We start from the raw sequence: 70,542 nt of genomic DNA on the forward strand, positions 1-70,542 counted from the left end.
AAATATGAGTTTTGAGTTTAATTAAATTTAGAATAATTAACTTCAAGCTCAATCTCTAATCTTCTTTCAAAATCATTCAACTTGATCCAAAATTCTTGACTTTCATCATCTCCCGACATCTGCCATCTTCATTCTCCATCCATGCAATTCCTGCGCAAAATACCAACAAACTTGTGTAATATCAAATAAAAGCACACGATAAATAACATAAATCTAGACAACTAAATCACACACATCATTGCATCATCATGCATAATATGATAGTGGAAGATGAAAGAAGCACTTACCTTAACTATCATGATCTTACAGAATTCATCGAAGATCGACTAAGACAGAATACTCGTCGAAGTGAAGATGGAGAGGAAACTAATGATTTCGTATACTCTACGAATAAGATTGCAAGTCTAGCGAGCTATATGAGAACTAGGTCTCAACTTAGCAATAGAGAATATCACAGCTCTCTATTACATGAATTGATCGAGCATATATGGCAAAAGTTTGGAGATGATAATTAAATGCGTAGTATGTATTATTTTTTTTTTTTCTATTTCGAGTTTGGATTATTGTAATTTATATTTTTAGTTTGTCGTAATTTAAATTTTTATTAGTTTGTTATTTTTTGTATTTTAATTTTTTATAATATTTTAATTTATATTTAATATTATTAAAATTATTACGAATAAAAATAATAATAAAATAATTACAAAATTATGTTGTGGTTGGGTGGCTGGATGGTTGGGGTGGTCATTGATAAATGAACAAAAATAGAGGTGGTTGGGTTAGGATGAATATTAGTGATGTGGAAGAGAGAGAAATTAATTAAATATTAAAGATGGTTGGGTGGTTGGATGGCTGCTGATAAAGATGGTCTAACGTGTCTCTATTCAGATTTCATTTTATTCCCAAATCTGAAGTTACGCACTTTCCCTCTCCTTCATTTCTCGTCGCCTCCACTCCTCCCCTCAATTGACCTCGCCGACCGCCGTCCAGACGAGACGACCTCTGCCTCCGGCCGGCCACACCGAGAGTCGCAGCAGCCAGCAGCTGTTGTTCCTATTTTTTCTGCCCTCCCCCTCCAATTTTTTGAGTTCAGTCCGCTATCCCGCCCCGCGCCGCGCCGCCCTGTGCTCTGGCTCTGCCCTTCTGTCACGACCGGTCCTAATTAAGGATAATTAAGCCGGGGAAACCGTGACTAATGGAGGGAGATTAGAAGCGGGGTAGAAAGGGGAATAATCAACAAGAAAGGATCACATTTCATCATTTAACAAAAGGAATATTTATAATATAACAGAAGTTTAGTCGTATAGACTCAATTAACTAGTAAGTTCAGATATCTCTGACTTAGCCAAATAAACATAAAACTTCTGAGTACGCAGCGGAATATGATTCTGATTACATGTATGAAGACATGTAACCCTAGAGTTCATTAATACATAATAAGACAAAAGAATCCCGCTCGTCACTTCATCACCATCGGCAGCTGCTCAACCTGCACATTTAGAAATATATGCAGGGCTTGAGTACAAAAGTACTCAGTGGGCACGTATGCCTAAGTATAAAATACATGCTTCAAAACTGTAAATTGTCATGCCATAATTAAACAGTACAGCAAGGGAGTTTTTCCCTAAAAGGCCCAAGCTTACTAAATTCATTTGTGATTCTTAAAGTTCGACTGCAGTCTAAGTTCTCTTGTAATCTATCATATCTGGAACTTTGTGCCGGAGAGGTGGCCACCTCTCACGGTCACTTGACCGGCCAACCCGCTAGATGACTCACGGTCACTGGTGTACACTAGCCCTGGCAGGATAGCTATCAACTGCTCAGGACCCGAATTCGATTGCATAATAAAAGTCACATCAGATAGATATCATACTGAAATTTAAATATTTTATGGCAAGACAATATTTGAAATAACTTCAATTAATTTAGTCATGAAATAACTTGCTTGAACGTAACATTTAAACTCATTTGATATATATGAAAGTAATGCCCACCTGATATAAACTTTCTGTGGTACAGTAGTTCCTTGACTGATTATTAATCTCGTGCTTGACCTTTATTACGAGAATATAAATAAGATACTGCTCAAGTAAAATCCTCAAATAATGAGAATACAGAATTAACTATGCATGATCTATATGCATGAATTATTATTCTGAGATAATAATCTGGAAGGTTCTATTATAAATCCAAGCTATCGGATAAAACTAAGTCTCGTCTCATGAAACCGGATAATTAACTAAAATTAATCTATTCTCTTCAGGATGTTATACTCCACTGATTAAATAATCTTACTCGAGGTAATCGATAGAAAAGAAATAAATAAAAACTTCGACTTATTCGCTTTATAACCTCATAATTAATCGGGCTTAATAAATAGGAATAAGTAATGTTATAAGATTAAATAATTAAAAGGATCAACATAAGACAGCCCAATAATTAATTAAATAGAAGTGGGCTTGAATAATTAACATGAGAGGCCCAATTGAAATAATTCATCGGCTCAAGTAATTAAATAAATCTTGGCCCAATAAATAAATAATTTGATTAACTGGGCTCAATTAAATAAATCAAACGAGGTCCAACGAAGATAATATAACAGCCCAATAAAATAGATGGGCTTCAATTTAAATAAATTCGGCCCAAAGAAATAATGTAATAGAGGCCCATCTGAGTAAAATAAATAAGACCCAACTGAAATGATACAGTAGCCCAAATATGTGAATAATTAAAGGCCCATAAAAATAAATTAAGAGGCCCAATCAGTAATTAAAATCGGTCCATATAAATAAATTCTGAAGCCCAATTCCTAATTTAAAATCGGCCCAAAATTAATAAATAACTCAGCCCAACTCAATTAAATAAAGCCCATACAAATCAAAACAACAATTAAATCAAAGCCCAAAGAAAATAAATGAAGAGGCCCAAAACTAAAAAAAATTTCGGCCCAACTGAAAAAAAACAAGGCCCAATTACAATAATAAACAAGAAAGCCCATCTCTCTCTCTTTCTCTCACAAGTATCGGACTCTCTCTCTCTTCTCAAGCCAAGGACCGACACTCTCTCTCTCTCCATCAAGCCAGCCGCACGCCTCTTCTCCCTCTCACTCTCGACTCGCCTTCACACGAGGCGTCCGCCGCCGCGACTCCGGCCGGCGTCGACTGCCTCCGCCTAAGCCCGGCGTTCTCCATAACACTCTCGGTTCTCTCTCTCTTCAAGGAGCCGATGCTCCTTCTTCTTCAAAGCCTACGCTCGGCCACCTCTCAAATCCGGCCGGCTTCCTCCTCCTCGGCCGATCCGCGGCCATCTGCTTCGGTTGGCTTCGACCGGCGACGAGTCTTACCCCGACGCCGTTCTCTCTCTGTTCTTCAGTTCACCCGTGGAACCCAAAATCGAGCCCTAGAATCTAGAACACCGCTGCTGCTCCTTCGCCCGGAATCCGGCGATTCAGCCGGCGTTAGCCGCATTCATCTCTCCCCTCGTCTCAACCATGAAGGGGAAGCAAAGCCTTAATTTTCCCCTGAAGTTTCAAACCGGTTTTCTCCCCCAAATCCGATCGGTCTTCCTTCCCCGGCGTCGTCTCTTCTCGGTTCAGCCACGTTGCTGTTCATAAATGTAGGTGGAATCCTGAGTGCATTAAAGAGAATTCAAAGAAGGCTTACCTCCTTGAAGTTTGGCAAGAAGAAGAGTACTTTACTCCCCTTGAAACTTGACGGACAGTGAATGAAGTAGGGAGTTTGTTGGCTGGGGTTGATACTAATAATTCATTGGTGAAGACTTGAGTGTAATGATGGGGAAGGTAGGAGTGTAGTGGTGGTGTTGTATGAATGGGGAGAAAAGCATGGTGGAGCGAAAAAGAAAGTTTGTGTAATGATACTGATGACTTTGTATGTTATTATAAGTTGTGGACATCAATGTATCAATGTGATTGGAATATTGTATATTGTTACTGGTAGTTGTAAAAATATGTTGTGTGCGTGTAATACTGTTTTATCGAAGCAGATTGTAGTATTTTATATATATATATTGTAATAAAGAAATCTCTGTGATTCAGTAACTGAAATAAAATACTGGCTTCGATTCTGCTTGATACTGTATTTACATAAATCTCGATTTCGACATGTGATATCTCGCTAAAATCGATATGTTATATAATGAATCAAAATTAAATCCGTAGAATTAATTCGTTCGTTGTCCTAATATATAAATTAAATCCGCAGATTTAATTAACTTCTTGAGTCGGAAATAATTCACGACCTGAGTAACAATAAAATCATATTCCATCTCGCTTAATTAAATAACGTGACTTTGCTAAGTCAGTTATAACTCTGAAATAATATCATTGACTGCTTTAACAATATAAATTCAGGATCATAAGCTGAATTCATATCAGAATAATATCCGTTTTCATTCACTGATGAACAAAAATACACACTCATTACTGGATTTAAAATATATAAAAGAGCGGGTCACTACATACTACCCCTCTTAACAAAAATTTCGTCCCGAAATTTGCATATTTCTTCTAAAACAGTTCGGGGTATTTATCCTTCATTTTGTCTTCAAGCTCCCACGTGGCTTCCTCTTGTCCGTGGTGTCTCCATAAGACTTTCACTGATGTGATTGCCTTATTCCTGAGTTGTTGTACTTTTCGATCTAGAATGGCCTCTGGTCTCTCTTCATAACTCAAGTCTGGGCAAAGGATCATCTCTTCTTGGTGGATTATGTGCTTTGGATCGAAAACGTATTTTCTGAGTTGTGATACGTGGAAAACATTGTGAACGTTCCCAAAACTTGGCGGTAATGCCAACCTATAGGCTACTGGGCCTATTCTTTCCAAAATCTCATAAGGTCCTACGAATCGGGGCCTAAGTTTTCCCTTGACACCAAACCTAGTTATCCCCTTGGTAGGAGATACCTTTAGGAAGACCTTGTCTCCTATTTCAAACTGTAATTCGGTTCGGCGTGCATCAGCGTAAGATTTCTGTCTATCTTGCGCCTCCTTTATTCGCCCTCTGATTTGGCGGACTATCTCAACCATCTCATTGACCAAGTCTGGTCCTAAAACTTTTCTCTCACCCACTTCATCCCAATAAAGCGGTGATCTACATTTTCTTCCATATAATGCCTCATATGGCGCCATATCGATAGTTGCCTGGTAACTGTTATTATAGGCAAATTCAATCAACGGCAGCACTACTTCCCAACTTCCACCTCTATCTAACACCACTGTTCTCAACATATCTTCGAGGGTCTGAATTGTCCTTTCAGACTGCCCATCTGTCTGCGGGTGGAAGGCGGTGCTGAAATTTAACCTCGTGCCTAACTCCTTCTGTAAGCTCATCCAAAATCTAGAAGTAAATTTTGAGTCTCGGTCTGAAGTGATCGACACTGGTACACCGTGTAAGCGTACAATCTCTCGAACATACAACTGAGCTAGCTTGTCTGATCCATGTGTGATCGGTATTGGTATAAAATGAGCACATTTTGTGAGTCGATCTACTATTACCCAAATGGCAGTGTTTCCTTTCTTTGTTTTGGGCAAACTGGTCACAAAATCCATTGCTATGTGCTCCCACTTCCATTCTGGGATTTCCAACGGTTGTAGTTTTCCATATGGCCTTTGATGTAAGGCCTTCACCTGTTGGCATGCTAGGCATTTCTCCACAAATGACGCTATGTCTCTCTTCATTCCTTCCCACCAAAAGTGTTTCTTTAGGTCCTGATACATCTTAGTACTGCCTGGGTGGGCAGTATAAGGGGTATCGTGAGCCTCACTCATGATTTTATCCTTAAGCTCATCATCGTGGGGGATGCATATTCTTCCTTCAAAGAGGATAACATTATCTGATGCTTCTTGATAATTCTTGACGCCTCCTTTTCTTACTGCTTCCCGTAGTTTTTCCATCTTCCCGTCTTTTCTTTGTGCTTCTACGATCATCTTCCTCAAGTTAGGTACTGTTGCCACAACGCTTGCTATCGTCCCTGGTGGTTTAACCACTTCTATGCTCATTTTGCTAAATTCCCTTATGAGCACCGTCTCTCGAGTGATGAGAGCTCCCAATTTAGATTGGGTCTTACGACTCAATGCATCAGCCACTACGTTGGCCTTGCCTGGGTGGTAGTTAATACCGCAGTCATAGTCTTTCACTAGTTCGAGCCATCTCCTCTGTCTCATGTTGAGGTCCTTTTGCTCGAAAAAGTATTTCAGGCTTTTATGATCTGTGAATATTTCACACCTAACTCCATATAGGTGGTGCCTCCAAATCTTCAGCGCATGCACCACTGCAGCTAACTCCAGATCATGAGTCGGGTAATTCAGTTCATGTGGCCTAAGCTGTCGTGACGCATATGCTATCACTCTTCCTTCTTGCATCAGCACGCAACCAAGTCCATTTTTGGACGCGTCTGTGTAGATCATGTATTCCTTATCAGCTGTTGGGACGGCTAACACTGGTGCCGTAGTTAACTTCTCCTTAAGTTCTTGGAAGCTCTTCTCGCACTCCTCTGTCCAAGAAAATTTTATTCCCTTCCTGAGTAGTTGCGTCATTGGCCTTGCAACTTTGGAAAATCCTTCCATAAACCTCCTATAGTAACCTGCCAATCCTAAGAAACTTCTTATCTCATTAGGGTTAGTAGGCGATTTCCATTCGCGCACTGCTTGCACTTTTTCAGGGTCCACTTTAATCCCTTCTGATGATACAATATGTCCTAAAAACGTGACTTCGCTGAGCCAAAACTCACACTTGCTGAATTTGGCATAAAGGCGCTCTGTCCTCAACGTTTCTAGAACAATTCTCAGATGTTCCTCATGGTCTTTATCGTTCTTCGAGTAGATCAGGATGTCATCTATGAATACCAAGACAAATTTGTCTAAATACGGATGGAACACTCGATTCATGAGGTCCATGAACACGGCTGGCGCATTAGTTAGCCCGAATGGCACAACTACAAATTCGTAGTGGCCATACCTAGTTCGAAATGCCGTCTTAGGTACGTCTTCTGGTCGAATCTTCAGCTGGTGATAACCAGACCGCAAATCAATCTTCGAGAACACGCTTGCTCCCTTGAGCTGGTCGAAGAGGTCATCTATCCTTGGTAAAGGATATTTGTTCTTCAGTGTCACTTTGTTCAGTTCCCTATAGTCTATGCACATTCTCAATGTGCCATCCTTTTTCTTCACAAAAAGTACAGGTGCACCCCAAGGTGATACACTTGGCCTAATGAATCCAAGTTCCAAAAGTTCTTGCAGTTGTATTTTGAGTTCTTCCAACTCTTTAGGAGCCATCCGGTATGGTGCCTTCGAAATGGGAGCTGCCCCGGGCTCCAAATCAATGGTAAACTCAATTGGTCTGTCCGGTGGTGGCCCTGGCAGAATCTCTGGAAATACATCTGAAAAGTCCCGTACAATTGCTACATCTTCTATACTCTTTTCAGTACCCAGTTCTCCGTGCAAGTATACGAGGTAAGCTGGGTATCCCTTCTTCATCATTTTCGTTGCTTGTAGGGCGGAGATGATCATCTTTCTTCTTCCCATACTAATTCCGTGGAAATGTGACGGCTCCCTTCCTGGGGGTCGAAACAATATCTGTCTTTCGTTACAAAGGATGGTGGCATAGTTCTCGGCTAGCCAGTCCATTCCTAGGATTATGTCCACATCTCCCATCGGTATAACATAAGAGTTGTTCACTACAATCTTGTGTGACCCTATGTTCAGTTCTAGGTTCAAGCACACATGATCTACTGTCGTCATCCCTCCTATAGGTGATGATATACTCAACTCCTGGTCAGCTCTTTCCATTTTAAGTTTTAATGTATCAACACATGTACTTGAAATGAAAGTATGCGATGCGCCCGTATCAAATAGAAGTACAACAGGAGTATTGAGTAGCATGCCCATACCTGCCAGGTTTCCCTGGTTGTTCTCGGGCTGCTTCTGCCTCATAGCATAGGCTCTAGCATGACGAGGTTTTTCATGTTGTTTCTGTTGTCGCTGCTGTTGTTGGCGGGCCTGTTGCTGATACTGTTGTTGAGGTTGTGGTTGGTACTGTAGCTGTTGGTGCTGCTGTGGCTGCTGATACTGTGGTTGCTGCCTTGGGTATGGTTGGGGCAAAACTTGAATTGCTCGCAGATGCGGAGCCTGGATAGGTGGGTTTGGCCTTGAACTCGTTCCATGTTGCTTATTTGGGCACCGGTTTGCATAGTGCCCCTTCTGGTTACAGATATAGCAACTATCACTGCCGGCCTTACAGATTCCCACATGATTTTTGTTACATTTGGGGCAATGTGGGGCCCTCTGTTGGTTATTTTCCATCTGTTTCGGTACACTCTGACCTCCATAGCCCTGTGACTGGAAGACCCGTCCCTGCCATGGTTTCTTCTCGCCTTGGTTCGGTTTACTGTTGTCCCATCTCCTTTTTCCTTTAAAATTCTGATTATGATTTTGATCATGTGGAGGTGCTGGCGCAGGTACAATTGCAAGTCTTTCTCCTGGCATGGCTGCCTCAATGTCTAACGCTCGACTGAGCGACTCAGTGTAAGACAATCCCCCATGGCTTGCCAAGGCCATCCTAATCTCGTGCCTCAGACCAGCACAAAACTTTTCAGCCATCTTCTCATCTGTGTCCACTTGTTCCGGCGCATATCTAGACATATCGCAGAACATCCTGTCATATTGAGTTACCGACATCTTCCCTTGCTTTAGATTGTAAAATTCAGCTTCCTTCTTCTTGCGGTAGCTCTTGGGTATATACTTGTCATATATACCAGCTTTGAATTGTTCCCAGGTCAGATTTTCTAACTGCTCTGCTGTCATCGTTTTCATCCGTGCTTCCCACCAGAAATCAGCTGACCCAGTCAACTGAAAGGACATACAAGTCAGACGTTCTTGGTCGGTGCAACGCAGGAAGTTGAAAATGCGTTCAATAGCGCGAACCCAAGTTTCAGCTTCTGCCGGGTCTCCTGTCCCGTTGAAGGTAGGTGGGTTCTGTCGCAAGAATAATTCTTCAATCCGTCGTTCTGGCTGAACAGGTGGTTGAACTATTTCGGGTTCTGGTTCTGGCTCTGTTTCTGGGCCTCTTCTTTCATTTCGGGGAATCCTGCCCCCTCCTCTTGGTCGTCCTCGTTTTGGCGGCATTCTATTAGGTCAAAACATAAGTTGTCAGCGCATTAAAATGCAATAAGGACATACTATCATTTCTATAGTTACTCTTTAACTCATCGAGTTCTGCTCCTGCTAAAACTTAAGCGAATATATAAATAAAACATAGCGGAACGACTTGTTGCGAAAAACCAATAAGATCACCATATATAACATAGGGAAAATTGCCTCAATGAGGACTTTACATCATCATAAAATCTAGATTCAAAGATCTATCTAAGTACCACACATGATGAACTGGCTACCTAGTGAGCCATTACAAAAACTACTCAGTCACGGAACGTCCCAAGGTTTCGCGTCTCCGTCCTAATACTAGTCAAAAGTCTATGCCGACACATGGCATACAAAAGCATCAGAACAATCTATGTTTCTGGAATATTTAAATAACATCATACTAGACATATATATAAACCGGTCTAAGAAGATCGGGTACAAGATCCCTGGGTCGGGGCATAGCTGTCTTCCTCTGGATCCTCTTCCGGATCTTCCTCTGGATCCTCTTCCGGATCTTCCTCTGGGTCCTCATCTGTTTCTCCGCCAGATGGGTGCGACTCACCCCTTCCTTCACCTGCTGCCTGGCCAATGATGGCTGAGCGAATCATCTTCAAGGTGACTCGAAGAGTTGGGCGGTCGTCCATGGCCGGGACTTTTCCCCTATTGAGGAAATCCATGGTATCGGCTAAGACTCTGTCAACGTCGACCATAGCGGCTGCTATCTCTGCCTTGCTCAACTGCCTCGATGACAATGGTGGCTCACAGACTAATGGCACTGAACCCGTGCCAGGTGGAAAATCTCTGTAGGCTTGAGGCCTAGAGGGGCCTGCCTCAGCGTCGTGCCTCCTGGGTTGCCCTAAGATAGGGGCTGCTGGTGGAGTCGGCTCCAGAAGTGGGTCCAGTAGTTCGTCGGGCGAAGGTACTCCGACTCGAGCAAGGTCTCCCGGACGTGTATACGGCCCTCGAGGAGCATTTCCCCAACGAGTGAATTGTGCCTGGATCTCAGCAGTAAATCCAGAGAAGTCATAATGCAAATCATAGGACCTGCCAAAACGAGTGATGTAGTGAGCGGAAATCATCCTCGCCCATCCCTGCCATTCTGATGGCAGCAAATCTATTAGCCGCTCCATTCCGTCATAGTCCGATATCCCATGGTCTCTTGCAGCGACCCAGTGTCGATGGAAGCCGGCCAAGAATTGGCCTAAGTCATCACCGTGGCATCGGCGATAAGTAAAATATGAGTTCCTGATAGTATCCGGACTAGCATCTCGACGCAACGGCCGTCGTCTGGTAAAGCGCATCCTTGCCATCTATACATGAAGGTCGCATAATCAAACTCACGAATATCAAAATAGGTGGCAAAAACAGTAGGGTTCAAACATATCTACAACAGTAAGGTAATAATTCTACTTGAGGTCTCGAAATTCAAACCACGGTATTATAATCATAATAGCCTAACACTAAACTCGAATATAATTCGTGAAGTCTTAAATATGCTGCAACTAGTACTAACTAGGTTTTTGAAAAGAGATAACTCCGCTATGTTGCAATTTCCAAACTATGTAGGGTATTCTTATTACTATGAAAAGTGTTCCCACTATACTCTGATTAAGGCAATAGTTGATTCGGTATCCGCCTCGCGTGAATAATCCGAACGAAGATCTATGCCCGTGTCACTATCTCGTGTGTGACACTTTTCTTTACTCCCCATTGTATTTTGTTTGTTGATTTCTCGTCTGGTTCACTAACTTTGTAACTTACTCATCGCCTCAATTTACAGAGAAAAGCAAAAATGTTCTTGCTAAATTCCTTCTATTGTTGTGTTCATAACAGTGATCACGCATCCTTAGCGCATCTAAGTTCATTGAGTAACATCTCCATAAAAAGGCATAAGTAAAATCAACATATGCATCAAGGCGAAATATAAACTTCAACATTCAAAACTTTCTGTTGCATTCCTTTCTGTTGAGCATAGCGATGTGATGAAGTGCTGAGCTTTTGCCGACTGACTCTTTCATACTAGTGATCATACTAGAAAAATTTATTAACTCTAGGGTTCAGAGCAAATAAACTGCTCTGATACCACTCTGTCACGACCGGTCCTAATTAAGGATAATTAAGTCGGGGAAACCGTGACTAATGGAGGGAGATTAGAAGCGGGGTAGAAAGGGGAATAATCAACAAGAAAGGATCACATTTCATCATTTAACAAAAGGAATATTTATAATATAACAGAAGTTTAGTCGTATAGACTCAATTAACTAGTAAGTTCAGATATCTCTGACTTAGCCAAATAAACATAAAACTTCTGAGTACGCAGCGGAATATGATTCTGATTACATGTATGAAGACATGTAACCCTAGAGTTCATTAATACATAATAAGACAAAAGAATCCCGCTCGTCACTTCATCACCATCGGCAGCTGCTCAACCTGCACATTTAGAAATATATGCAGGGCTTGAGTACAAAAGTACTCAGTGGGCACGTATGCCTAAGTATAAAATACATGCTTCAAAACTGTAAATTGTCATGCCATAATTAAACAGTACAGCAAGGGAGTTTTTCCCTAAAAGGCCCAAGCTTACTAAATTCATTTGTGATTCTTAAAGTTCGACTGCAGTCTAAGTTCTCTTGTAATCTATCATATCTGGAACTTTGTGCCGGAGAGGTGGCCACCTCTCACGGTCACTTGACCGGCCAACCCGCTAGATGACTCACGGTCACTGGTGTACACTAGCCCTGGCAGGATAGCTATCAACTGCTCAGGACCCGAATTCGATTGCATAATAAAAGTCACATCAGATAGATATCATACTGAAATTTAAATATTTTATGGCAAGACAATATTTGAAATAACTTCAATTAATTTAGTCATGAAATAACTTGCTTGAACGTAACATTTAAACTCATTTGATATATATGAAAGTAATGCCCACCTGATATAAACTTTCTGTGGTACAGTAGTTCCTTGACTGATTATTAATCTCGTGCTTGACCTTTATTACGAGAATATAAATAAGATACTGCTCAAGTAAAATCCTCAAATAATGAGAATACAGAATTAACTATGCATGATCTATATGCATGAATTATTATTCTGAGATAATAATCTGGAAGGTTCTATTATAAATCCAAGCTATCGGATAAAACTAAGTCTCGTCTCATGAAACCGGATAATTAACTAAAATTAATCTATTCTCTTCAGGATGTTATACTCCACTGATTAAATAATCTTACTCGAGGTAATCGATAGAAAAGAAATAAATAAAAACTTCGACTTATTCGCTTTATAACCTCATAATTAATCGGGCTTAATAAATAGGAATAAGTAATGTTATAAGATTAAATAATTAAAAGGATCAACATAAGACAGCCCAATAATTAATTAAATAGAAGTGGGCTTGAATAATTAACATGAGAGGCCCAATTGAAATAATTCATCGGCTCAAGTAATTAAATAAATCTTGGCCCAATAAATAAATAATTTGATTAACTGGGCTCAATTAAATAAATCAAACGAGGTCCAACGAAGATAATATAACAGCCCAATAAAATAGATGGGCTTCAATTTAAATAAATTCGGCCCAAAGAAATAATGTAATAGAGGCCCATCTGAGTAAAATAAATAAGACCCAACTGAAATGATACAGTAGCCCAAATATGTGAATAATTAAAGGCCCATAAAAATAAATTAAGAGGCCCAATCAGTAATTAAAATCGGTCCATATAAATAAATTCTGAAGCCCAATTCCTAATTTAAAATCGGCCCAAAATTAATAAATAACTCAGCCCAACTCAATTAAATAAAGCCCATACAAATCAAAACAACAATTAAATCAAAGCCCAAAGAAAATAAATGAAGAGGCCCAAAACTAAAAAAAATTTCGGCCCAACTGAAAAAAAACAAGGCCCAATTACAATAATAAACAAGAAAGCCCATCTCTCTCTCTTTCTCTCACAAGTATCGGACTCTCTCTCTCTTCTCAAGCCAAGGACCGACACTCTCTCTCTCTCCATCAAGCCAGCCGCACGCCTCTTCTCCCTCTCACTCTCGACTCGCCTTCACACGAGGCGTCCGCCGCCGCGACTCCGGCCGGCGTCGACTGCCTCCGCCTAAGCCCGGCGTTCTCCATAACACTCTCGGTTCTCTCTCTCTTCAAGGAGCCGATGCTCCTTCTTCTTCAAAGCCTACGCTCGGCCACCTCTCAAATCCGGCCGGCTTCCTCCTCCTCGGCCGATCCGCGGCCATCTGCTTCGGTTGGCTTCGACCGGCGACGAGTCTTACCCCGACGCCGTTCTCTCTCTGTTCTTCAGTTCACCCGTGGAACCCAAAATCGAGCCCTAGAATCTAGAACACCGCTGCTGCTCCTTCGCCCGGAATCCGGCGATTCAGCCGGCGTTAGCCGCATTCATCTCTCCCCTCGTCTCAACCATGAAGGGGAAGCAAAGCCTTAATTTTCCCCTGAAGTTTCAAACCGGTTTTCTCCCCCAAATCCGATCGGTCTTCCTTCCCCGGCGTCGTCTCTTCTCGGTTCAGCCACGTTGCTGTTCATAAATGTAGGTGGAATCCTGAGTGCATTAAAGAGAATTCAAAGAAGGCTTACCTCCTTGAAGTTTGGCAAGAAGAAGAGTACTTTACTCCCCTTGAAACTTGACGGACAGTGAATGAAGTAGGGAGTTTGTTGGCTGGGGTTGATACTAATAATTCATTGGTGAAGACTTGAGTGTAATGATGGGGAAGGTAGGAGTGTAGTGGTGGTGTTGTATGAATGGGGAGAAAAGCATGGTGGAGCGAAAAAGAAAGTTTGTGTAATGATACTGATGACTTTGTATGTTATTATAAGTTGTGGACATCAATGTATCAATGTGATTGGAATATTGTATATTGTTACTGGTAGTTGTAAAAATATGTTGTGTGCGTGTAATACTGTTTTATCGAAGCAGATTGTAGTATTTTATATATATATATTGTAATAAAGAAATCTCTGTGATTCAGTAACTGAAATAAAATACTGGCTTCGATTCTGCTTGATACTGTATTTACATAAATCTCGATTTCGACATGTGATATCTCGCTAAAATCGATATGTTATATAATGAATCAAAATTAAATCCGTAGAATTAATTCGTTCGTTGTCCTAATATATAAATTAAATCCGCAGATTTAATTAACTTCTTGAGTCGGAAATAATTCACGACCTGAGTAACAATAAAATCATATTCCATCTCGCTTAATTAAATAACGTGACTTTGCTAAGTCAGTTATAACTCTGAAATAATATCATTGACTGCTTTAACAATATAAATTCAGGATCATAAGCTGAATTCATATCAGAATAATATCCGTTTTCATTCACTGATGAACAAAAATACACACTCATTACTGGATTTAAAATATATAAAAGAGCGGGTCACTACACCTTCGCCCACGCCCGCCGTTGCTCCCTGCACCGCTGCGCCTTCCTCCTCCCCTGTCACATCCGCCCATTTTTCAGTCCTAAGGTATTTCACTGAAGATTCAGAGTTAGAAGAGAGGATGAGCGGCAGAGATATAAATCAGCAGCAGGAACGACCGATTTGCTTCGGTCGGTCGAAAACCGACATTTCAACGGTTCGGTTTTTGGTCGGTGTATATTTTTGAACTCGGCCGGTCGGGCCTTTTTCTTTTTTAACCGTCAGTTTGTTCGGTTTCTTGTTTTCTGGTCGATCGGCCGAACCGACCGATACTCACTCCTATTTAAAATTAGAATTTACAACTCGAATATAAATTGATTGTGAATTCGAGTTTTGAAGCTACAATTCACAACTACAAATAATCTTGATTGCGATCAGTTCAAATTCAAAAACTTGAATTTATAACTACAAAATTATTGAATAATTAAGTTTTTTTATGTGAAAGAAAAAATGATAACTATGATTCATTTCTAAGTTTTTTTTACTAAACAACTTTTATTTTTAATATTTCAATCTGTACATTTTTAAAATCCACTCAGTCAATTCATCGGTTATTGCAAAACCAATTCAACAAGGCGGCAAATTAATGAGAGAATGTTCGTAAAGTGTGGATGGATTTGATATTGTACTTTTTTTTGGGATAAATATCATGAAAATCCCTGAACTATACTCATTTTATCAAAAATACCTTAAAACTGTCAAAATGTTATTTAAACCCTCAAACTATCAAGTTTTTATCAAGTATATCCTGCATCTATTTTCCGGTCACCAGAAATGTGATCTGGCTCGCCGAATCCCAAAATGTAATTTATATTCTATTTTTTTTAAATGACATGGCAAAAACGACTTCGTTTCGTACCATATTCTATCGTGTTTATCCATAATTCTAGGTTATTAGTGTGAATTTCAAACACGGTAGAAGTGAATTTTAAATTTCAGAGTGGATTTTTTTAAATGATATGGTACGAAACGACTTCGTTTTTGCCATTGTATTTTTTTAAAAAATAGAATATAAATTACATTGTGGCATCCGGTGAGCCAAATCACATTTTTGGTGATCGAAAAATAGATGCAGGATATATTTGATAAAAATCTGATAGTTTGAGGGTTTAGAGAATATTTTGAAAGTTTCGAAGGTATTTTTGATAAAGCGGGTAAACTTCAGGGATTTTCATGATATTTACCCTTTTTTTTGTTTTTTTTTTTCTTTTAAATACAACTTGCGTTCAACAAATTTACGTGGGTTATTCGCTCAGAAATGTCTATTTATAAAAACAATAGAGAATTAAAATGGTAACAAAAGTATAATAGTTTCCATAATTGGTGGATTGCATTTATATATAGACACACCAAACCATACGCGTTTATTTGAATATATAAGAAAACAAAAATTATATTTAATTAATCCTCCATCTATAAAGTAATATTATATATAATTCTAAAAACGAATTGCAGCTAAATAAGAAGTATTAAATTATCGACAAATTAGGTTTCAAAAAAAAATTATCGACAAATTAAAACCTAAATTAGCTCGATCTTATTTTCTCATGTGCAAAACGAACCGGTTGATAAAGCCACATCGTTACAACTGAAAATAATGTGAATCAACTGTCCATAGATTTGGATAGTTGTCTCCATGTTTAATACTAAGTAGTTGTTGTCACAAAATTTCCAATAAAAAAATATATAAAAAATCTCAAAATAGTCACCAACTCCATTTTGATATTTTAAGCATTAGTATTAATTTGATCTGAGCTGTTGGAGCTGTTTCTCCTTTTTTCCCCGTGCTTTCGTTTGTATTTTTCTTTTATGCTGCTGTAACTTTAAACCTTTTTTGGTACCCTGGTACCTTGAGTTTTTATAAATTTGTCACCTTTTCCTCATAAAAAAAAATTAATAATAATAATTTGATCTGAGCTGTGTGTCCATTTGTTTTGGTGAACATTTAAGAATAATTAAGTAGGCAGTTAGATTTCGAGTCTTTATCCACTCTTAACCCTATCCTAAACCAAGTGATTAGGTAGCAATTAATTCAAGCCGGCCCTTCATCCCCTAATTTTTACATACCACGTGCTTGCCTATTTTTTATACTATAAACAGTAAATCAACATAAAATACTTGGACTAGTTCAAAAATGTCTACATGTGCGTTTTTATTTTTCTTTTTCCTCAAGTAAATAAATCTCAATTTAATGTCAATTAACTAACTTTAGAAGTTAACCACGATATATATGTATATATAGGCACTAGGGTTGAATATCGTGTATAATGTCAATATGTATATTCTTCTATACTAGAGAGAAAAAAAAATTGATCAAATGACTGGTAATGTGTAATTGAAGGTGCAATTTTGAAATCATACTGTTTTACGTAATATCAAATCTAAATTAGATTAGGTTCTCAAAAAAAATAAAACATCTAAATTAGATTAATTTGCTTCAATCAACTATTTATAGCTAGCGGTTGTTATCTAGCTCTCATTTTTCTATAATAGATTTTTTCATAAACATAAATGCAATCTTAAATAAAAACCTATGTATATTACCCTATATATTAGCTAGGAATTACGTAGTCGTTTCGTCTCCCAATATACAATTAGCACTGTTTGTTTTAATTAATTAGCTGTAGAAGAGTCAAATATATTCTCTGAAGCAAAGATAGAAGATTTTTTTTTTTTTGACTTGAAGAATAGAAGAACATTAATAAACTTTGTCTAGTGAACAGAAAAAAAAAATATAGATAGATATTACAAGATTATCCGAACAGAATCGGATAATCTTATTTAGGATGAGCACGTCATAAATTACTAATTAGCTACCCAATTGTTCTACTACTAGCTAGGGCGGGTAAGTACGAGCATTATTCCTGATTTTTTACTTTTCAACAACAAAAGATTAATCGACAGTTAATGCATTGACTTTCATTTATTTTGCAATTTTTACAACATTTAACATAAAGTGATGCTAAATAGTCACATGATAACTACCCACAAATTAGTTAAATAGTAGTATAATATTTTTATTTAACTTATATTTTTAAAAATAGGTACAGTATAGACAATACAGTAAAATAATTAAATCATATTTTAATTTTAAAAAATAAACTAAATAAATTAAAATTTTTCCTATTAAATTAGTTTGTGGGTGACCACAATGTGGCTGCATAGATTTATTGTATAAATTAATATTGCAATTACACTATTTATTTTAATTTATTGTAAATTTAACATTCTCATTTATTTTAATGATCAAATTAAGAGTTGATATGATACAGTGTACTACTAAAATTTTGAGGCTGTGCAACCTCATATTAGTGACGACCACTCTAATAAGGCATATCATGTTAACTCTCTAATGATAAAAGGTTTAAGAGTGTTATTTTTGTAACAAATTAAAAGATGGTGTTATCTTTACAAAGAAGAAAAGATCGTATTAAAATTACAAATGTAATAAAAGTTAGTAGATTATTTTACAATTAACCCTTTCACAAATAGTAGTAGTATTATTTTTTGGTTGTTGTTGACAAATTTACTCTTTTGTCTTTACAATCACCATCTACACTATCACAATTAACCCATATAAGCTTCTTTTTTTCCTTCTTTTCTTTTGGTGGTGGTTGACAAATATACTCTTTACGATCACCGTCTAGACTATCACAAATATCTCAAATTTTGTCTATATTCTCTAATTGAACGTATAGTAATTTATAAATCTCTCCGTATAAGAAACCACATTTTAGTGATAAACAAACAAACACGTGTCATGTGTAACTTAATTGTGCCTCGAAGAAAAAGGTAAAAAGCAAATGGTCACTCGTAAACTAAATTCACCCAATACTTTTATAATAGAGTACAAAATATAAATATCATTGGCAACAGAGCATCAAAATCATTTCCGACACATCATATTTGAAATACGTAATTCAAATATAGATATATATATATGATTAAAAAAAAGAAAAGAAAAAACACTCCTAACATGTATACAATTATCTTGAAAAAAGAAAAGAAAAAAAAACACCCAATTTTAAACAGACTCGATCAAAATTAAACGAAAAAAAAAAAAGTATAGATAAATTACACCACAGCATCTAAAACACAAAACTCGCAGTCATAGGGTTTGATTTCGATGGAGCAATCCTTGCAAAACAACCCTTTTCTTATACTCCCACGAATCAAAATCAACAGCGTCGCTTTCGCCGCTCTTGAATTTAATCGCGTATGATTCGTCCATTTTTGCTCTAAATCGAGGTATGAAGTAAAACCAAGCTGCCATACACAAAATCGCCCAAACTTTACCCCAAATTATCATCACTACCAAAGTCACCGATATTATCACCGCGCCAACCGTCGAGTCAAATTCGCCGACTACCACCGTTTTGTCTCCGCCGCCCGCCGCCTGTTTCTTCTGATGCAGCGGCGGCAGCGAAGCTGAGTGCGACAGCTTGCGTTGCTTTGTCCACGTGCCACCCGCGGTGCCGTTTTGTTTTTCCCCCCGTTTTACTATCGAACTTGTTGTTATTGGATTGGATTCCTCTCTATTTTCGTGTGACTGAATTTTTGGCATTGCGGAAAAGGAAAAAAATTTAAATATTTTTTTGAGACATAATCATTTTATTCGGGAAATTTATGATGAACGACGAAACTTTGATTAATTTGAACTTTTATTAATTTAATGCATATGAAAATATTATTGCAGAAACCGAAATATAAATATCTAATTAAGATCCCAAAACCATGATTTCAGAGATAATTAGTTACCTTATTAGTGATAATTAGTTCATCCGCAGATGGAATTGCGATCTTCTCCTCATCCTGTTCCACAACATGAATTTCTTTGCTCGAAGCCTTCACGATCTCCGACGGCGGCGCCTGAGTATAGTGATCGTTGACCGGAAGAGCAGCTCGCGGCTGGCGGCCGGAGAGCGATTTTCTGTCGCTATGATCGGCGGAGACTTTGTTGGAACCGAAACAGGCAGCAAAGGAGCAGAGGAAGCTGCTTCTATTGCCCTTTTTTCTTCCCTTTTTGGCGGCAGCCATGAGAGAGAGAGAGAGAGAGAGGGAGGGAGGGAGATGTTAGCTGCATGAAGGGTTTTTTCTTTGTATGTATGGTTGAAGTTGAACACATTTTGCCCCCCACGTTTTCCTTTTCGTTTAATTTAATTTTTTGTTTGTTAGTCTAATCCACTACATTAATACAAATGCTGTGAGTGTGTGGCACAGTAGAAATGGTTTTATTGAATTAGGAAAAATGAAGCGTGTGTGGAATTTGGATTGAGTTGTTTTTATCAAATTAAATTTGAGTGGTTAAATTATGAATTAGAGTATAATAGGGTTTGGTTTGAAGGAATTGAGCCGACTTGACTTTGGAGAAATAGAGCACTCCAATTTCCAAAGGGGGTTCCACCTTCTCCACGTAAAGACTTTAAAAAGGTAAATAACCAGTGATTATTACAACTCCACAAATTAAAATAAATAAAGAGGTAGTTTGTTTCTTTTCTTTACCCATTTTGACCAAATACCTCGCAAAAATTATGACGCGGACCACTAGATTTAATTAAGTAAATCGTAATTATTAATTAATGAATCATAATTAACCTTCTAGATATATATTCTCATTACAAATGAAACTATGATTATTAATTAATTGCAGATGCCCCTATAAAACTTCTTGTGGCCTTTCATTCTATTTACCCTTTCACTAAAATTATTATTTTTACACTGGGAAAAAAGTTCAAATTATATTATAAGGTACATCTAATTTCTGATACTGTAGTTACTACTATTAAAATAGAAAAAAGACATTTGATGAACTCTACCATCCGCACAAATCACGCCCTCTACATATATAGGAAGATTTGTTTAGGCACTTTATTCTTAGTTAAAATGAACAAAGAAACAAGGTTTCATCATTATTGATTAAAAACGATTTTACACATAATATTCAAATTGACCAATTCAAAGCATTAATTTAAAGTTTATTAAGCATACAAGTCTAACTATTGTGGTTTAGTGAAAGAAAAAACATTGAAAACGACCTGCCCTCAGTAATATATGTGTATGCGTATTTAAATAAATTTATTTACAATAACATAAGATACCAACTTATTTTATATTTAAATTATGTGGTGTATTTGTAATGTAGAAACAAGACTACAAGAGTTAGTAAAATAATTTGTAACAAACGACAAATTGAGGGGTCGACAAATTTGAAAATAAGTTCAACAGGGATGGAGTACTTTCAGGATTTCGCAATTTAATAACAGCAATATCAGTTGCCATCTTTGAATTTTGATAGTATATTTTACAAGAAAATTTCCATTGAATTGAGCATTTGAGTATTCAATTTTACACGGTTGAGCACACATAATTTTTACTGTGATCCCTCAAATGTTACTTTATTCAATTAAAGCATATAAGAACCTTGTCAACATTTTTCAGTGCTTATTATTATTATTATTACCTTGAAATGGATTTTACCCTTTTCTTTAGTAAGAAGATTTTAAAAGCATTTAAGTGTGTGATTTAATTCGGTTTATTTGTTACAAGTCATGTAACATTTTCCGATCACCATTATCATCAATACGAACTAGCAAGAATTGTACGTAGTGCAAAAAACATAACAGTGAATTATTAAATAAAGAGAAAACAGAGGATAGACTGGGAAAACTGGTAAATAAAATTGAGAATTCGAAATTCAGTAATCATATATATTGGGTTAAGGAAAGAAACTAGGCCTCAAACATAAATTTAGTACTACTACAGTATAGCAAGATGGAAAAACCTATCAATTATGTGCTTCCACCTTTTTGCATAATATCTTCATTCTTCCCATACTGCTCCCATCTTTGCAAACTCCATCGTTCTATTCTCCGTTAGCTTCTCCGTGAAGTGGAGACTTCAGCGCTGCATAATGGACAGACCTACACAAACGGCAACATCATATATCGATGAACATGTCTCTTTACTGGGAAAAAACGTTTCTACTTCTACAGGATTACAAAACTCATCAATGCAGGATTACATTCATCTTACAAACAACACAACAAACCCCCTGTTTCATTTTCTCAACAGAACCAACGAACTCTGTATCTGTGCTTAAATGGAGTTATTGAGGGTAAAGTAAGTTAACAAGTATAGCATATACTTAAATGGATGACAAAACAAAACCAGTGGCCTAAAACATTGACGAGACAAATAATATTGAAATTGACCTAGGGGATCAGCGCTTCCGGCCTCAGGCATATCAAACGCGCACATATTTTCTTCATATGCTTTCCAGTTATATATATAAATATACAGGCATACGAAAAAGAACGTACCTTGTTTATTTGTAGCCAATTGTTAATGCACTCTGAATGGTAGGAGTGTTTACAAGAAAGAAGTATCAAGGCATCATCATCTTCAAAGTCCAACCTACATATAACACAGCTGACAACCCAACGATAAAATGTCGTCAGCATAACAGCATCATTCAAGAGAAAAGGTGATTAGGGGTGGTGGTAGTGCAAATTGTGCCTTTGGAAATGGATAATTAAGGGCGAGCTTACCAATTACCATCAAACCAAACTGAAGTGAGTCCTAAAGTCATTAACCAAAAAACCACCTTTGGTTTATACATTATTCAAAACTAAAAACCTATTTTTGGTTCAGTTGACTGGTCAACCAATTGTAAAATAAGAGAGAATAAAAGAAATCAGAAAATATTTAGGGTGTGTTCTCTTTGATGGCTAAATTTATCATGGACAAGGAGGGATAACAAAAATTATGCCTTTAAATACATTATTTCTTTTCCCTCATTTTCTAGAAAGGAGAAGTTCACCATTTTTCATTAGTTCTTTTCACCTCAAGGAGGAATGGTGAACTTCTCTTTAGTAGAAAATGAGGAAAAAGAAATGAGGTATATTTAAAGGCATAATTTTTTGTTATCCCTCATTTTCCCATGATAAATTTATCCATCAAAGAGAACACATCCTTAAAAAATTAAAACTATTACAATTTGATGTTGAGTTCAATTTGGTGGATGGACAGAAAAAATAGAAAAATATTATCAAAATAGTGCCAATTTCATCTCACTTTTGTTAAAGAAAGAGTAAGTATCACTTGAAACTCCAAATTGTTCCCACTTTATCAAAAATGCCCCGAACTATAAGAAATATTTATTTAAACCCCAAAATATCAAATCAAGATTCCGAGGGCCGGAAAATCGCTGCGGGACATTTTGATACAAAGCTGATAGTTTTGGGTTTAAATAATTATTTCTTATAGCTTGGGACATTTTTTATAAAGCAAGTATATTTTGGGGTTTAAAGTGATATTTACCCTACCATTAAGGGTGTGTTCTCTTTGGTTGATAAATTTATCATAAGAAAATGACGAATGAGAAAAAAAATTCCCTTTAAATCCCTTCTATTTTTCCTCTTCATTTTCTATAAAGGAGAATTCCTCCCTTTTTTATTCCTCCTTTTCATTTCAAAGAGGGATAATATTATCACACCAAAAATGGAGGGAAAATATTATCCCTCATTGGAGTGAAAAGAAGGAATGAGAAAGGATAGAATTCTCTTTTATAGAAAATGAGGGAAAAGAAATGAGAGTTCTATAGAAAGAAATTTTTGTTGTCCCTCATTTTCTCATGATAAAATTATCAACCGAAGAGAACACACCCTAAAAGAAAAAAAATAAAAGAAAATCTGTTCCATTGAGAAATGAACCTTATGAGCACCCCTAGTGGTGAAAGCAAATAATTATATCTAGAAAAAGACAAGTTCATGTTTACTTACGAATCACTGATTCCTTCCTGGTTGCCTTGTGATTTATAGTTGACTGATGGCAAGGAAGCAATTGTCTCTGCAGAAAGTCCCCTGCTTTCTGTTCCAACTACTTCACCCAGGGCAAGCAACTCCTGTAACGCAAAGACAACCGTGAAATGCAAAGTAAAGTATGCTACAAGAATAAATATAACGTTAGTTTATATTCAAAGTTACCTCATATGATAGTTCATCAGGATCAACCTCCTCCCATGCATCCTAAGGATTAGTAACAGTATTAGGCATGGTAAAGCAAATTTAAGTATATTCATTGCAGTTCTAATGATGTAACAATGCAGAATCAAATGATTATGCATATGGACAGAAGTTAGCACAGAGGAGAGACTGGCGTCAAAGTAGCTAAAATTACATGGTTGGAAGAGATTCAGAACACAGACCAGGACACTTGGTAGCATGAAGTAGAACAATGCAAGCGGCGGGGGGGGGGGGGGGGGGGGGGGGGTAAGAAAAGCATCAGATATGTGACAGAGCAGCTTGGGCTGTTTCATCTAAGAATAATCCCTATAAACTATAAGGAGGTTTAAGGAAACGATTTGAGATAAAAACTCAACATTGCAGAGAGGAATCCCAAACATGGTATATAGGATGATAGACACCAGATATTATACAGAATCTCAAAAGGATTCAAAAGTCTGTTTTTGGGAGGGGAAGGAGGTAGGATTCTAAAGTTGAAAAACATAAAACTAATCTTATGCTCTGAACCACAAATATTACCATTAAGAACATCTATAAAACTGACATAGAGCTCTGAGCTCCAACACATTAGAAACCCATGAAGGTAATTGGAATTTGTAACAGTGGTCATGACTCATGCCCATAAGTATTTAGGTCCCAGTACATGTCTCGAGCATCAAATATGCATTATAAGGATTTCAGTCAAGCCAAGTTTTTGGAACAGATATTGGTTGGTTTCATGTGTGGCCATCACAGATATCAAATGTTGAATCATCCAGAACAAGCAAACCCGCATAAGCATGTACATAAATTATGATGAAAGAGGAGATTAGCCAGACATCCCCACCCCCCCCCCCCCCAAACCTATCAGGGGATCACCACCATCCACAAGAACAAAATATGTTGGTAGAAAAATTTGCCTTGCCCTTGACAATTCTTTCTCCCTCTTTCCGAATAATTCCGATACAGTTGCATGATGATAGAGCTATACTCAAACCCACAGAAAATCTCAATTTAAACACAGACTTTCTGAAAACTCATTCATATTTTCCCACTATTATCAATATCATCTCTAACTATTTTCATTCTATCAGATAGATTTTAATCATGCATATATATAAGTCAGTGCAAACTTGTCCGTATCAAAGCTTCAAACAATAAATTTTCTCCATATCCAATGTTATGGGCAGATATTAGGTAGATATACATTGACAAGTCAGCCAGCATAGCACTCAGCATTATATATTAGACATAACAAAAGCACAAAGAGAATGAGTCAGATAACATCATAACAAACAAAGAAACCCTTTAACTCAATTTGAACCAGCATACAAAATAGTTCTCCTTTCTCTGGCCTACAAGTTACAACCACATAAAGAATATATGCCAAGCATATCAGATTATACCTGAGAATTACCACCATGATCCTCTTCATCTTCATATTCACCTTCACCGAACAATCCATATTGAAAGTGATAAATCTATGTCGGTAATCACACCGTTCTAATACACAAACATAATTGAATGAATTAACAAGCAATGAACTCAACAGTAATTAACTTGGACTCTCACTTTCATTTAACACTGCTAGGGCCAACAATAGTTCTTCGGAAGCCTGCAAGGTTCTCGCAAATTCCTCATCATCAGGAAATGCAAATGGATCATATTCAACATCTTGGTCATCATCATCTTCTCCTGCAGCATGAGCATGCATGTCAAATACATGTCCTTCGGCATTGTCCACCTCAACATCTGACTCATCGTAATCCTCTTCACTGGCACCATCAAAGTCATCGCCATGCTCATAACTCTCAGCTTCCCAACTTCCATAATCACTGCCACCATCGCCTCCCATTCTCAACATCATATAAGCTCTTTCCTGTTCCAAGAAATCAAAGCTTCAACTGATTTTCAAAATTGGTAGACTGGATTACATGCAAAAATAATCCTTCAATCACTGCCACAAAACTGATAAGAAAAACAATACAGCAATGTGAAGAACTATGTTACCAAAAGCTAAGCAAGAATAAGAAGTATAACAGGAGACAAACGAACACCGAATCTAAATGTTTTTCAACGTCATTTCGGAAATTTTTCTGGCAGTCAGGTAATGAGCACCGCAAAATCAAACGAATATTTTTCCCAAAGAAAGCACAGCTAACTTAAGCTGCTGGAACGCCACGTACTCCTAAATCATCTTCAGAGTAATAAATCAAAACCCTAATTACTAGAAAACAAGCACGGGAACAAACCTAGAAAAAAAGAAAAGAAAAGAAGTTCCCAAAATATAGAATAAAAGCTACCATACCGCAGAAAAGGCGCCGAAAATAAAATTAAAAGGAAAAACCTGTTCTTGTAGAGTACGAGCAAGTGCAAGATCGGCGTCGACTTGACTGAGGTCGGTGAAGGGAGTTCTCCGGGGGCGATTCCCGGTGACGTCGGCGCCGAGAGGGTTATCATTGTCGTTGCTAGGATTGCAGTGATTGTTGGGGTTTTCTTGAGCGGCGGTGTTGGCGGAATCAGCCTTATCATTGGTGTTCTCCATCACGATTCGCCCAAAATCCAGAAACAAGTGATTTGGGAGGGCGGAATTGGGGCGTATGCGTGTTGCAGGAGATCTACGAAGACGAATTATTATTATTATTATTGAGCAAGAAAGTAGTGCGATTTTGGATATTCTGTTTGAATGAGGGCAGCGTAGCGTAGTTTCAAATTCCCTTTTATACCGGAATCGCTCACTTTAGGGCCTGTTTGATATGGGTTTAAAAGCAGGATAAGTTAAATTAATATGGATTTATGTAGTGTTTGATATTATGTGTTACTAATATGGTCAACTCCAGGTTTATCCCAAGACCCTAGCTTATTTTGTGGGATTAACCCACACTAATTATCCCACCTCCCCCATGGGATTAACCCACACTAATTATTCCACCCCCTCCATAGGCTACTAATTTAGGTATTTGATATGTTAATCCAACCTATTTCAATGGATACCAAACACTTTTTGGGATTAATTACCAATGATATCAAACACCATCTGAGATTAGAAATCATGACTAATCCACACTAAATTATCAGGATAATTTATATCCTGATTAATCCAATACTGAAAATCAAACGGGCCCTTAATTTTTGGTGTTTTAAATAGTTTTTTTTAATTAAAATCTTTAACTAATTTCGGAATAATAGCTTTTCTTGTCGATTTTAGAGCATCCACAATGCTTGCACCCGGAGTGGGTGCAATAGACATGGTCCCACTTCTATTGCACCCACTCCAACAATGGTATTGCACCCGCCCGGGTTCAATAGATTTTAATTTCATTTTCTCTTTACTTTTATTCTTTTTTCAATTTAAATTAAACAACTTCAATTTTAACAACATAAAATTCATTCAACTAAAAATCCAAACATTACAAATAAAAATAAAAAACAACAAATATTTAAAACATCCAATTTTCGAAAAATTTAAAGGCGTCGAACTACGGGTCAACCGGACCAAAGCGTGCCCATAAAACATGAACTTCTTCGTCGGATGAAGAATTTGAGGAAGAATTATTATTGGAAGAATTGGTGGATGAAGACATTTTTTTTAAGAATTGAAGAGAAAATGAGTAGTTTGATGTAGTGTTTGTGATTGAGGAAGGGAATATATATAGGTGAAAAAGGAAAAAAAAGAAAAAAAAATTGGCCGAGAAGACCGTTGGCTTCAACGGTCAAATGACCGTTTAATTTTTTTTTTAATTCGATTTTTTTTTATTTCGGAAATGGGGCGCGTGTAAACACGCCCCTCCTTCGCTCCCACTATTGCCGAGTGCGTTCGAACGCCCCCCTCCCTTCGCTCCCGGGTGCAGCAACGGCGCTGGGTGCGATAGGCCGGGTTCGATCCGACCATCGCACCCAGCGATGCTGATGCTCTTAGTTTGGCTTTTCCATGATACAGATGAATGGGGTGATGGCTTCTTCTAACTTGTCGTGAGAATAAGTTATCAATTAAAAACATGGGTTTATTGTCAATTAAAGGTGCGTTTTGTTGACAGAACTAGGAAAAAATCTAAAGACTGGAAGAAACGTTATCTCTCTGGCGCGGGCAAGATGGTTCTTATCAAAACAGTTCTTCAATCTATTCCATCTTACCTTATGAGTTGTTTTACTATTCCTGATCAGATTTGCAGGCATCTGAATAGTGTGGCGTCGAACTTTTTCTGGGGTCAAAAACACGAAGAAAGGTGAATTCACTGGAAAAGTTGGAAAAAACTGTGTACGGCGAAAGGTGTTGGTGGTCTGGGGTTCAGAGATATTAGCCTTTTTAATCAGGCTATGCTTGCTAAACAAGCTTGGCGCTCAATGACAATACTCTTCTTGCTCGATCTCTTAAGGCGAGATACTATCCGCGGAATGATCTACTGTTGGCTAGAAATGCTCATAACCCATCCTTCACTTGGAAAAGCATTCTTGTTGGTAGAGACTTACTTGCGGAGGGTGTGGCTTGGAAATTGGGTAAAGGAGATCGGATTCGTATTGGAGTTGATCGTTGGCTGCCGGCTAGGAGAGGTCAGTTTGTGACAGCTGGGGTTGAGGAAGGAAAGAAGCTCTTGCTGGTTAAGGAGCTTTTCATCGAGGAAAATGGCTCATGGGACGAAGATAAATTATTGGAGGTGATGGATAATGGTTATAGAGAACGGATTTTGGCGCAACTTCAAGGTAATCCTGCTGAACCCGATAAGCCTTTTTGGCCAAATGGAAAGTTTAATATGTATTCGGTGCGGACAGGCTACCAGTTGGCGTTGAACTTAAGATCCAGGTTTGACGCTTCTTCTTCTGATTCGAATGGTGAGTTATGGAAGTAGATATGGGGTCTTGATGTTATTCCAAAAGTGAGACTTTTCATGTGGAGATGTCTAGCTGATGCTCTTCCCACAAACAAGGCTCTCCGGAGCCGGTGTATTGATGTGGATGGTTTTTGTAGAAGGTGTGGTGATCAAGAAGAGACTTTGGAACATGCGCTCCGGGATTGTGGATGGGCTAAGGTCCTCTGGTCTGTTTCTCCCCTTCGTCTGCAACCTTTATCAGGTGTTTGTTCGATAAAGGATTGGTTTGAAAATATTCGTAGCAGCCCTCATCGGGAGAGTCAGGCAATGTTCGCGACGCTAGCTTGGTCCATTTGGTATGCTCGGAATTTGCTTGTTTTTCAACAGAAAGAATTGGATCATGTGGATTGTCTTGCTATTGCTTCTAGAGCTAACTGGGTGGCGCCTGTGATTGATTCACCACATCAACTCAAAGCTACAAAAGTGGCCTGTACTAGGGAGGGACAGATGAAGTTGTCGATTGATGCGGCGATTGTTGAAGGTGTTGGATATGGTGTAGGTGTTGTGATGAGAGATAGAGAGAATACTATCATTTGTTGTCGGTATGGGTTCAGAGCTGGTGAGTTTAGAGTTGTCGATGGGGAGGCATTCGCTATGCTCGAAAGTTTCCATTTGTGCAGGGAGCAGGGTATTTTGGATGCTGTTTTTGAAATGGATAACCAAATTTTATATTGGATGCTGATGAAACGAGTGGATGATCTTTCTTATCTCGGCACTACTCTGAACTCTATTTATGGGATGATGAGCTCCTTCCACCAGATTGCTTTTAGTTGGACCTCCCGTGAGGATAACTCCTTAGCTGATAGGCTTGCTTCTTATGCTTTACGAAATCTTCTTCCTTTTTCCTCTGATGGTGCGCTGCCCCATGATGTAATCCCAACTTGAGTTTGGTTTTAATTGATTTCCTTTTGGTTCTCAAAAAAAAAAGGTGCGTTTTGTTTAATGGAAAGTAATATTTTTCTTTTTTTTTTAATTCTTTTCATATATTTTGTAGAATAAGTAATTTTGCCGATCAAGACGATTTTTTTATTATTATGATAAGTTTTTTTTTTCTCCTAGGTAATATTATCATGATAGGTTGATGTGATGATATTATAGGAGTTCGTCCGATACGTGATATAGGATAAAGTGTGATATAATTAATTGATATATTAGTAAATATGGCAAAGTGTATTAAAATATTTTGAAATATAATATGTTATTTGGTATGATATATAAATTTTTAATCCTACAATATTCTTATGTGTTGTTTGATTTTAATTGATATTAAGATAATTTAGTTAAAATAAATTAATACTATGTTAATATAATCTATCAATTCTATAAAGCAATACATGTTGAAGCCCCCATATTCTTTCTCTCTCCTACATGGTACACTCACAGGGCTTTATTTTGTACTATTTGAAAGCCTTTTTTCTCACAATTTTTCAAAGTCAAATTCGGTTCTTCCTCACAAGGTATGAGTTCGACCCTTGACTCTTACAAATTAGCGGTTCTTCCTCACAAATTATATTCAGCCGATATTAAAAGCTTCTTGGTGTCGATTTCTCTATTATTCAGGCGTTTCTTTTCTCAGATTTCTCTCACAATATCAAGCAATCAGCCGTTTCTTTTCTCAAGTTTCTCTGTTATTCAATCAATCTTTCACAAATTAGGGATGTGCTTCATCCATGGCCGCAAACGCATCTTCCCCACAACTACAGATTATCCATGGCTGCAGACGAGGCATATTCAGTCTCTCTCTCTCTCTCTTTCAATTTCGATTGCCCAAATTTGGGAGGTGCTTCATCCATGGCTGAACCCCACACTACAGATCCATGATTCAAGGTAAGTAATTGGAAGTGATAGATTTGGCAACTCAGCGGATTTCATTCTTGCCATATAGCTCTACACCTTCATCTTTTATATAATTTTTTTACAGCCTATTCCTCTACAAGTGGGCTTTAGAAATTGCAGAGAGAGGGAAAAGCTGCAGGAAAAGTTGCAGGTCATTCTTCGTCCTTGGAGCAACAATAGGTAATTCTTTGAACTTTGAGGTTCTGAGATTTGTTTTCTCACTCGAAAATATATCTATACATCACCAGTTTTCAGAGGTTCTTGATTTTCTCTATAATTTCTACACATTGTATTGATATGATTAGAGTAGTATAATAATCGTTAAATCATCGTGTCCGACGCTTATTACGATACCGTACTTCGCCATCGGCGCAATCACTTAGTTCTCCAATATTAAGATTTGCGCATATTATATCGATCGTTAGATTGGCTTTATATCCTTACTCCGCAATCACTTCTTCAATCTTCTCTCTCTGCTCTGCTCTGCTCTTTCCTCTTTGATATCAATCTGTTTTGTTTTTTATTATTTTTTAATAAACTTTATATTTCAGCAGATATTTATATGTTTTGTTCTCAACGAAGGAAATAACGACAAGGAATGGAATCATTCAAATCAACTCCATCGATAAAAAAAACTTGGAATAAAGGTTCAAAAGGATTTAACAGGCCGAGAAGGCTTGGAGATGATTTTAATCGATGAATGGGTAATGCTTTAAATTTGATTACTCTATGCAAGCATTAGATTACCTTTTGAAAAATTTATCTGTCATGTAGGGCAATCAAATTCAAGCATCTGTCTCTTTTGGAAATAAAAGGAAGTTTATGCCTCTTTTGAGAGAGGAAGATATAAATATGATCCAAAATTTCCAAGTAATGGACAACAAACCCAATTTTCACATGGCCAAGGTCGACCACTTGTATATGCTTGGCTTCGGCCTTGCCACCCAAATTGAGCAACTGGATGAAGGCTTCGAAATTCTGGAAAATGGATTTAATTTTATTCCCTTTACAGATATTCCTACACACGATCCCACTTTCTTTTTGGGTTAGTATAATTTGCTAAACCTAATATCATGAAAGTCATATTACAATTTATGTGTATTGTAATCTATATTTTGACGTTGAAAAATATATTCATGGTGCAGATGTTCTTGGGGAGGTTATGACCCACACTATTAACATAGTTAAAGTCGAAATCAGAACTGGCAAGGCATCCAAGTGTGACATAACATTAGCCGATGCAGAGTATGATTGTCTTTATTAATTTATATTTACTATCTCTGTTATAAACCTGTCTTTAAAACTTATATAGTCTGTTATTTTTGAAAGCCTTATTGGATTGGATCTGTGCTTAAAGATAAGATTTTTTGGGCATTTCATATTGATATCTATGCATGAAAAACAATCCTTTATTTGGAGTATACTTTTTAGCTTTTTATTTATAAAATTTGGGATCATACTCAGCCTAATTTGATGTGGATTAAGATAAAGAGATAATGGTGAATGATGTAAGCATGCCTAGCTAAAAGAATGTTCTATGCTCTGGAGCACTTCTCTGCTTTCGCAGCGGACTTCTCTGCTCTGGAGCACTTCTCTGCTCTCGCAGCGGACTTCTCTGCACTACTCTGGATTTCTGCATTTCTTTGCTCTGGCGCATTTCTATGCTCTGGCAGCGGACTTCTCTGCTCTGGAGAACTTCTCTGCTCTGGCAGCGGACTTCTCTGCACTACTCTGGAATTCTGCATTTCTCTGCTCTGGCAGCGGACTTCTCTGCTCTGGAGCACTTCTCTGCTTGGGCAGCGGACTTCTCTGCACTAGAGCACTTCTCTACTCTGGCGACAGAGCTATGCTTAAAGCTTTGTTATGCTTTGTGAGGCGAGCGGTTCTGCGCGCTGGGTGCTGGGCGGAGTGTTAAAAGAATGTTCTATCTGCTTTGCTCTCTCGCCATCTGCTCTGCTCTCTCGCTCTCTCTTCTCTCTACTCTGTCCACTCTCTTCTATCTCTGCTCTGTTCTCTTCTCTCTACTCTGCTCTATTCTGTCCGTCCTTTTCTCTTTCTCCTCTGTTCTCTTCTATTTTTGTGTTGATGTTTAATTCTCCTGATGTCTTCGTAACAGCGGCACGCAAGTAACCTGTGTCTTATGGGGATCACTTGCCGAGGAATTGAAAACATTTATGGAGAACAAATCAGCAGAAGACAAAGAGCCTGTAATGGTGGCATTGCAATTTGCAAAGATATCCACATTCAGAGGTTTAATTATTATGACTAAACATAAACATTCATACATATAAAACTTACCTATATCCAAACTCCATTGTCGAATTTACTAATTCAATTTTGTGTAGGCCAAATCAAGGTTTCCTCGATGAAGAATCCGAGCAATTTTTTTATCTGTCCAGATATAAAAGAAGTGAAAGATTTTATACTAAGGTTTGTATTTATATGCATAGCTAAAAGAATGGTCTACAATTTTGTCCTGTTTTTATCATGGCGCATCTAAAATTTTTTGGTGATTCCTGTTCACTAACACTAATAGAAATCCATTATGCACATGATAGTAAATAAAATAATTCATATAGCATATGAACTGCATAAAGATGAATTAGCTATTTGCCAAAGTAAGTAAGAAAGTATTAATTGCAACTTAAATGACCATGAAGTGTTTTGTCAATATTATGTAATAGGTCAATGATTTTTCTCTTCTTTTTTTTTTCTGTTCTTACCATTGGTTTCTGTTTATTAAGATGTTTTACCTATTTCACGAGTTAGATATAGTGTTTGATAATTCAATTACTGTTAACAGTTTATATTGCCAGCTTTAATATATAATTAATTATTATTAGTGTTTGCTTAATATTGTCTGCTTAAATGAGAATTTTGATTCATACATCTATACTTTTGTACAAGTTTTGCATTTTACGTTGTTCCAATATATAATGAAATTTTTTGCATTACATTAAGGCGTGGTGTTAGTAGATCTTCTAGCTGTAATGATACCATTACCGATATATCTATCGGTCAACAAGCACTGAATAGGAATGAATGGTTGGATGCTGCTCATGCAAGAAGGTTATGCGACTTGATAAAATCAGAAGAGGTAATATTTTTTTTTATGAGCTATTTTATTTCTTAATTTCCTAACACATATTTCTTCTATTTGTGCTCTTAAAATCCATAGTGTGGAACATTTAACTGCAAAGGGACAATATTGAACTTTCACCCGCAAGAGTCGTGGTATTATGAAGCATGTGGAAATGATAGATGCTTGAAAGGGATTGCCAGATGTAACACCCTAATCTGATTAAGGAGTTAAAAAATAAAATTTAAATAAATATTTAATGCGGAAGTCTTTTAAAATAATTTAAAACTCACTTTTAAAATAAATATTTTCGAAAATAATTTTAAGAAAAAGAAATCTTTAAATAAAATTGGTTTTTAAAGCACTTTTAAAACGATTTATAAGATATCAAAATTTTCAATAATGTATTCAAATATAAAACTTGATTTTGAATTCATAAATTTAAACAACTTTATTTTCAAAGCACGACATGAAGATGTCAGAAAAATAATTAACTAATTAATAAAACTTTTACTAAGGAAAAACTCTAAGTATAAAATAATATCTTTTTAGCAGCGGAAAATATAACAAAATAAAATCTTTATATAAATAAAAATTATGTATGTATCCATGTATATATTTTCGTAAAGATATAAATTATTAAATAAATATTTGAAATGAATTTAAATATAAATTAATCAAGTCATGACATTAAAATAATATAATAACATTTATTTAAACAAATCACACACAAATCTCAAATAGTATAGAATTTCAGAGTTTACATAATCAAGAGATATCACATGAAATAACATAATATGTTTTAGGAAACATTTATCTTTAAATAGATTCGACGCGCCCATTCGACTCTCCACGTGCCTCCGATATCAATCACCTGAAACTGTTGAATATGGGATGAGTATACAGGGTACACTCAGTGTGGGAACATGCAATAATTGTCCATGTTAATAAAATGGTAACACATATTGTCATAACGTAACATAACTTCCATACGCACTGTGGCAACTCCAAGGACTTTAATGTCCCGGACCCTATATATGGATCCCTGGCGACAATATAATGGTTGCAACCCTGTAACGTGAAATCGCATTGTGGCATACCAAGGACGGTGAAGTCCTGGACCAATTATGCTGGCCCCTAGCGATAAATATTTTTACAACACATACGGTAAACACATAATATTAAAATGGACAAATATTAACCACGTGCATGTACTGAAATAAATCCCACACCTAGAAATTTAACTTGAACTTGAACTTCAACTTGAATGCTAACTTGAGTAATACAATTAAAATTCATATCCTAGTCGCGCCGCACCTAGTCAGATAAATTTAAATAATAAAACATAAGGACTTAATTAAAATATTTTAAATATAATTAAACTTGAGAAAATTATTTATATAAGTTTTTTTTTTTAGAAAATCTGAAATGGGAATAATAATTAAAAGAGTAACTATGGGCTTAAATAAATTATGCTCACTACTTAAAAGAATTAACTAAATTAGAAGCCCAATTCAATTAATAAAATTAAGACCCAAAATAAAGCCCATTCCTAAGCCCATCTAACAATCCCTAATTAAACTTACACACACCCCAACACTCCCACGACACAAACACATAGCAGATTCACTAAAATTCACAACTCACGCCTCTTCCCTCTCAGCCGCTCTCTCTCTTCTCTCCACCCCTCAATCTCCCTCTCGGCCTCCTACCACCGCGCCACCGGACGGCCGCCACCGCCGGAGGCCGGCGGCTCCTACCTCCTCACTCTCCTTCCCTATCTTCCTATCTCCCTTCATCCTCCCCTGCCCCTGTCCTCGCCGTCCCAGCCACCTCCTCCTTCGACCGGAACAGCACAGCAGAGCCGAGACCGCGCCGCCACCGCCACCGCCACCGCGACGGACAGCAGCACAGCCCAAACGCTTCTCCCTCCGCCCTGACCGGTAATACACAGCAGCGGCAGAGACCACGGTGCCGCTGCCCCTGTTTCCTCTCGCCGTACGCCGCCCCTACTTCTCCCCGCCACCGCCTCTGCACCAACTCCTCCCCCAAAGTTCAGTCCAACTCCCTTTTATCAGTCTAGATTTTCAAAATTTCTTTCTCTGTAAACTATGGATATGAATTCTATTTGATTTCATATTAAATATAAATGATAGATTTGATGATGTATGCATGTATGAATTTGGAAATCTTGGTTTTGAGCAGAGAATGAAGAAACAATTTAGATGCTGAAATAAAATTTCATAGTATCTGCACAAAAGAAATCAAAATTACCACTTGAGCGAAAATGAACAGACGAGAAGTTGGTGTAAGAAAACAAATGAGGAAAACGAATTGGGGATGATGAATTGAGGATGATGGATTGAGGTATAAATAGGAGAAGTTACGTCGGCAGCAATGAGAAGTAAATACTTGTTCGATGCTGTAGAATTCAAAGTTTTGAATGTGAAAGAAATCAAATTTCCTGCTGTAGAATTCAAAGTTTGATGCTGTGGAGGAATCAAAAATCAACATTTGCTGCAGATGATAACAGATGGTGGCTGAGGAAATTTACACTTGCTTTCTAAGTTTCAGAATAAAATATAGCTGAAGATAAAATCAAAGTTTGCTGATCAAAGTTTGCTACTGTAGTGTTTGTCAAATACTTACGTAAAGGAATTTATCCAAAATGATTTCTTATAAAAGATTTTCTTTTTAAGGAATTTTGGTTATGTGCATATGTACAGAGGGGTTTGGTTTAATGGGCTTGTTTTGTTTCACAAAATAAATGAGAATGAAAGAAAAACGTAGTAATTTGCTGTGATGAATTAAAACATGAAATCTCACAGAAACAATAAAATTGCCAATTGAAGTTTTGTGAAGGAAATATCAGAAATGAGAAGTCTGTTAACGTGAATGAAATTTGTGCTTTGGAAAATTTTGATGAAATGAAACCTAAATTTTGATGAAATGAAACCTAGCAGGTTATTTGGGTGAATTTAAATGTGATAGCAGTGAGTGATACATGGCTGAATAAAATTAGGTGACTGAAGGTGATTAAATCCGAATATGTGGCTAAGGAAAAACTGAACCACGTAACATCTCATTTTAATTAAAGAAAGACATATAGACTTATAATAATAATTGGGCTTTAAAGATGATAAATGGGCTTTCAAATAATAAAATTTTAACCCAATTATCATAGAAAAAGAATAAAAACTATGGCCCAACATATTTATTAAAAATATTTGATAATATAAATTTGTATCTTTTTATAAATATAATCTATAGTTCAAAGTCATTTATCTAATTAGGGCGGTTAGATATCTGATAAGAATAAAAATAGGAATGGCTGGCTTGGAGACTTCTTTAAACAAATGTAAATAAATAGAGTAGAAATTGTTAATTTGCAGATACGAAAATAAGGTATCCAAATCCTTGAAATAATTAATAAACTATAAATGTTGAAACTTGAATAATTGTTTTAGGATCATTGCAAAAGAATTTGGCACATTAATAACAATAAGCCCAACACTAACAAAATTTATGAAAATATTTTATTCTTAATCCAAAATTAATATAATGTCCATGATAAATATATTTAAGTAAATAAATTTATTTAGGCCCAAATTTATATAAAAATATTTTTGGAATATAAAACTTTATTTCTATAGGTATAACCTAGAATTTAGAGTCATACATCTAGCTAGGGGCGCGACTAGATAATTCTCCACAAACTCGACTCATAGATTTATATTTTTAATATCTCGAAAATATAAAAATTTTCAAATAAAATTTGCAAAGGTAGTAAACGGTTTTGGGCTGTGACACCAGAGGAAGCACTATCGGAGATCATTGCAAAAAGTGCAAACGTCCAATTGGGTCAATTATTATAAGGTATTTTAAGTCAAACTTAAAATATGTTTCTATAAATACATTGAGCGAAATCAATGTTGGGAGAATCATAATATTTTGTTATGGTGTATGTAGAAATCTAATGACTTGTGAACATTTATTTGGATTGCTTTTTTCAAGGATGTATTTTAAATTTTGTATCATCGTTAGGTACTTGATGAAGGTACTTGTAGGCGATGAAATTGATCAGACGTATTTCACGATTTTTGAGGATTGTGCCCTAAATCTTTTGAAAAGGACTGCTACCCAAGTCATGGAGGAAATGGTGCAACAGGTTATTTATCAAGGAATTGTATAATTTATTTCACAATGACATAGGATTGTTTTCGATATTATATAAAAATCTATCAATTATAATTACTCCTTTTGTTGTCAGACCGGTGATAGGAATGGAACACCTGAAATATTGTCCACCATGCTAACGAGAGAGTGCCTCTTTAAAAGATTCAATTGGTTTAAGATTCGGTGAACGTGTCTATACGGTGAAAAATGTAACAGGAGATGCTCGTGTCATTGCTCAATTTCCCTCTCGTGTAAATGTTGGTGTAAGTGGAATTCATTGATATGTAATTTAAAAACTTTCACAATTTGATAAAAAAAATCATAATGTCTTTCATGATTTAATTTAAATTGTGTTTTATTTGTTTATACTAATCTATTGAAATTTATGTTGCATTGCAAAAGTTGCAGGAAGTTGCTTCCAAGTACAAAGATGGTAGCAATATTATTGAGGACGAACCAGAAGAAGAGGTAAAATGGACTTATATTAAGGAGGCGTATATTTTTTTGTATTGATTATTCAATTTATTTATTTATTTACGACTAATATAATATTAATATTGCATATTGCTGTTGAAATGAATTAAGAGACATGTTCGAATTCAACGACCACCTCAGTCACTCCCAAGAAACGTAATCGGCTGAAATTGTCCCCTACGGATATAGATGGTGGTGATATACAATTTTCAGCGACAAAGAGGCCAAAGAAATCGAATGTCAATTAATCTGAATTTGTAGTGCTATTGTTGAATTTTGGTTGATTTTAAACAAATATGGATTATATGTTTTTTTGGATCCAATCTGCTATCTTCGAATTTGTTTGTTTTTAAGTTAAATATTTGTTTCATAAATATAAAGTTAAGCACCTCCTGGTGTCTACATGTAACAATTTACACCTTCCTCCCCCTTAAAGCATTCACCAACGCACAGAGGAATCAGCGAAATCCTCGCCAGAGGAATCAGCAAAGTCCTCGCCAGAGGAGTCAGCGAAATCCTCGCCAGAAGAGTCAGCGAAATCCTCGCCAGAGGAGTCAGCGAAATCATCGCCAGAGGAATCAGTCTATTTTGGAACATAAAAAATGATTCAATTTTACTTTTAAGTATTTTCTTTTCTTGATTCTAGATTATTAATTATTGTTTTGCTATCTTTAGCTAAAATAATTCGAACTTTACAGTTTTATTCTTTTTTTAGAGAAAAGGCGTATTATTATTAATTCATGTTGGAAAAAATCATTGGAAAAAATCAAGTAAAAAGATATATGAAATATAAAATTTTAAATATAATCACCGAGCATAGATATGGAATAATAGATTTATTGGAGTATTAATTAATTACTATGAATTACTAAACTCAAACTAAATTATTTTTTTGGGACAATATCAAACTAAATCATTATATTTAATTCCATCTGAAAATCCGCATCACTTTACATCTTTCAAATTGGCTTCTTCTCAAACAATAGGCGCAAATAGCGTCTTTCTCTTTCAATGTCTCTTCTCAATTTATCTCACAATATGAGTTTCCAGTCTCAATCTTTCCACAAAACTCGAACAAACCGCTGTGTAATTGAGAGATTTATTCTCTCTCGCTCCTTCTCACACAATCGTCGCCGAATGTTCCCACAAATCTCGAACAATCGGCTGTGTAATTGGGAGATTCAGTCTCTCTTTCAATTTCCATGGCACAAATTAGGGAGGTGCTTCATCCATGGCTGCAACAAATTTGGGAGGTGCTTCATCCATGGCTGCACCCCACACTATAGATTATATTTAATTCCATCTGAAAATCCGCATCACTTTACATCTTTCAAATTGGCTTCTTCTCAAACAATAGACGCAAATAGCGTCTTTCTCTTTCAATGTCTCTTCTCAATTTATCTCACAATATGAGTTTCCAGTCTCAATCTTTCCACAAAACTCGAACAAACCGCTGTGTAATTGAGAGATTTATTCTCTCTCGCTCCTTCTCACACAATCGTCGCCGAATGTTCCCACAAATCTCGAACAATCGGCTGTATAATTGGGAGATTCAGTCTCTCTTTCAATTTCCATGGCACAAATTAGGGAGGTGCTTCATCCATGGCTGCAACAAATTTGGGAGGTGCTTCATCCATGGCTGCACCCCACACTACATATCCATGGTTCAAGGTAAGTAATTTGGAGTGATAGATTTGGAAAGGCAAATCAGCGGATTTAATCCTACCCATACACCTTGATTTTTTATTTAAATTCTTGGCAGACTATTCTTCTACAAGTGGGCTTTAGAAATTGCAGAGAGAAAGAAAAGTTGCAGGTCATTCTTCGTCCGTGGAGCAAGAACAGGTAATTCTTTCAACTTTGAGGTTCTGAGTTTTGTGGGAAGGTTCGAACTTATTGAGTTCTATTTTTTCAATTCTGGTCGCATATATATATATATATATATATATATATTGATGTCCTGTTTTTTCAATTCTGGTCGAACTTATTGAGTTCTATTTTCTCAATTCTGGTTCTAAAATTTTGTCCTGTTTTTATCATGGCTTGGCTGAAATTTGGGGTGATTCCTGTTCCTATTTCTATCATGCACTAGGCTGAACTATTCATGCTTGAACTATTCTATCTGTGTTTGAACTATTCATGTTTGTGTTTGTGTTCATATTTCTATCATGCAAGGTTATTGTATTCTGTGTTATTGGATTCTGTTTGTATATGTAATCATTCATGTTTGTGTTTGAACTATTATATTCGATGCTGAAAATTTTCTTCATCATCATCATCATCTTTATATTTGATCTGGACTTATATTTTATAAAGTAAAGTGAATCCCCATATTATCACTAATCCATCGATTATTTTTTCTTACAATTGGTTTCTGTTCATTAGAATGGCCGGCGTCCACGCAACAATGAAAGAACTGCACAAGGCCTCCAAGCATAGATTCTTTAACCGCAAATGGAACGGCCGAATGGGAATATTAGAGAATCTTGATCGTATTCGTTTTTTATGGCTTAGGACCATGGAATACGGACGACAGGTTAGTGATATTGAGGCTGCACTTAAAGTTGTTGATTCCGTTCCGCAAGATCTCTACTACACTGTCGCCGAGATATATAATTAAATGATCGTTAAAAGACCGGGGCGCATTGACAAAATTAACTTTGAGCGTTTCAAGATCGCCTTGGAGGACAAATTTAGAGCTCTATATCTGGGTGTCCAAGTTATCGACGAAAACTACGAACCAATTGAGATAAGTGATTCGGAGGAGGATCCATCCGAAGATGAGGCGGAATTGATGGACGAGTGTGAAGATTAGTTAGTTTTTTATGAAATATTACAATTCCCGTTCGTGTGTTTTATTTAAATAAGTGCAGTATGGTTTCATGCATAGTTGATTTAATAAAACTTAAGAATTTGCAGTTCAAATTCGAGTTTCTGAAGTTCTTCTGAAAATCCAATGGTTGTTAATATCGAAATGAATTAAACAGCAAGTATGTAATAAAACAAATCTTTGAAACTATGATTTATAGTCGAACATTGAGCTGATCGTAGTGAAACACCTCTGAGATTGAGAAACGTTGCTGCTGAGATTGAGAAAAAAATATTCTTTATAATATAGGAAAAATAGACTTGCCATTCGGAAATGCAGCTGTGATTAGCGTGTGATGCGTATGGATTTTTTTAACAAAATAGAATAAATATATAAGCAGGTTATTAGACAAAATTGAATAATATCTAAGCAGGTTTTGTTTGATTCCTTTGGTTGAACTTTGTGTTTTGTTTGTTGGGTCTTCAATTTTATAATATGATTGACATTTTAAAAAGAATTACAAAAATTAGAGTTTAAGAATATAATTTCCACTTGACGTTTTCAACCACGAAAATTTATTTTCGAAACTCTGAAAAAAACTTGTGTGCTGACTATTTTCAAACTTAACCATAACAAGTTCTGTTTGTTTTATAATTATATTTCTAAAAAACAATCCATTTAACTTTATATTTGATCCTGTTGGGTATCTTCGCCTAGCCAGGGTTCACCACTTGGTTCCCGAACCTCCTGTCTTCCCCACTCATGCTCAAGCACTTGAATCTTCGTCTTCTTCTTCTCACCAGATCTTTGACTTCTCTGCACTACAGACTCGACTTCTCTGGCACAGTCGACTTCTCTGGCACTACAGACTCGACTTCTCTGGCACTGTCGATTTCTCTGGCACCTCGATTTCTCTGGCACTATCGATTTCTCTGGCATGTCGATTTCTCTGGCACTATCGATTTCTCTGACACTTCGATTTCTCTGGAACCTCGGCGACTTCGCTGCTCTGGCACCTCGATTTCTCTGGCACCTCGGGGACTTCGCTGCTTTGGCACCTCGGCGACTTCGCTGGCACAGTCGACTTCTCTGACACCGTCGATTTCTCTGGCGAGACCCGATTTCTCTGGCACCTCGATTTCTCTGGCACTATCGATTTCTCTGGGACCTCGATTTCTCTGGCACTATCGATTTCTCAGGCACCTCGATTTTTCTGGCATCTCGATTTCTCTGGCACCTCGGCGACTTCGCTGCTCTGGCACCTCGGCGACTTCGCTGCTCTGGCACCTTGATTTCTCTGGCACCTTGATTTCTCTGGCGAGACCCGATTTCTCTGGCACCTCGATTTCTCTGGCACTATCGATTTCTCTGGCACCGTCGATTTCTCTGGCACCTCCATTTCTGTGGCACTTCCGCGACTTCGCTGCTCTGGCGCCTCGGTGACTTTGCTGCTCTGGCATCGTCGATTTCTCTGGCGAGACCCGATTTCTCTGGCACCTCGATTTCTCTGGCACTATCGATTTCTCTGGCACCTTGATTTCTCTGGCACCTCGATTTCTCTGGCACCTCGGCGACTTCGCTGCTCTGGCACCTCGATTTCTCTGGCATCTCGATTTCTCTGGCGAGACCCGATTTCTCTGGCACTATCGATTTCTCTGGCACCTCGATTTCTCTGGCACCTCCATTTCTCTGGCACCTCGGCGACTTCGCTGCTCTGGCTTTCTCTCCTCTGCTCTGACTTTTGACTTCGCTGCTCTGGGTCTATTGATTTCTCTGGGCTTTGATTTCTCTGGCACTTATGATTCCTCTGGCACTTATGATTCCGCTGCTCTGGAATGGTTCCGCTGCTCTGGCTCTGGAGCATTTATCTGGCTTCCCATTTCGCTGCTCTGGCATGCGGGGCTTTGCTTCTCTGACATGCCAGAGTATGCACAAAAACGTAATTCTTAGCCCAAACTCTCCAAAATTTGCACTCTTCATCTCGAAAACCTAAATCTCCTGCAAAGTATAAAATACACCATAAAACGCACCAATTTTCAGAAGATTATCTTAAACTAAAGCTCATGAAAGCCCCTAAAATTAGAACAATTAAGCATAAATCAAACCTAACTAAGTGGCAAGAAAAAACGTGAGGTGCTTGAAAATAAAATGAATCCAAAAAAGTATGTTCCAAAAGTCAACTAATCATAACAAGCTAATGTTCCAAAATTTACTCCTGTTGATTATCATAACAAGTAGGAAAAGAATAGGGAATTAACATCCGTTGAGTTATAGCTAATGTTCCAAAATTTACTCCTGTTGATTATCTTAACTTTTAAAAAGCTAATAATCAGCCTCCAATTTGGCTACTGCCCATCATACATTTTTTTCAACTATAAATAATGGCTTGAACACTCTACCTTTTATCTCCAATCAAATTACATACATTCGGATCAATATTAATTTCTATTTCATCTTCGTTCATCAAATTATGAATTTTGAGGTATGTACTTCATTGTGTAGTGAATATCTCTCTGTGCTAAATGTTTTATCAATTGCAACTCGAATTTCATCTCATCATGATAGTACTAAGTTATATTTATCTTTTTATTCTTTGTGTATACTTTAAATATAATAAATTGTGTGAATGGATACTTGTGAAGTTAATATATATTTATAAATTTCTGACTGTAGATGGATTCACCTACTAACAACCTATAAATTAAAGAATTGTCATTTAAGCTTTATTAGAATCTCAACTTTATAACTTTCTCATTTTATTTCTTTGTCTTTTATGCTTATTTTTTCTTTTTAATTTTCCCACCTCAAGCGTGTATTGTCTTTTTTTATATTTATGTATTTTTTATTCATAAATCTTAGAAGGATTAAAATACTTAATGTTCTTAAATAAAGACTCGACACATGATATTAAATTCAATAAATATATTGTACAGTTACTTTCAAACTTAATATCTTGGTTTTTGTTAAGTATTGGAAATTCTTAAATTATTTGTTAACTAATCCAAGTAGTTGTCGAACCTTTGATTTATTTTAATTATATAATATGGATATCATTATTTTTTATGAGCTATAGTAAAAATCTAAATGAATGGGATATTAAATAGTGAAGATTACAATTTTATATTTGAAAAATAATCACAATTAGAGTTTAAACTTAATAATCACAATTTCACATCCATACAAATATTATAATTAAATTATTAATATAGATATATGATTTTTATAAAATTTAATTGCTTGAGCAAATTTTAAATAATTTTCTTCATATTCAAATCTCATCAACGTCACCTTTATAGGATTTCTCATTCGAACTCGAATTTAATCTCATCATGATACTGCTAAAATATATTTATCTGATTATTCTTTGTGTATACTTTAAATCTAATAAACTGTGTGAATGGATACTTGTGAAGTTAATATATATTTATAAATTTCCTATTGTAGATGTATTCACCTACTAACAAGCGACAAAGAATTGCAAATTTCTACAATACTGAAATAACCACAGGTACATCTTAATTCGTAATTTAAATTAAATGCTCATATCATTGATAAGCAAGTGACACAAAGTTCATGTGTTTTACAATCAGTGAGTCCAAGCATTGGAGCTTATGATCTAAATATGGCCATGTTTCATGCAAACAATTGTAAGCATCTATTCACACTATTAACCCTTAAGCACACCGTAGTTTTTGGTTTATATTATTAAAGTTGCAAGAATAACTGCTTGGATTTTAAATTATGCTTTTACAATATCAAAACTTATGTCACAGTTGCAAGAATAAATGCTTGGATTTCTCGACAAAGGAGACGTGCTATCATGGCAAATAGAGCTTACAGAGATGTGATTTGCAAATGCCCATATATAGGTAAAGTTAATAATATATTTCGAATATTATTATTTAAACTATATATAATATTTTCAATGTAATTCTTATTAATTATTAATTTTTTTATTCAGACTACAATTACTTATCCTATACTGCGAGACAGAGAAGGTGTATAATCATGTCTAGAAAGAGAAATACACCCTTACGAAATGCCATCGTTTTGAAAGTTAACACGGGTATATATTCATATATTATTCAATAGATCTTTTATAAGCTTCATGTATATAAATCACAACTTTTTTGTTCTAAAATTTTATAAATTCATATGTAATTTCAAATCTATGCTTGTAGTCAAGAACAAAAGGGATGCGTATATAGCCCGAGCTAAGAGACAATTGTTACGGAAAAAAAAATCACTCTCAACAAAAAATAGGTACACTTTCATCTCTTTTGCATTTATCATATATAGTTTGACAAATTGTTCCAATTTTAACTATATCACTATTCATAACAATGTTTTGATTTTAAGAATTATAGAAATTAATGTGACTATTATTATGATTCATATTTAAACAGAATATTTTGATATTGGTGATCCCATCTATAAGTGAGGGTATTGCAATGCACAAATGTGGATTGAAGAAAATGTAGAACATTCCAAGTCATCCAACCCAATATTCTCACTATGTTGCAAGAAGGGTAAAGTCGTTCTTCCACCATTGCAAAAACCGCCTCAGCTGTTGAGCGACCTTCTGGAAAATAGGCACGAAAAGAGCAAGAAATTTATCGAGGATATTCGTGCTTATAATATGATGTTCTCATTCACCTCGATGGGTGGAAAATTGGATTATTCCATAAATCAAGGTGTCGGACCATATACGTTTCGGTTGAGAGGTCAGAATCTGCATCGCATTGGAAGTTTATTACCAGTTGAATGATCCACTCCAAAATTCTCACAACTCTATATTTTCGAACCAGATGAAGAAATACAACATCGAAAAAATGTTGTGAGGTTAGTCTAATGCAAAACTTAATCGTTATAAATATGATTTTTTTTTTCATTTTAAGATATAAATACAATATATTTTTTAAAATTATTGTATGATTTTGCAGCAAAGGAAAATCCAATGACTTCGATGATTCTATTGTGAATGACCTGAAACAAATGATCGACGAGAGCAGTCCATATGCAAAGATTTATAGAATGGCTGCTGATCATATTTCACGAGATAACTCAGTGGATGTGAAGCTTCGTCTTATAGGAAAGAGATCAAGAGATGGAAGGACATACAATATGCCAACTACAACAGAGGTGGCTGCTCTTATTGTTGGAGATTTTGAGTGTATGCCTGATAAGAGAGACGTAATTGTTGAGAAGAGAAACGGTGAACTCCAGTGCATCAATGAATTTCATCCTTCATACCTTCCTCTTCAATACCCACTTATATTTATTTATGGAGAGGATGTATTTTATCTAGACATTCCACATAATGAATCTCAATCCAGTGCTCTCGCCAAAAAGAGAAAGACAAAAAAGAATGAATCTCAATCCAGTGATCCCTCCAAAAAGAGAAAGAGAAATGAAGAAGAGTCGGAAGAGAGCAAAAGGAATACGCTCACATTGAGGGAATTCTTAGCATTCAGAATGCAAGACAGGGAAGATGAAGTACAACTTCTTCTTTCTAGACGTTTGCTTCAACAATTTATTGTTGACGGATACACCATGATGGAAACTCAAAGGCTACAATGGATCCGTTACAACCAACCATCTCTTAGGTCGGAAATATACAATAATCTTAATGATTCAAAAAATAAAGGAAACACAGACAGTTCATGTGTTGGCAAGCCTCTCATTCTTCCATCATCTTTCACCGGAGGGAAGCGGTACATGATTCAGAATTATCAAGATGCTATGGCTATTTGCAGGTGGACTGGATATCCATCATTGTTTATTACTTTCACATGTAATCCGAAATGGCCTGAGATATCGAGATTTGTTAAAAAAAGGGGACTGAGGCCGGAAGATAGGCAAGATATATCCGTTCGTATCTTCAGAATCAAACTTCGCGAACTTTTGGTTGATTTGAAGAGCGGTAAGGTTTTTGGCCAACCAACTGCACGTAAGTTATTCATATAATTTTTACAAATTAGTTTATATTATGATCACTTACTAGGTTCATAATATTCTATTTTATTTTCGTACAGTTGTTGCAACCGTCGAATTTCATAAGCGAGGGCTCCCTCATGCTCACATCATTCTTTTTATTAAGAGTGAAGATCAGCGTTACTTGATAGAGAATATAGATGATTTCATATGTGCAGAAATTCCAAAGAAAGAGGAAAATCTCGAACTATATAACGCAGTTGCTGAATGTATGATGCACGGTCCTTGCGGTCCAGACAGATTAAACTCACCTTGCATGGTGAATTCAAAGTGCTCAAAGAGATACCCGAAGGACTACACTGATCATACAAAACTTGATGATAACGGATACCCAACCTATATGAGGAGAGACGCGGGAATAACCGTGGATAAAAATAGAATCTTACTTGATAATAGGTTCGTTGTTTCGTACAATTCATATTTAATTTTGAAGTATCGAGCTCACATCAATGTTGAGTTCTGCAATCAGGGTCAATCCGTGAAGTATCTTTTCAAGTACATCAACAAGGGCAGTGACAGGATGGGTGCCAGAATAACTAAGACCAATAACGATGAAATTAGTGAGTACGTCGATTGTAGATACATTTCTGCGTGCGAGGCTATGTGGAGAATATTTGAGTTCAAAATTCACCATCGGACTCCGCATGTAGAACGTTTGTCTTTCCATTTGGAGGGAGAGCAAACATGTGTGTTTAGAGAAGGCGATTACATTGATAATGTGTTGGTCAAGAATACCATTGCAGAATCTCAATTTCTACAATGGATGGAAATAAATAAAACAGATCCAGATGCTCGGAAGTTGTTGTATAATGAGCTTCCACAACACTACGTGTGGAATGCAACGGATCAAGTATGGACCAAAAGAGACCGAGGTTTTGGCATTGGACGCATCTTCCATGTCGCCCCGTCCGCTGGAAAAATATATCATCTTAGGATACTACTGAATCATGTGAGGGGTGCAACATGTTATGAGGACTTTCGTAGGGTGAATGGAGAACTAAAAGAGAGTTATAAGGAAGCATGCTATGCAATGGGTTTGTTAGACGACGATAAGGAATACATCGAAGGAATTATTGAAGCAAGTTCATGGGGTTCTGGAGATTACCTACGTCGCCCCTTTACTACTTTACTCATCTCAAATAGTATGTCAATGGCGGAGAGAGTGTGGGAACAAACTTGGCGATTGCTATCAGACGACATCCTTCACATGAAGTGAAAGAGTCTTAAGAATCCAGGTACTTTTATTGTTTCTCAATTTATACTAAAGTTAGAGTTATGTATTAGTTATCGTGTTTTAATAATTGAGTTTTGATTTAGTCCATTTGGATTAAGTATATTTTGTAGGAAAATGATTTTTTCTTTCCATAAGAATTTGAGACTTTAATTAATATAATAAATATAGATAAATTATGAATAAATTACCTTGATAGTTGAATAAGTTAAAACAAATTATATTATACTAAATTTGGTTATATGGTTTGAGTTAATGAAATATCATATATAGATTAGGTAATAATATGTGTTGTTCTGGCGCTGCAATTTAGATTTTATTGTAATGCTTAGTTTGTTTTCTTTTTTTGGAAGCAATATTGACATGGTGTTTTCATATTTATGTTGAAGTGTTGATTATAAATGGCATTGTTTATACTTTTAAATAGTGATATATATTGAGATTCAAGAATGGGTTTACTATTGCATCTATTCTGTTTGTATTTCTTTTTTCCCCCAGATTTGCAGCTAACGGATGAACAAATAAAAAATATCACGTTGGCTGAAATTGAAAAGTTACTCATTGCTAACTCCAGCAGTCTAATTCATTTTCCTGGCATGCCCACACCAAATGAAACTATTATCTCTGACGCTGAAAACCCGCTCATATTGGAAGAGACATCTTACAACATGGAAGACATGAGGGCAGAGCACGCTAAGCTATATCCATGTTTAACGGATGAGCAAAGGATGGTTTATCAGAAGATAATTAACGCAATTGATAGTGGTAAAGGTGGACTTTTCTTTCTATATGGTCACGGTGGTACAGGAAAAACATTTATCTGGAAGACTTTATGCTCCGCCTTACGTGGGAGGGGTGATATTGTACTACCAGTTGCCTCAAGTGGCATAGCTTCATTACTACTTCCTAAAGGTAGGACTGCACACTCCAGATTTGGTATACCCTTAGACTGTGATGAGAACTCAACATGTAGCAAGATCAAACCTGATAGTGATCTGACCGGACTCCTTAAGAAGACAAAGCTCATTATTTGGGATGAGGCGCCAATGACGCATAGATATTGTTTTGAAGCTCTCGATAGGAGTCTAAAGGATGTGCTACGGTCACCTACAGGAATTTATTCTTCAAAACCATTTGGCGGTTTAGTCGTTGTCTTAGGTGGAGATTTCAGACAAATACTACCAGTCGTGCCAAATGGTAGCAGGCATGATATTGTCAACGCCTCAATAAGTTCTTCTAAACTTTGGAATCAATGCAAAGTTCTTAAATTAACTAAGAACATGAGATTGCAGGTAATCAACCTAGAGTTAAATTTTTATTTAGAGATATGTTCATCTAAATTATTTTATTTATTGATTATGATGTTACTAAATTTTATTTTTTAATATCAGAATTGCACATCAGGATCAGAGGCTGAAGATACCAAGAACTTTGCAGAATGGATACTTAATGTAGGCGATGGTATTGCTGGCGACACTTTTGATGATGGAGAAGCTGAAGTGAAATTATCCGATGATATTCTTATACGAAATGCAGCTAATCCTATTGCATCTATAGTGAGCAGTACATATACAGATGGTTTGAATACAGAGTCAGATCCAGAAAAATTTAAGGACAAAGCTATCTTGGTACCCACGAATGAAATGGTGGATACGATCAATGATTACGCTATGTCTTTAATGTCGGCCGAAGAAAAAGTATACCTTAGTTCAGATAACATTTGCAAAGCGGATGGAGAAGTGGATGTTGATGATGAAGTGTTTTCTGTTGAATATCTCAACACAATCAAGTGTTCAGGATTGGCAAACCACGAAATAAAATTGAAGAAGGGATGCGTCATCATGCTTCTTAGAAATATCGATCCGTCCAATGAGTTGTGCAATGGAACGAGGATGATAGTTACAGAAGTAGGAGAACGTGTGATTGAAGCAAAACTGATTTCAGGAAATAATATGGGTAAGAAATTCCCAATTGCTAGAATGGTCATGAGTCCGTCGGATTTCACTAAATTTCCGATCCGGTTTCAAAGGCGACAATTCCCTATAAACGTTTGTTTTGCTATGACTATAAACAAAAGCCAATGACAATCTCTTTCAAACGTAGGACTTTACCTACCAAAACCCGTATTCAGTCATGGCCAGCTGTATGTTGCGATCTCACGAGTCACTAGCAAAAAATGTCTCAAAGTTTTGATATGTGATGAAAATGGTCAGACAAGCAACACAACTACTAACGTGGTATACAATGAAATTTTTGATAGATTGAAAGGTAAGAACGATATAACCTTGATCATCTTATTCATATCTTTATAGACCGGTAGCATTTATTAAACGTTTATAATGCTATTTACTTAACATTGCTATTCTAGATGGATGGGAATGAGTGTTAGATTTCTATGTATGAAAATTGCTTATGTATATCGTATCTTTTACTTGCAGAGGCTATATGCGGATCTACAATTCTGGATTTGGAAATTTCGCCTTCAAGCAAAAGCTTATGAAGGTTACTGTAGATTCAGGTTTGAAGTGAGGAATTGACAATTACTGTTGTATTGCTTGCTTTTGAAGATGTGGCCAATTGCCTGTTTAATGAATTGTTGTGTTGAGTACCGTTAACTTTACTTTTCGTAACTAAGTTATTGCCTAATGTTGTACGATTTAGCTTCCTTATATGTCATATATAACACTAATAATTATTTAAATATTAATTCTAAAATAGAACAAAGATATAAAAAAATACGTCACACAAAAACTTCTACAGATAATATCAAATTAAAATAATAATATATATATCGTCAATATAATTAACATTAAAATTTATTATAAACTATGCTATAAAATAATGACCCGTCGAATTTCAACGGGTTATACACTAGTTAAGATTGATATGGTAAACTTTTTTAGGAGAACAAATTGATGTGAAACTAATTGGCACAAGACTTGATTGAATCGCTCAAGCCTGGACCCTAACAAGCTTTCCTAAAATCAAATTAGATGGATCGGGTTGTATATTCTTTGTACTACAATTAAGTCTCATTAGGCCAAATTCCGTACTAAGAATAACTTCCCATAGAATAGAGTACTCAAATTAAGAAAATATTGATAAAATAAAATAGAGGTAAAATATATAAGGAGAGAGAAAAAGAGGATAGTAAAAAAGTAATAAAGAGATAAAATAAATGAGGAGATAGAGAAATAGAGTAGATAAGTAAATTATTTGGGACGTTATAAATGAGACGCTCAAAAAGAAAATTTGGGACGTTATTATTGGGATGGATGGAGTATTGTTTAAGCAGAAGAGTGATTATATTCATAATCTCTTTAAAATAATAACAATGATAAATAATTATAAACTTATTAGTTTACGTACCTTAAAATCGATAATCCCAAACAAATATTTCATCCATCCCTAAAAATTGTGACATTTTTACTATATTGATACATCCTTGAAAATTGTAACATTTTCTTATTTGAAAATGACCCAACAAATTTCTCTTCTCACTACATGTGGGATCCAATATTCACTATACCTAATTCATAATTTAGCATTCCATTTTTGTTATGCTTTTATAATTCTCCAAAAGGGCCAAGATCAATCCCTATGAGTGACAATTTTGATGATGGAAAAGCTAAAGTGACATTAACAGATGATACTCTTATACGAAATGCAGTTAATCGTATTGAATCTATAGTGAAAAGTCCATATACATATATTTTGCATATAGACTAATCTAGAAATTTTTAAGGACAAAGTTATCTTAGTGCCCACTAATGAAATGGTTGATACAATCAATGATTACGTCATGTCTCTAATGACCACCGAAGAAATAATATACATTAGTTTGGATAACATTTGGCGGATGGAGAAGTGGATTTCGTTGATGAAGTATTTTCTGTGGAATATCTCAACACAATTAAGTGTTCGGGATTGACAAACCACAAAATAAAATTGAAGAAATGATGCATCATCATGCTGCTTAGAAATATCGATCCGTCCAACGAGCTCTACAATGGGATGATGACGATAGTGACTAAGATATGAGGCCGTGTGATGGAAGCAAAACCGATTTCAGGAAATAATGCGGGTAAGAAGTTTTCAATTTCTAGAATGGCCATGAGTCCCTCGGATTTCACTAAATTTCCCATCCGGTTTCAGGGTTGGCAATTCCCCTTAACTATTTGCTTTGTTATGACCATAAACAAAAGCCATGGACAATCTCTTTCAAATGTAGTACTATATCTACCAAAACTCGTATTCAGCTACGACCAATTGTATATTGCAATTTCACGAGTCACTAAAGGTATCAAAATTTTAATGTGACGCGAATGGCAAGACAAACACACAACAACCAACGTGGTATACAATGAAATTTTTGATAGATTGAAAGGTAATTACGATATAACTTTATTTGTTTTATTCATATATCTATATATCATTAGTGGTGAATTATAAATGAATAGATATGGAATTAATCGGTGAATTGTTGTTGAATCGTGAATTATACCCAGTGTTTGATCGGAAAAGTGAGAGAAAATAGTTGGATTGCCGAGAGCACGAGAATAAGTTGCTGTAGTATTGAAAATAAAGATAACGTAGTCTACAGAGAGCGTGTGAATGGGTATTTATAGATTACATGCTAGGGGTAAAAGAGTAATTTCGCCTCAAAGAACATGTTCCTTGCGTGGTCGAGGGCATAATAGTAAATTTGCCTCTAAACGGGCGATTCCTCTGCTCTGGTGTATGGGCAAGCCCTCCTTCTACTCTTTCGGTGATCTCTCTGGCGAAAGCCATTCCTCTGTCGGGTATGACTTCTCTGACGGAGGCCATTTCTCTGGTGAGGACCGTTTCTCTGACGACATCCGTTCCTCTGGTAAAGATTAGTTCTACTCTGCACATATTACTCCTCATCAATTAGCATTCATTAGATATTTACAATTATATTTACTTAACATGCGTACTTTTATTAGTTTACTGTAAATTCCTTAAGTAAAGACTCTTAATTTTAGCAGTACGATTTGTGTAGTTACTCGTTTTGAGTGTCTTTGCTTTTGGTTCTCTTTAGTAATTATCGACTAGTGATTAATAGGTTATAAAATTTATCTATAGAGATAAACAAATTTTTCAGATATTGATATGACTGACATTGTTGTTTTAGGTGATGAATTGCTTCTTGGCTTTCTCTGTCTGACAATTGTTTGTGTATAACATATTTTTTACTTGCAGAGGCTATGTCAGGATCCACATTTCAGGATTTAGAGACTTCCTCTTCAAATATAGAGCTTTTGTGTAATTTGTCCTTTTAAGTACCTTTACTTTGAATTTTCTTAAGTAAATTATGGATTAATGGTAAATGAGTTACTAATTTTTTTTTTATTTTTATGTTAGTTTTATTTATTCTTAAATGTTAGTTGATGCAATTATGTTGTTTAACGTTGTGTTTTATATATTTCACATATCACTAATAATTGTATTAATTATCGTCCAAGAATATGACAAAGAAATTCAAGTGATGTCCCACTAAAAACTAGATAATGTATAAAATCGGATAAAACACAACATGTATCTATCATAATGATAATTGACAAAAAAAAAATTATTCAAAATTATATTATAAAGTGATGTTCCGTCGAATTTCGACGAGTAACAGACTAGTAGCTAGGGTGTAAAAGATTTTCTATATTTTTATAGTTGTAATAGGATGAGAGAACCTAGAAGATTTGAATCGAACTGTCCCAACTCCATTAGCTATGAAACATTGTAGCAATTGCCAAAACATTACTCTCATTAAGTAGCACTAATATAGGAATTAGCAAAATAACACTATTATAGGAGTATTAATTAGTTATAAAATAATTGCATATTATTGCGTGCGAAAGGCGGGGGACCCATGAAGGTGAAAACTCCACGTGGGCAGTCTTGGTGGAGAGTGAGATGCGATTCAGTTTGTTTCTTCCACCACCATTGTCATCTTCTCTTCCATGTCTGACAATCCCACCTCAACACTAACGTACACTACCTGATATGTTGGGCCGATCGACGGCGCTCGCTCTTCTCTTCAAGGACGCCGTCACCTGGTGGGACACCGTCAATAGGTCCCCCATTTGGCAGGATCGGATTTTCCACGTCCTCGCCGCTCTCTATGGACTGGTCACCGTTGTTGCTCTTGTACGCCTCTATTTATTTCTTTCCATTTTCAATTCATTTTTTATGTTTGTTTCCGCATTGTCGATCATACATTCTGAGATTCTAATTCGCTTATTTTTTACGCTCTTTTGCTAGGCCTTTGCTTATTCTTCGTTTTATTTAATGTTACTTTGATTTGTTTCAAATTTTGATATGTTTTTGTCTAGTCATTATGTTGACCATAATTTACTGTCATAACTTGTGAATTGTTCATATATATATATACATATATATATCATGTTTCGTAAATGGAAGGTTGCATGCTTATAATTTTAATTTTCTCCTGCATATCAATGGTAAAAAAAAGTAATTGGAAATTATTAATTCATTTAGGTACAATTGGTAAGGATACAATTGAGAGTACCAGAGTATGGTTGGACTACACAGAAAGTATTCCACTTCCTCAATTTCTTGGTTAACGCAGGTTGGCGTGCATATTCTATGTTGGATAATGTACTGATTTTTGATAGAATATATGGAGATTTCTAATTAACAAAATTGATCTTATTTTTTTGTTTATGTAGTTCGATGCTTAGTATTTATATTCCGTAGGGACATTCAAGATTTAGAGCCGGAGGTATTAACTTCAACTCATGTTAGTGCTCGTTTAAATAGTTTAACGAATTTTCCCTGACATCGCCTTACATTCGGAGTAGATTGTCCAACATGTAATGCTTGACCTACCGAGCCTTGCTTTCTTCACTACTTATGCACTATTGGTGTTGTTCTGGGCAGAGATCTATTATCAGGTTCAATTTATATTATTTCAATATTCAATTAGCTATTGAGTTTTTAGGGGCTACTTATTTACTTTGTACAACATTGACAGGCTCGTGCTGTATCTACTGATTGGCTTAGGCCCACTTTTTACACAATCAATGGTGTGGTGTATGCCATTCAGGTAGATATCTTTATATACGTGTTACAATAAGATGGATAGAATTGCATTATGTTGGGATATGTCACGTGTTTCTTTATAGATGAATCATTTTATTCTTGTATTTTACATGCATCCTAACTTGGCATTTATTGCTTCTTGTATAATTCAATGAAAGATAGTTGGAGAGACGTTTTTGGAAGCAATATGATATAATTAGCAACGACAAGATTGAAAGACATTTGGAGAGATGTTTTTGGAAGCAATATGATATAATTAGCGACAACAAGATTCTGCATCTTTTGTATATAAAGCTGAGAGCATATCGTATTATCTATTTTTTTTTCTAATTTTCTGCAGATAGTTTTATGGTTAGTCCTATGGTGGAAGCCCCTACATGTAACAATTGTTTTGTCCAGAATGTTCTTTGCAGGTTAGTATATTTATTTGATGTGTGCATATGGTAACTTGTGTTGATAACTTTCCGTTTGATAAAGAAATTTCACTTGGCAGGTGTTTCTTTATTTGCGGCCCTGGGGTTTCTTCTCTATGGTGGAAGGTGATTAAACTTCTTGATTGACGCTCTAATGAACATTCTTTGATTGTGTTTTCTTTCACCTGTTCTTATGTTATTTAAACTAGCTTGTTGGTAATTTATTATGAAATACTAAAAAACGTGTCCTTGTACTTTATGCTTGCTAGGATACTTGTTACTTATAAGCGAAGATTAATCTTCTTTCTTTGGAGGCGCGGGGGGGGGGGGGTGTCCAAGATGTATTACATGAATCTATTTTTTTGGTTTACCTTTATTTTTGGGGTGGTGTAGAAATTACTCGCATTTGATAAAGATGTTTAGACCATAGACCAAGTTTGAATCGCAAAGCATATCACACGCTCAGAGTAGCAAGATATAGTGTGACCAAACATGTTTTCAAGTTTACTTACACGATCGAAGAAATATTCACTCTGAAGCAAATACGATGATGACAATTTCCAAGTCATCACCTAGAAGCTGATTTTTATTGTAGTTTGTTTTAGGTTCGTAGAATGCATCTGTGCACAATTTTTTAAATCTAAGAGTGTTGTGTAGGTGAAGTTTGCCCCTTTTGTCTACCTCTGATGTATTTGATTGTGCAGGTTGTTCTTAATGTTACAACGATTCCCTGTAGAATCAAAAGGACGACGCAAAAAACTACAGGAGGTGAGCTCTTATTAACATTTCTAATTGTATTCTTTAGTGGTTGTCCATTTATTTTAACTTTTCTATTCCCTTTTGTTGTTCATTCAGGTTGGCTATGTGACTACTATATGCTTTTCATGTTTTCTCATTCGAAGTATTATGGTAAGTTTTGTTTATCAATTATATGAATTTAGCTTTCAAATTGGTAGATGGTCATATGTTGGACTCTTTGGTTTATGAAAATGTTGATAATTGAGTTAATTATTCAAAAATCGATTTAAGATTGTTCAATTGTAATGATACATTATTTTTCCTTCAATTCGAATATATAGCTTCTTAATTGATGAATTTTGGAGATAAATTCATTTGAAAGAAACATTTTCTGCTCCAAGTTTATTATTTGTTTGAGAGTTAATTGTAATCTTATAATGCTCCCCACACAATAGTTATTTCAAACTTTAGTCATATATTGCAACACCAAGTTTAGGCGTTGCAAAAATGCCTATCAAATCATTATATCTAAGAAAGTTCAAAAGACACTATGGCACTGCCCAACTTCACTCAGATTAGGTGAAACTTTATGATGTAGCTTTATCATGTGTTGTTTAGCTTCCAGGTACAGATCACCATATTTGTAATGAGGCTTGAGAAGGATTGATAGGACATTAAATTTGGTATATATATTTCCCCCATTAGATATAAAATCAATAATTCTACTGATATGCAACAACTTTTTCATAATAAGAATATATTACGCACAAGGTTAGTAGCCACAAATCACATAACTGTTGGTGCATCCTTGTTATGGGTGTGAGCACATGTCCTCATTGTACAATGTATTGCATGGACTATCCACATATGTACTTTGTAAATGTGTTTATACGTGTGCACGTGAGTTCTTTTTTGTTCACACTTGTATATATTCAGAAGCATACACTGAAAGAATTCTTGAGGTCACATGCTTTATGTTTCGGTATCTAGTTTATTAATGTCAATCATTTCGTTATTATTGTACTTGTCTTTCGATTTTCTTGTTTATGCTTTATATTCTTAAAATTAATGACGGCAGATGTACAAATATGAAATTATATGCTTTCTTTCAGTGTAGTATGTACCTCTAATGAACCTCCAAGGCCATATAACGTTGGACACTTAACAACAAGCATATGCATGTCCTACATGCATGCTTATCATGCATATAAGCGCATTGTGCTTGTATCATAATTGAGCGTTTTTACTTGATGTTTATAATTGTTTCCATCATCTGACCTTGTCTTGGGCTGCATCCTACAGATGTGCTTTAATGCGTTGCAGACAGCTGCTGATCTAGATGTTCTGGATCATCCTGTGTTGAATTTCATATATTACTTCGTAAGCTTTCAGACAAACTCAAATAATTTTCATATTCATGTGAAACTAAAATCGATTCCAGTGCACTAGTTGATTAAGATATTTTCCATAGTGATTTAGCGGTCGACTTTATCATGGTTTTAAAAGGCATTTTTGAGGCGCGAACGCCTTTGAGGCGGCGCCTGACCTAGTGCTAGGGCTGTAAATGAACAGAGCTACTCGCAAGCTATTTGAGATTCGGCTCGAAAAAAACTCGTTCGGAGCTCGATTCGATAGTAAACGAGCCGAGCTCGAGCCTGATTTCGAGCTCAAAATTTTTATCGAGCCGAGCTCGAGCCTGATAGTACTCGACTCGTTGAGCTCGCGAACATGTTTGGACTCGATTGTTTGCGAGCCTGTTCACGAACCTTCAGTCGAGCCTTCAATCGAGCTATTGTACGAGCCTTAAACGAATCGAACTCGAGCTCGAGTAACATTAATTAAGAAGCTTTTCCCAAATTTATAAGGAATTCGAGCTCGAATATCACATATACAAATATCTAACGAGCCGAGCTCGAACTCAAGCTTGAATTCGACATTATCGAGCATCACCCGAGCCGAGTTCGAACCGAGCTCGAGCTTGGTAAGTGGATTACGAGCCGAGCTCGATCAACAAGATAAAAGCTCGAATCGAGCTCGAGCCGAGCTCGAACACCCGAATATTTAAACGAGCCGAGCTCGAGCCTGCTTGTATTCGGCTCGGCTCGACTCGTTTACAGCCCTACCTAGTGCTAATGAGGCGGACACCTCCTCTGGGTCGAAGCACGCACCTCGATCGCATTTTAGGGTTTAAAGTTTTTTTTATTGATGTGGCTTTTAATTTATCGAGTGTGATCCTCAATCTATGTTTGCAGTTGGTGGAGATATTACCTTCGGCACTCGTCCTATTTATATTGAGGAAGCTGCCCCCAAGACGTGGGATCACACAATATCATCCAATTCGGTAACGCCTTTGTTTTGGATGTTTTGAGGTTCAAGACTTTAGTGATTAATTCGAGCTTTGCATTTTCAATTTTGTACTAATTTATACTACACTTTGAACAACTAACCAAATCTGTCTATTGAAAGCCCATTTACATTTACATCATTAATTTAAATTAAATTCAAGCTTCTTCATGAGGGAGGCTTGTGTGCATGTTTTGACTTTTCGAGATCGCCCAATTCACTATTTGCTTTTCTTGAAGCTCATTAGCATAGATGTTTTTGGGAACTACTAGCTATTTCTTGCTATGATTGTACATTTTGTGCTAGTGGGTATAATCCTTGCTTTAAAAATCTGATAATTAAGTATGCATATATAAAATAATTGACGTTTTAGATGTGTAAAACATGGCCAACTTGACATTCCAAATCTGTAATTGGACAACGACATAGTGATTCTCCTATTTTATTTTGGTGGTGCCCACGCCTATATTGAATTGACAATTTAAAAATCAAATTTGTATTCGCAAGTTTTTCTTGTGTCTTCACGTCCTTGCTTTCATGGATGTATTAATATTTTTGGAGGGAAACAATGCTTTTCAAGGAACAATAATTGTTACTTTATTTAGGGAGAATACTTTTACTTTTAAAAGGAAAAAGGGTAATGCTTCAAATATGAATTTATGTCGGATCAAAATCTCACAAAATTTGGCATATAGGTTTGTCTTGCAAGTTGCAATGTTGCACAAGTTTTTTTGTTCATAGGATAAAATTAAAGAAGTTTTGCTACGGAACTTTTAATTAATTAAATTTTGGAGCTCTACTTAATTCTAACTTTTAACACTTGTCAAATATGAATGAATCAAGGGAAAAAAATACTAAAAAATAAAGAAAGATATATGTCAAAATAAGATGCCAAAATGAGCAATCCGAATGTCAATTGTGTAGTATGCATTAGACATATATATAGTATTTGATAATGTGAAATAATTTAGGAAGTAGAGTTATCGCATTTATTGCAAAAATATTAATAGTGTTGCATGCTTTTGAAATGAAGCATAAATAATTGTGTGAGTATTGTGGCGCCTACCTTAAATTCATTAATTAATGCCTTGAATTTCTTCACCCATTTCCCATTTGAACTCTACTAAAATGCCAACACATAACTAGTGCACGCACGTAAAAATTTATTGATGGGGACTGGATTTATAAATTCCAAATTTAAGATTTTAATAACCTATTTTTTTCTATAATTTAGTTTGATGGTCGTAGCTTTTGCACAACGACTTGCACAAAATTTCTAAATTTGACGATTTTGTAAGTATAAAAAGTAAATTTTTTAATTTGTGGGTGCTTGAGCCCCCCTTGACCCTTACTAGTTTTTTATTTTCGATTTTCTAGAAGAAAACTTGTGATGGATTATGAAGCGATATTCAATTTTTATTGGTGGCCAAAAATATTATAAATAGAAAGATGCTATATAAATTGAGATAAACTTTAAAAAAATGCATTATCGGACTTACGACTGACCATATTAAACATATATACAATTTTTAGGGATATTTGCAGTAAAATACACAAATTTTCAACAAATTCTGATTTTTCTCATGACCATTAAGATTAAAAAAAAACGCATCATTTTTTTATTTTTTCTGATTTTTCCCACATGTATGAAATGCCACAAATAGAAACTGATTTTAGGGCTTTTGACTTAAAATTTTGGATACCTAAGCGTGAGGGATGATAAAGGTGGCATAATAAAGCCGATGTATCTATGAGATATCAAAAAATCTAAGTCAAAAGCCTAAATCAGCTTCTATTTAGGGGTATTTTATACTATTGGGAAAAAAAAAAATCTAAACATGGTGTATTTTATTTTTAAAAAAATTAAAGATCATGGGAAAATCAGAACTTATTGAAAATTCGTATATTTTACTACAAATATCCTAATTTTTAACACCTATAATTCACATACATGTTTTTTAAACATATATAATTTGTCATTTGTATTAAATTTTGGCATAAGTTGCAATCGGTACAAATTAATATCCTCAAGTAGTACACTAAAAGTCCAAAACTTAATGCTAAAAAAACATATGAATAGTTGACCTAACAAAACAAAGAAGTTTAATATTCCCTTTGTCCATCAAATACAAATTTTATATGGTAAAAAAATGATACAAATTTAATAAAGTGATTGAGTATATTGTAAATTAAATAAGAATTTCATTTGTATTGTGTAACGAAAAATGAAAATAGGAATGCATTCAGTGGACGAAGGTAGTGAATATATAAGAATGCATTCGATGAGTAATAATACTCCTTCTGTCTTAATAAAAAATAGGATTTATTTTTAAGGATTAATTGTACCAAATATCACCAATTTTGCTCGAATTTCATATTTTCCCTAATTTTAAAAAAATACATTTTTTTTATCAAAGATTGAATTAGTTGTTCATTTTTCCCACGATTTTTAGCTTTGATGACCGAAAAATTGATGTGGTGCTGATTTAAATTTAAATTTACACATAACATTAATGTGAAATATATACTTATTAACTGAAAATTACTCAAATAACAAAATCACACAAAAAAAAACCTAATATCACTTGAATTAGAAAAAAAATCCCTAAGAATCGACTGTCTTCTTCTTCAACAAAAATCGGCTGAAATGGTCGAAGCTCAGCGGTCCTCCGCCCCCAAGCTCGAAATTACAGAACAGAATTGTCCCCGCAAATCATCACAAATCACCATTCAAATCGTCGATGCTCCGTCGTCCTCCGCCCCCAAGCCATTGGTCTTCACCCTCACTGTAGTCTTCTCTTTCCTGCGTGGGTGAAGAATGAAAAAAAATGAAAAATTATGGGGAAAATGGAATTCGGGCAAAGTTCGTGATATTTGGTGTAATAAAAAAATGCAACCTTTTCAATTGTCGGAGTGGAACGTGTGTGGCGTGTGCCGGCAAGCCACATCAGCGCCACGTCAACTCCGATCTGAGGGTAGAAAAAAAACGTGGAAATAATGAATGATTAATTTAATCCGTGATAAAAATGAAATTTTTTATAATTATGATAAAAATGAAATTCGAGTAAAATTGGTGATGTTTGGTGCAATTAACCTTATTTTTAAATAGAATGAATATATTTTACGAGTAGTGAGGGGGTAACCTTTTTTTAAAAAAAAGCAGTAGTGAGGGAGTAATTAGTTGTTAATTGTTGTGAAAATGCATTTGACCTAAATTAAAATGTGATGTAAAACTAAAAGGACGATTGGTTAGCAAGGGATCCGATGATGTTTGGATGAAAGAAATGGATTTAGCACTGCGTTCGAGGGAGTTAAGCGTGCATGCATAATGGCTTCTTTCTCTATGAATTTTAGCATCAAAATCACTTTTTTATATAACAAATCATTGTCTTGATATGAAGAAATCAGCAAAAAAGAAAAAGAAGGTATTTTTGGGTCTGCAAACCCTCAGTTTAATTCACGTGATGCTTTCAGCCATGTCCCCGTGAGCATGAAATTCGAGGAAAGCGCAAGCGCCCACTCTTTCTTTCTTTTAATTTCTCCTCTAGAGAGAGAGAGAGAGAGAGAGAGAGAGAGTTGAGTAGAGATCACAATTCACAAACAAACCTCCATTAGTGAAACACCCTGTAATGTGTGAGTAGAGATAAGTCGCCATAAATTTATACTCCAATTCTTGACTCTTGTTGTGGTTGCTTCTCTCTCTCTCTCTCTCTCCTGGTCAAACCTAATGTGCAGACAGCGACACTAATTGGCGCCCTTACTTTACACTTCATTGGCCCCCCAATGATTCACAATAATCTTGTGTCACACTCCTATAATTACACTTTCCCTGCAGTGATGCTACTAGATCTGGAGATTCCACCAATTATCATAATGCTAAAGCTCAAGACAGAAAGCCATCACCCTTTTCGATCCCCCATCTGTCTAGGCGTTTTCTGTTGATCAAGATTTTGAACCAAATGATGATACCCCTTTTTGCTAATTCTAATCATTAATTTGATTTTCTTTCCAAGATTGCACCTTTGAGAGAATAAAGCAATGCATTAGTGCACTCCCCATTCCAGTTTTCCATCAATGGCTATTGGTTTCTGTCTGTTTTTGTTGGTGTTGGCTGCATTTCCACAAGTAAGATCAGGTGATGCTGAGGCTCTGCTCTCCCTCAAGGCCTCCATTGATCCATTGGGTGTGCTGCAATGGCAGCAGGGGATTGATGTGTGTAAGTGGGAAGGTGTGAAGCAATGCCTTAATGGGAGAGTGATGAAGCTTGTGGTTGAGGGATTTAATCTAAGTGGGAGGTTAAATGGGGAAAGCCTCAATCAGTTGGATCAGCTGAGGGTGTTGAGTTTTAAAGAGAACTCACTCTCTGGTGAGATTCCACAGCTTGCTGGACTTGTCAATCTCAAGTCTCTCTTCCTCAATGACAACAGATTCTCTGGGGGAATCCCAGCCGGTCTCTCCGCCCTGCATCGCCTCAAAGTTGTCGTGCTGTCCGGTAACGGATTATCCGGTCCCATTCCTCGTTCATTGCTTGAGTTGAGTAGATTGTATGTGCTTTATTTGCAGGATAATCAGTTGAGTGGTGGGGTTCCTCCATTTTCTCAGAATACTTTGAGATTCTTTAATGTGTCTAATAATTTGCTCTCTGGGGAAATCCCAAAAACTGCTGTATTGGTTAGGTTCAATAGCTCCTCGTTCGTTGGTAATGCTGATTTGTGTGGCGAACAGATTCAAAAACCGTGTATTTTGAGTCCATCTAGTAGTCCATCAATGGCACCCTCAAAGAATTTGGGGCATAGGAAGAGGAATAAGAAGCTTGTTTTGATCATTGTGTCAAGTGTAGGAGGATTTGCCTTGTTGTGTACTGCAACCGTGCTTCTAATCGTGTGTTTGAGGAAAAGGAGAAAGGGAAAGGAAGGTAGGGATAAGGTGGTTGCACGAGGGGGGGACGAGGGAGCGCGTAGTGGTGTTGGTAGGGATGATAGTGGTAGGGCTAGTAAGCAAGGAAGCTTGTCTTGGGACCAAGGGGGCGACGGGGTTGGTGTTTTAGCGTTCCTTGGGCCCGGTGATCAGTTGATGAGTTACAGCATGGAGGATTTGCTGAAAGCCTCAGCTGAGACGTTGGGGAGGGGAACAATGGGGAGCACTTACAAGGCAGTGATGGAGTCGGGGTACATTGTGACCGTTAAGAGGCTCAAGGAGTCGAGGTACCCTAGGATGGAGGAGTTCAGGAGGCACATTGAGATTCTTGGTAGGTTAAGGCATCCTAATCTGGTCCCCCTCCGCGCCTATTTCCATGCCAAGGAGGAACGGCTACTCGTATACGATTATTTCCCAAATGGCAGCCTCTTCTCTCTGGTACATGGTGAGTTGCATCTTTCACTCCCATTACTAGCAAATGTTTAATAATTTGCTTCTCGAAATGTGTGTTTTTGTGCTGTTTTTGTCAGTAGTTATATATGCTTGTATTTGTGATACATTGATATGTTTCCTACTACCTGCAAAGCTCTAGTTCTGAACTAGTGATGAGATAAGCATGAAACATAGCTCTCTCTTATTAGCAAACTAACTTTCATTTCAAGAACACATAGAACCTTTACAATGGTTTGGATTTGCACAATGCAACTGAATGTTACTCGCAAGACTAAGATTACGTTTGATTTGGATACGGCTCAAAAATGAAAAGGAAAAAGAACATCACTTAGCTTGTCTCTTGCTTCACTGCTGAAAAAACTAGTTATGTTCATATAAGTTGACTACTTTCATATGCCTAGCAGATTGGCTTTGTACATGCTACAACTGAACTTTATACATATACAAATCTTGATTCATACACTACTAGTATATGTTAATTCATCTTTGGTTATGTCGTGCTTGAAATATGGTTCAAACTCAGACAGTTAGAGGTCACTTGAAAGAGAACAAACCACTTAATCATGTTTCTTATTTGGAAATGAATTTTGTCCCCGAATTAAGTGTCCCATTTGCAGGAACAAAATCTGCAGGTGGTTCAAAGCCTCTGCATTGGACATCATGTCTGAAAATAGCAGAGGACTTAGCTGCAGCATTGGTTCACATCCATCAAAACCCTGGCCTAACTCATGGCAACCTCAAGGCCACCAATGTTCTACTAGGATCCGACTTCGAGTCTTGCCTCACGGACTATGGTCTAACCCCGTTGAGGAACCCCGACTCACACGAGGAGCCCGGGGCCTCCTCCCTTTTCTACCGGGCCCCTGAATGCCGCGACCCGAGAAAGCCGGTGACTCAAGAAGCTGATGTGTACAGCTACGGAGTCCTCTTGCTGGAGCTGCTGACTGGGAAGACTCCTTTCCAGGATCTCGTGGAAGAGCACGGCTCGGATATACCGAAGTGGGTCCGGTCGGTTAGGGAGGAGACGACGGAGTCGGGGGACGAGCATTCCTCGGGCAATGAGGGGTCGGAGGAGAAGCTCAATGCTCTTCTCAACATTGCGATGGCGTGCGTTTGTGTTGCGGTTGGGAGCCGGCCGGCCATGAAGGACGTGGTGAGGATGATCAGGGAGGCGAGGGCGGAGGCGCAGACGCAGGTGTCGTCGAATAGCAGCGATCACTCGCCGGGGCGGTGGTCCGACACGGTGCAGAGCTTGACAAGGGAAGATCATTCCAGCATATGAATATGAATGTGATGGCTTTTGATGATTTGTGTATTCTTTTGTTTCTCCAAAAGTGTATTTTTGTGGTTAGATTATATTTATTTAGTCATTGCTTTTTGGCTTGGATGTTTTTGCTTTTTTATAAATGGTTTTTCGTGATCGGCTTTGTTTGTGTGTTTGAATGGTGAGCTTTACCCAACTAATATCCTAACTAAATGAATTGTTTGATAATATTTCATCAATATTTCTTTAGGGGATAAAAATAAAATTATTCAAAACAAAGTCCTATTGTACTTTATAATTGAAAATTCTAATTACTTGAAAATTGAAATTAGAAATGGATTGGGCTGAGAAAAATTTGGAAAGACATTGGGCTTAAAAAGCCCGTTTACTTTCTTCCTCAGGTTTCCAGCCCAATAAAGTCGATTGATTTCATATGAATTGTTTAGTTCAATATATCTTAGAGCTGAGTAGGCCAACAAATTCCATCCGGCCTCAGCTAAACCCTAAAAATATGAACTAGTTCCTCAAATTTGTCAAATTTAATCATTTCACACACTGGCTCAACTTTATTGGAATAATCGTTGATATTTTTTTGCTTGGTTTATTAATTGTGAAGCTTTTTAAAAGTGGCTGGCTACCCTATATCTTTTAAGGTCTGTTTCTTACTTTTTCCTTTTCAGTTGCCATATCTTTTAAGGTCTGTTTCTTACTTTTTCCTTTTCAAGTAATTTATTTAAACATTTGTGAGAGCATCTGTGGATTGTGGTGGAGACCGGAGCAAGGGTGGAGCAAAATATCGAAAAATCGGTATACCGTACTGAAAAAATACCGAAAATATCGAAATTTCGGTATACCGTAAATTTTGATCCGGTATTGTTTAGTACGAAAACGGTATCAATTTTTCTCATACCGCGGTATACCGATGTATACCGATACCGCGGTATATGCCGAAAAATCGGTATATGCTGTTGTTTTAGTATATACCGTGGTATCGGTAATACCGAAACATCGGTATATACCGATAGTATATACCAAAAAAATCTGTATATCGCCAGAATAAATTTTATATATATATATATATATATATATATATATATATATATAGGATCATGTAGTATCCAAACTTATGGTAGTACTGTAGGTCCTAATATCAGCCGTTGATCTTTTTTTTAAATGGCCCAGATCTGATCCAATTTTTAAACCTAATTTTTAAATGCGGAAGGGTATTTTCGTCTTTTAATTCTTAGATTATATTTCGCATGCTACTTCATTTTACCTCGTCGTCTTTTATTTTTTTACATCGCAGTCTCCGCGCTTGTCTTTCTCTCTTTAGTGTGATTCTCTTCGTCTGTGAGAATTGTTGTTTTCTCATAGTGTTAGTTCGTTTTCTCGTTCTTATTGTGTTTTTAATTGAGGAATCAGGTATTGATTATTCGTCGTCATGATGTTCAGTTAGGTTTTTTTTTTAATTCGTTGTTCGTTGTGATGACTATTATTTAGTCGTTGTGTTTTTATTTTGTTTAGTTTGATGATTTTATCGTTTTTTTTCTTCTGCATTATGTATAATAAATCTAAAATTGTTTTTGCGTTATGTGTTGATATGAAATCTGTATTATTTGTTTAGTTTTTTTTTTAAATTTGTTGTGTTTTTCACGAATCAGTGAATAATGACATGCATATTAGATTTATATTTTATGCATTGTTATGCTATATTATTTGTACGTTAAATCTTTGTTTTTATGATAAATATTTGATATTTTAATTTATCTAAAACTTTAACTATCTTTATTTTATTTTGAAATTTTATGCATTTTTATAATAGATATATGCATGTTAATGGTTCAGATTATGCATGTGTGTTTAAATATTTTATTTTTATCGGATGTATTTATTTTGCTAATATATTGCTATGCATTCTCGTATTTATACATTATGCATTTGGTTATTTGAGATTATGCATTCTCGTGTTTAAACATTATGCATTTGGTTATTTGAGATTATGCGTTCTTGTGCTTTACATTGTTCATTTTTTTTGCAGATGGTGTTTTTTTTCTGATCAGAGTTCAACTTCTGATACAGTATTTTTACCTCAATGTGATGATGAGTTTAAACCTATTGTTGGGAATAATTTTTCTACATTAAACGATGGTGAAGAGTTTTATATGGCTTATGCTAAGCGTTGTGGGTTTAAGGGGCGTCTTGGTCCCGTTAAGCGTACGAAATATGGGGTGATTATTTCTAGACATGTTTATTGTAGTCGGGAAGGTTTAAGAAATCCTCTGGTGGTGGAAAGATTAGATCTAGGATGAATACAAGAGTAGATTGCAAAGCTCGTATTATTCTTCGTGTTGTTGATGGTGGTTCTTAGTCTATTGTGAATTTTATTGAGGCTCATAGCCATAGATTTGTTTCAGATAATCTTCAACATTTTATGTTGTCTAATCGTAAGTTGGATCATGGGCATAAGAAGTTTGTATTGAACTGTGTTAAAACCAATATTGGTCCTGTTAAATCATTCCATTTGTTTAAAGAATTGGTTGGGGGTTATGATAAAGTTGGATGTACATCGGTGGATTTTAAGAATTTTGCACGTGATTTGCGTGCATATGTTATTGGTTCTGATGCTCATATTCTATTGAATAATTTGCACAATAAGCGTGAGATTTGTAGCGATTTTCGATTTGAATATGCAGTTGATAGTTCTGATAAACTTACAAGGCTATTTTGGGCTAATCCTTTATCAATTCAGAAATATGATGCTTTTGGTGAATCTGTATCATTTGATGCGACATACTCAACTAACATGTATGCATACTTATGATATATGTTATGCATCTCGTTATATAACATTATGCATTGTGTTTTTAAGTTTGTTTTTTTTTTATTTTGTTGTTACAGATATAATTGTGGAAGATGTGTGACCTTTGGTGCTGGTCTAATTTCTCATGAGGATGAGAAATCATATTCATGGATTCTTGAGAAGTTTGTTGAATGCATGGGAAGAAGACCAAGGATGATTATTACAGATCAAGATCCAGCTTTAAAAAAAATTGTGGAACGTATTTTATATGATACGCGTAATTGATTTTGCATGTGGCATATCATGGTTAAAGTTATGGATAAGGTTCCACATCGATTTAAGACCGATGCACAATTTAAAAAGGATTTTGATTGTTTTGCATGGTCTGAGTATACTGAGCCTTTGAGTTTTGAAAGAAGATGGAATGATTTAATGGAGAAATATGGTTTGGTTGGTGATAAATGGTTTGATTCTATGTTTGCTCAGCGTAGTTATTGGATTCCTTCATTTTTTAGAGATTTCATATGAGTGGCTTATTTAAGACAACGTCTATGCCTGAGAGTCAGAATAGTTTTTTCCATCGGTATTTCAATAGGGGTGCAAATCTGATAAAATTCTTTATTCATTTTGAGTGTGCCATTGAAGCTCAAAGAAATCAGTGTGATCATCTCAATAGTGTTGATGAATCTTGTTTCCCAGAGTTGGTGACAGATCTGCCAATTGAAAGGCATGCAGCAACTGTTTACAGTAGTGGGATATTTGTTGAGGTTCAAAAGCAGATTGTTTCAGCTAGTTTCAGTGTGGATTATTAATTTTAGGGTTAAGGTGCAGATAGGCCCCTGAACTGTACACCCTTAGAGCGATTTACTCCCCATACTAAGTGTGTGTGCAAAATAGCCCCTAAACTATCAAAAACCTAACATTTAAACCCTCATGACTAAACGACGTTAGTCAACGTTTGGTCAATTTTTTATTTTTTATTTATTTCAAAATTGCGGGGCCCTCATTGCAATGCTTTACAACGGCCATTTGATTTGGGGCAATTTTAGGGATCGCAGAACCCTAATTCGCGTTTAGGGGTTATAAATTGGTGAGAAATACACCAAATCACGTTGAACTAGTGTAGGGTTTTCCATTATTGTTGGTATTCGAGATCGTACCATGAGTTTCCACTCAGGTAATGCTTCTACCCAGTCACGGGATTGGCGGCAGAGAAGGAACGAGTGTTTGGGTGATTCGACGTATTGTTTTTGCGTTATTGAAGGTGAGAGGTTGAAATCACCGATAAGAACTTCGTGGACTGAAGACAATCCCGGAAGAAGGTTCTATGGGTGCCAAAATTGGAAGGTAATGATTTTTTTTCATACAAAATTTTCTTGATGTGTGAAGTTTTGATTTGAATTAATTTTTGAATGTTTGTAGACCAAAAAATGTCGATTTTTCAAATGGTACGATGAACCTATGGGCGAGAGAGCTATTGAAGTTATAAATGAGTTGAGGATTGAGAACTTGAAGCTTACAGAAATGAATTCAAGATCAGCCACTCCTACTGATTTAGAAGCTGATATTGGTCTTATCTGGGACATGGTTCAAGATTTGAAAGATGATTCCAAAAGAGCAAGAAACACAAATAGATTTCTTGTTAGCATTTTGTTTGTAACTTGGTTGGTGTTAATCTATGTAGTTCTAGCATAGTTGGAGAATTAGTTTGGTGGTTGATGTAAGAATGAACATCTGAAATATTGCTTTATTGTTGTAAGTTTTTGGTTGATGAACATCTGTATTGGATTCATCGTTGTTAGTTTTTGTTGATGAACTTCTGTAATGGATTTTGGTGTTAATATAGTTGACATTATGTTGCTGCCATTTAGTGTTAATATCCAAAATACATCAACTAGAGAGAGTGTATGAATCACAAAGAAGATTGAACAAGTATAACATAAAGCATATCATTAAATTCACAAGTCATGGGCAAAATGCCAGTTTTCAAGTGAGTAATCCAGTCAAATGAAACCAAGTGAGTGATGGCTGCAAAAGCTAATATCCAAACCATTATAACCACTCAAAACAAATGAAAACACATAAAATCAGTTTTAAAGTACTTCTTAACAAGATGACAAAGGTGATATCAACTGTGAGTTGTTGATCCTGCAGTTGACACCACATTTAGTCTCCTAGGAGACCTTCTAAGCACTGGTTCTTGGTGTTGTTCCTGTGTTTTGTCTCTTGGAGCCTTAAAAGGCTTTGTTCCTGTCTTCTTGATCTTCGAGGAAGGACCAACTGATGTGGTTGGTGGACTGCTCTTCCTCTTCTCCATTCTCTTTTGCATTCTGAGCTCTCTCTCATTGGGGATAGCAAATCTGACATTTGGTTCTGATTCTCTTGGAGTCCCCTCATTTATGACTAAAGACTGTGATCCTCCGGGCTGTAACAAACATTGAGAGGAAACACTATA

The 70,542-nt window shown here is 36.2% G+C and overlaps 8 protein-coding genes and 1 long non-coding RNA gene across 9 annotated transcripts; 6 read left to right on the forward strand and 3 right to left on the reverse strand.

The window, feature by feature from the left end:
- Positions 1 to 18,515: 18,515 nt before the first annotated feature.
- Positions 18,516 to 19,959, reverse strand: LOC130993210 (uncharacterized). Its single transcript, XM_057918019.1, has 2 exons — positions 19,369 to 19,959; positions 18,516 to 19,159 (listed from the first exon to the last, which is right to left on the reverse strand). Exons 1-2 carry the CDS (start codon positions 19,645 to 19,647, stop codon positions 18,719 to 18,721), a joined length of 720 nt encoding a protein of 239 aa, XP_057774002.1. The 5' UTR covers positions 19,648 to 19,959; the 3' UTR covers positions 18,516 to 18,718.
- Positions 19,960 to 21,265: 1,306 nt separating this feature from the next.
- LOC130993212 (E3 ubiquitin ligase BIG BROTHER-related-like) lies at positions 21,266 to 26,340 on the reverse strand. Its single transcript, XM_057918020.1, has 7 exons — positions 25,960 to 26,340; positions 25,185 to 25,491; positions 25,019 to 25,059; positions 23,595 to 23,636; positions 23,391 to 23,512; positions 21,930 to 22,038; positions 21,266 to 21,530 (listed from the first exon to the last, which is right to left on the reverse strand). Exons 1-7 carry the CDS (start codon positions 26,155 to 26,157, stop codon positions 21,483 to 21,485), a joined length of 867 nt encoding a protein of 288 aa, XP_057774003.1. The 5' UTR covers positions 26,158 to 26,340; the 3' UTR covers positions 21,266 to 21,482.
- A 4,881-nt stretch (positions 26,341 to 31,221) lies between these two features.
- LOC130993213 (uncharacterized) lies at positions 31,222 to 37,793 on the forward strand. Its single transcript, XM_057918021.1, has 9 exons — positions 31,222 to 31,361; positions 31,462 to 31,561; positions 32,433 to 32,566; positions 32,662 to 32,746; positions 33,278 to 33,413; positions 33,495 to 33,600; positions 37,211 to 37,271; positions 37,440 to 37,563; positions 37,666 to 37,793. Coding segments are annotated over exons 1-7 (687 nt in total). The 5' UTR covers positions 31,222 to 31,237; the 3' UTR covers positions 37,213 to 37,271; positions 37,440 to 37,563; positions 37,666 to 37,793.
- Positions 34,081 to 37,197, reverse strand: LOC130993214 (uncharacterized). The gene is made up of 3 exons (XR_009091601.1): positions 35,670 to 37,197; positions 34,628 to 34,712; positions 34,081 to 34,275 (listed from the first exon to the last, which is right to left on the reverse strand). It is a non-coding gene; the product is annotated as an uncharacterized LOC130993214 (long non-coding RNA).
- A 1,193-nt stretch (positions 37,794 to 38,986) lies between the features above and the next one.
- Positions 38,987 to 40,960, forward strand: LOC130993215 (uncharacterized). The gene is made up of 3 exons (XM_057918023.1): positions 38,987 to 39,716; positions 39,808 to 39,890; positions 40,431 to 40,960. The coding sequence occupies exons 1-3, from the start codon at positions 39,648 to 39,650 to the stop codon at positions 40,663 to 40,665; spliced, it is 387 nt and encodes a 128-aa protein (XP_057774006.1). The 5' UTR covers positions 38,987 to 39,647; the 3' UTR covers positions 40,666 to 40,960.
- Positions 40,961 to 45,313: 4,353 nt separating this feature from the next.
- LOC130993936 (uncharacterized) lies at positions 45,314 to 50,608 on the forward strand. The gene is made up of 7 exons (XM_057918972.1): positions 45,314 to 45,578; positions 45,663 to 45,696; positions 45,798 to 46,804; positions 46,890 to 47,939; positions 48,578 to 49,371; positions 49,471 to 50,099; positions 50,518 to 50,608. Exons 1-7 carry the CDS (start codon positions 45,314 to 45,316, stop codon positions 50,606 to 50,608), a joined length of 3,870 nt encoding a protein of 1,289 aa, XP_057774955.1.
- Positions 50,609 to 53,960: 3,352 nt separating this feature from the next.
- LOC130993216 (tobamovirus multiplication protein 3-like) lies at positions 53,961 to 58,790 on the forward strand. The gene is made up of 11 exons (XM_057918024.1): positions 53,961 to 54,244; positions 54,596 to 54,686; positions 54,787 to 54,839; positions 54,919 to 55,011; positions 55,092 to 55,163; positions 55,500 to 55,572; positions 55,653 to 55,698; positions 56,277 to 56,340; positions 56,428 to 56,481; positions 57,613 to 57,690; positions 58,563 to 58,790. Exons 1-11 carry the CDS (start codon positions 54,101 to 54,103, stop codon positions 58,653 to 58,655), a joined length of 861 nt encoding a protein of 286 aa, XP_057774007.1. The 5' UTR covers positions 53,961 to 54,100; the 3' UTR covers positions 58,656 to 58,790.
- Positions 58,791 to 62,026: 3,236 nt separating this feature from the next.
- Positions 62,027 to 65,445, forward strand: LOC130993217 (inactive leucine-rich repeat receptor-like serine/threonine-protein kinase At1g60630). The gene is made up of 2 exons (XM_057918025.1): positions 62,027 to 64,015; positions 64,641 to 65,445. The coding sequence occupies exons 1-2, from the start codon at positions 62,728 to 62,730 to the stop codon at positions 65,303 to 65,305; spliced, it is 1,953 nt and encodes a 650-aa protein (XP_057774008.1). The 5' UTR covers positions 62,027 to 62,727; the 3' UTR covers positions 65,306 to 65,445.
- A 3,474-nt stretch (positions 65,446 to 68,919) lies between these two features.
- Positions 68,920 to 69,782, forward strand: LOC130993937 (uncharacterized). The gene is made up of 2 exons (XM_057918973.1): positions 68,920 to 69,434; positions 69,510 to 69,782. The coding sequence occupies exons 1-2, from the start codon at positions 69,249 to 69,251 to the stop codon at positions 69,780 to 69,782; spliced, it is 459 nt and encodes a 152-aa protein (XP_057774956.1). The 5' UTR covers positions 68,920 to 69,248.
- Positions 69,783 to 70,542: the final 760 nt, after the last annotated feature.

The sequence above is a fragment of the Salvia miltiorrhiza genome, chromosome 7 (genome assembly GCF_028751815.1).
Source record: "Salvia miltiorrhiza cultivar Shanhuang (shh) chromosome 7, IMPLAD_Smil_shh, whole genome shotgun sequence".
NCBI lineage: Eukaryota > Viridiplantae > Streptophyta > Magnoliopsida > Lamiales > Lamiaceae > Salvia > Salvia miltiorrhiza.

Coding starts and splice junctions, on each gene's coding strand:
- LOC130993210 (XM_057918019.1), bottom strand. CDS start 19,647: ATGGCTGCCGCCAAAAAGGGAAGAAAAAAGGGCAATAGAAGCAGCTTC. Junction 19,160..19,368: donor AACTAATTATCACTAATAAG/GTAACTAATTAT, acceptor CCAAAAATTCAG/TCACACGAAAATAGAGAGGA.
- LOC130993212 (XM_057918020.1), bottom strand. CDS start 26,157: ATGGAGAACACCAATGATAAGGCTGATTCCGCCAACACCGCCGCTCAA. Junction 25,060..25,184: donor CCTAGCAGTGTTAAATGAAA/GTGAGAGTCCAA, acceptor TGTTCGGTGAAG/GTGAATATGAAGATGAAGAG. Junction 23,637..25,018: donor ATCATGGTGGTAATTCTCAG/GTATAATCTGAT, acceptor ACTAATCCTTAG/GATGCATGGGAGGAGGTTGA.
- LOC130993213 (XM_057918021.1), top strand. CDS start 31,238: ATGCTTGGCTTCGGCCTTGCCACCCAAATTGAGCAACTGGATGAAGGC. Junction 31,362..31,461: donor CGATCCCACTTTCTTTTTGG/GTTAGTATAATT, acceptor TTCATGGTGCAG/ATGTTCTTGGGGAGGTTATG. Junction 32,747..33,277: donor GTGAAAGATTTTATACTAAG/GTTTGTATTTAT, acceptor CATTACATTAAG/GCGTGGTGTTAGTAGATCTT.
- LOC130993215 (XM_057918023.1), top strand. CDS start 39,648: ATGGCTGCAACAAATTTGGGAGGTGCTTCATCCATGGCTGCACCCCAC. Junction 39,717..39,807: donor CTACATATCCATGGTTCAAG/GTAAGTAATTTG, acceptor AATTCTTGGCAG/ACTATTCTTCTACAAGTGGG. Junction 39,891..40,430: donor CGTCCGTGGAGCAAGAACAG/GTAATTCTTTCA, acceptor TCTGTTCATTAG/AATGGCCGGCGTCCACGCAA.
- LOC130993936 (XM_057918972.1), top strand. CDS start 45,314: ATGTGGATTGAAGAAAATGTAGAACATTCCAAGTCATCCAACCCAATA. Junction 46,805..46,889: donor TTTTGGCCAACCAACTGCAC/GTAAGTTATTCA, acceptor ATTTTCGTACAG/TTGTTGCAACCGTCGAATTT. Junction 50,100..50,517: donor TTCACTAAATTTCCGATCCG/GTTTCAAAGGCG, acceptor TTTTACTTGCAG/AGGCTATATGCGGATCTACA.
- LOC130993216 (XM_057918024.1), top strand. CDS start 54,101: ATGTTGGGCCGATCGACGGCGCTCGCTCTTCTCTTCAAGGACGCCGTC. Junction 55,012..55,091: donor GGGCAGAGATCTATTATCAG/GTTCAATTTATA, acceptor CAACATTGACAG/GCTCGTGCTGTATCTACTGA. Junction 57,691..58,562: donor TGAATTTCATATATTACTTC/GTAAGCTTTCAG, acceptor CTATGTTTGCAG/TTGGTGGAGATATTACCTTC.
- LOC130993217 (XM_057918025.1), top strand. CDS start 62,728: ATGGCTATTGGTTTCTGTCTGTTTTTGTTGGTGTTGGCTGCATTTCCA. Junction 64,016..64,640: donor CCTCTTCTCTCTGGTACATG/GTGAGTTGCATC, acceptor TCCCATTTGCAG/GAACAAAATCTGCAGGTGGT.
- LOC130993937 (XM_057918973.1), top strand. CDS start 69,249: ATGAGTTTCCACTCAGGTAATGCTTCTACCCAGTCACGGGATTGGCGG. Junction 69,435..69,509: donor ATGGGTGCCAAAATTGGAAG/GTAATGATTTTT, acceptor GAATGTTTGTAG/ACCAAAAAATGTCGATTTTT.